The sequence below is a fragment of the Polypterus senegalus genome, chromosome 6 (assembly GCF_016835505.1).
Source record: "Polypterus senegalus isolate Bchr_013 chromosome 6, ASM1683550v1, whole genome shotgun sequence".
Lineage (NCBI taxonomy): Eukaryota > Metazoa > Chordata > Cladistia > Polypteriformes > Polypteridae > Polypterus > Polypterus senegalus.
The window spans coordinates 5,139,703-5,200,650 of NC_053159.1; the positions used below are offsets into that span (position 1 = coordinate 5,139,703).

The following is a 60,948-nucleotide window of genomic DNA, read 5'->3' on the forward strand; positions in this document are numbered from 1 at the left end:
GAAAAAACATTATTTACCCTGACCCGGAAGGAATAAGGACTTGTGGACTGTTGGGAAGGAACACCTCCGGGTCAGGGAATATAAAAGGACTGTGGGAGCTCCCAGACGATGAGCTGAGTTGGGAGGCAGGGTGGCTAAGCGTCTGGGAGAGTGGAGGATTATTATTATTATTATTATTATTATTATTATTGGAGTATTTGGGAGTGGAGGGTGCTTTGTGCACATCATTGATATAATAAATATCATTATTGGACTTTTACCTAGTGTCTGACGTGGTGTCTGAGGGTGCAAGGGTGCGAGCAAGCATCTTATTCTGTTACAGTTGGCGTAGCTCGGCAGGATTCTCTGGCCGTCAGTTTGGCAGAGGACCTGGAAAAATTTTACTGTGGACAGAATACCCCGGGAAGACAGCGTCACAACACACACAGGAAAATCGCCAGAAACCTCACCTTTTTTCAAGTCTATAATGGGAAAAAAGAAGACAAAACAGGGCAACAGCACCAGCGGAAGTTCCATGTTCGTCATGGCCGACACTCGGGATGAGCGACAGGGCTTACTACACGGATCGGGAGAGGACTCCGGACGAAGAAACCTACAACGAGGTATGTGCTGCAAACGTAGATAATTTATTTAAAATTACGCATTTTGTACCATGCACATACCTCGGAAAAGATCATCCGGAAGTTCTGCGGGATGCAGGAGAATCTCCCGAAGACAGTGTGGCGCTTTTGTGCGGGCAGACGGACAACGAAAAAGACTTCCGCATTACGGGTGCCGGCAAAGGACACGGACCCACCCGGAAGATTATGGGAAGGAGAAGGTCCGTGTCCAGCTGTTTATGACTTCGCCAAGAAAAGACGGACTTGATTTTTCCGAAGGAGAAAGGGGTGATGAGCGAAGCACTGCTCAACCCAAAAGAAGGTAAGGAGGGCCGGGAAATGGCTGGTCGATCTGCCGACAAATTAATAAAGGCAGGTCGCAGTCAACCAAAGATGGCGGCCCGGTCCTCGTCTGTAGAGAACTCCAATTCCCCGAAACCCGCGGAACCCGTCAGAACACGCGCCGACAGCGGCGAAGTTCATTGGCCCGCCGGACGGTATGGCAAACCAGGAAGTAAGCCAAACCCGGCCGAATTAACTAATTATTTTGACGCGGGAACTCAAAAATTAATCGAGCCCGCGGAGTATTTTGCAGACTTTAGAGGCGATTAAGAAGATCGTTGGAGATCTGGAGCGGCGCGGCGCTTTTAAGAAGAGTACGTGAGTACCTGCGGCGATTAGACCGAGAGCCTCCCGTGTTATGTGATTTGGCGGTACAGACAGGTAATGTCGGTACCGTATATAATGTAATAGGGACGCAGTGTGATCCGGGCCCGCTTTTAATCCATAGCGGGTGCCAAATGGATGTGTGCCCTACAAGAGAGGCCGAAACGTTTACGGAGCGGCCGGGGAAGGACCGATCGAGCCAGAGCAGCTGGTTGGTGCTGTCTCTTGGAGCGATTCGATCCTAAAGACCCGACCCATGTGGTTTATAAATCAAAGGGCGTGCAGACAGTAAAAGGGCTCTCTTTCACTAATAGAGAGACCCAAACTGTGGACAAGCCCCAGAGTAAACTGGAGATCCTTAGAATAAAGAGGGGGTCTCCTGACAAGGTGGGAAAAAGGGCGGAGAGCAGCGAGGCGGCCAGAAAACCCTCCTTGGCGGGGGAAAGGGTGGAGCTGACCGAGTTCCCGAGATGTTTCAGGTCTCGGGAAAAGAGCCAACCAGGAGGACTTCGTCGGTGCTACAATTGCCAGCGACGGGTCACGAGTGGCGCCAATGTCCCAGGAGAGACAGGAGGTACACCGTCCCCCCAAGGTTTGCTCGAGGACAGGGTCAACGCAGTCAGAGCTCGGATGACGCGTCCTCTTGGAGGAAGACTTCCTCTCGGGGCAGGCCGCCCAATCTTTATAATTCGCTGGGGAATACTGTAAGATATGGCCGGCCATGTACCCCGGCCCATACCCCAAGCCGCCAGGTGGAGCCCTCCTTGCAGCATGGAGGTCCCCAGAAGACCAGCAGGGCATTATGGACCATGTAGTTTTTATGCACCGCCCTGCTGGATGCCATGGGGGCCACGAGAGGGAGCTGCAGGGAGGACCGAAGAGTTCTTCATGCCCTATGACCCGGAAGTTCGTCATAGGAAGAGCGACGGACTTCCGGGGTGAGAAAAAACATTATTTACCCTGACCCGGAAGGAATAAGGACTTGTGGACTGTTGGGAAGGAACACCTCCGGGTCAGGGAATATAAAAGGACTGTGGGAGCTCCCAGACGATGAGCTGAGTTGGGAGGCAGGGTGGCTAAGCGTCTGGGAGAGTGGAGGATTATTATTATTATTATTGTTATTATTATTATTGGAGTATTTGGGAGTGGAGGGTGCTTTGTGCACATCATTGATATAATAAATATCATTATTGGACTTTTACCTAGTGTCTGACGTGGTGTCTGAGGGTGCAAGGGTGCGAGCAAGCATCTTATTCTGTTACAATGTCTATGTGACGTGTGCCTGTTCTTTCCTTGCCCGTGTGCTTTTTTGTTGTTTTTTGCCAGGGTTTGCGTTTGCCTTCCCTTACATCACACTGGCTGGTTTGTCCAATGAGCAGTTGCCTAGTGGGGGCCTAGGTGGTCTTGTGGCCTCAGAACCCCTGCAGATTTTTTTTATTTTTGTCCTCCCAGCCATCAGACCTGACTTTATTCTTTGCTACTTAGTGTTGCCTAATCTTATTTTTATTTTTTTATAAACTTTTCTTTCTTCATCTTGTAAAGCACTTTGAGCTCCATCATTTGTATGAAACTGTGCTGCAGAAATAAATAAATATTCTTGTTGTTGTTGGAGTCCCGAATGAGGGGCATGACCTGCATTGTGAGGGAGCGTCAGTTACGGCACTATGGCCACGTGACACGATTACCCGAGGGTGATCCTGGACCTGAATGGCTGGACCAGGCCAAGGGGATGCCCACTTAACACCTGGTAGATAGATGGTCATTTCCAGAGGGTGGAACTGGCCCGGAGGGGTGCCAACCAGGATCCAAAGCTGTTTCATCGCTGTACCAATGCAGGCTCCCCAACCTGACCTGACCTGACTTGGACTGGCATCCCACCCAGGGTTTGTTCTTGATGTTCCTAAAGATCGACTGTAATATTAAAAGCAGCTTCAGAAAGTCACAGTGAGGTGAATCCCCTCCCTCACTGTTGGTAAGTCCCATGATTAACAGCAGGGGTCGACTCCCAAGTTAATGCTCACTTATACGTCCGAGGGGGTCCGCTTTGAGCCATGACTCCAGTAGGACAGACTCTCCTGCTCCTCACCGGGCCAGCTCATTCCTACACGCCGTACTCCCACCTTTTTTTTGTGCCCGAGCCTTTTATGAATGTGCTTCTGCCTGATGTCCCATCCCATTTAAGCCATAATTGAACAGAAGTGAATGCAGGCTCGTGCTCATGTAGTATTTCATTCACATTTGTTCCTGTCACTTAGCGCTTGGCCAAAAAGAAATCACAGTTAAGGTTCAGTGTCTGCAAATAAAAGGAAAATAAACGCTCCAGTTCCTAGAAGTCGCCGGGCGCCCCATCACGTAGGAGGCCGTATGTTTCTGTCTGGCCTTCCCGCCGTGTGCCGACTGTCGCAGAACATCGAGCCGCGGGCATTCATTTCTAGCGGGCCGAACGTGACGGCGGATATGAACTCAATAATAATAAGTCGCTGCCCAATTAATTTAAAGGACGACCTTGTTTGTATTCGTTGTGACGCCTGCCCACCCCTCTTTTAAAGGGAGTCTTGTCCTCCTGCCACGCTAACAATGATGGATGGCGGCCATCGGCGGCCCTCTTTTACTTAACGCAGGCAGATATTACTCTTATTTTAATAAACAGGCCTGTAAGGTCATAGACGGCGTGCAGTTCCTGAAACAGAGCAATTCGATTTCTCCCGATCCCACACTGCATTTTCTTGTCATGCCTGTGATGGATGGCCTGTAAACGTCCCCTTTGCAGGAATTCTCTTCTGAGCTACTGGGCCTTCACTTATCTTCTCAGGACTGAAAATCAGGGCTCTCATGAAAATGATTTATCTGTCCCAAATGCCTCTCCTTCATGATTGCTATTGCACCTAATAGCGACAAGCTTCTCCAAAGCAGCCTCGCTATGAATAATTATAGAAATAAACGAACGGCCCATTTAACACACGGCATCGGTGCGGGCAACGGTGGGAGATGGAGGAGCGGAATCGGCACTCATGACAACTCTGCTGGTAGTTGGCCCTTGCAGGAGCTGTTGGTTATTTCAAAGTTTTGGGAGCAAATTTTGGGTCCATGGCCAGGAAACTCCCCAGACCTTTAATCCCTTTGAGCATCGTCAAGAGGCGAGTGGGCAAACACAAACCCACCAATTCTGACAAACTCCAGGCACTCATGATGTAAGAATGGGTGGCGGCCATCAGTCAGGATTGAGCCCAGAAGTTGATGGGCAGACAGCCTGCCAGGGCGAATTGCAGAGAGGGGGTCTTGAAAAAGAAAGAAGGGCCAACACCTCAAATATGGAGTCTGCACATCAACTTCATGTCATTGTCAGTAAAAGCCTCTGAAACGTCTGACCTGCTTGTCATTCTACTTCGGTGGACCAGAGAAACGTCTGAGCAGAAGATCTACAAACGCTGAAGCAGCAGGCTGGGTGACCACCAACACTCGGGTCCTTCTCAGCGCGTCTGGCCGTCACCCTCGTGTTTTGGTGGAGGTGTCTTATCGTTTGTGGTGCACTTTTTTTGTTTTTCTTGTATTTACACGTTTTTTTTTGTGGATTCTCTGGATTTTCTTGCGTGTATTTTGTTTTCTTTCGTTATGAAGACTACAGCTTTGCATATTTTGTGCGTTTCTGTCTTTATTGTTCATTTTTGGACTGACAGTTTCACTGTAAATATAATTCACTATCTTTCTTTGGGACTTTATTTTTGTGTTTTTGGGCACCACCTGTAAATGAAACCCACTTTTGTTTGGGAAAAATACCAGCTTTGTGTGTCCGTGTCTCCAAGCACAAGACGCCCAACTGTGTAGTCCGGTGCCAGCCTTGCCAATACATGGGGCATCACAGCCTTCTGCACTGAGCAAAGGGGGGGGGAGGTCATTTACATGAGAAGGGTGGGTCGGTTGAAGCCAGTGGGCACCAGTGACCACTATCTTGGCATTTAAACCACGGAGATTGTTTTGTGATCATCTTCCTGTTTTTGTGGTGTTACAGTCTTTGATTTAATGACACCATTTTAATGAGCTCATTTGGGTATCGGTGGCTATCTTGAGGGCGGTTTGAGCGGCCATTTTGGATCATGTGATGCTGACCTCACGGCTTGTGATGTCATCACCCCTATGGCGGCCTGCTTCTCCCTGAAGCTTCTGTGTGTGAGTGAGTGCTTGAGGGCTAAGACTTCTGCGCAGTTTAATGGATTGGCTTTGATGAGCTGCTGATTGACTGTACAGACTCCATCTCTGTTGTCAGTCATTAGCACTAAAACAGAAGTAACATGACAGTTAGAATTGGATACTCACCCTCACCTATTCTGTTTCTCTTCTCGGTACTCAAATGTGCCACTCGGTGCCACGGCCCACCTGCCAAGTTGTTTTGCCTGCCTGAGGTAAAGTCACCTCTGATGGAGGATCACAGGAATCGTGGGGTCCTTTCATCGGATTAGCGCTATTTCAGCTGTGGAATGGCCAAATGGGGGAGGCAGCTTGATGGCCGAGGTCTCCAGGACTCCAAACAAATCCAAATCATATTATGGGATATCATCTACTGTTAAATTCTACTCTGTACTTCTACATTTTTTATTTGTATACTGTATTGAGGATTTCTTCTGTTCTGTGTATTGCATTGTATTGACCCCCCTTCTTTTTGACACCCACTGCACGCCCACCCCACCTGGGAAGGGGTCTTTTTTTGAACTGCCTTTCCCGAGGTTTCTTCCATTTTTTTTCCCTGCCAAGTTTTTTTGGGAGTTTTTCCTTGTCTTCTTAGAGAGTCAAGGCTGGGGGGCTGTCAAGAGGCAGGGTCTGTTAAAGCCCACTGTGGCACTTATTGTGCGATTTTGGGTTATACGATAATAAGTTGTATTGTTTTGTATTGTTTCAGGTTTGGGTTCTTACGCTATCTTTTGACTTTGATTTTTGTTCTCTTCTGTCATAAAGCATTCCCTCTGCTTTTTAATTATTTTTTATCAGCAGAACAAACTCCTTCTGTAAGTGAAAAAGAAAGCATCCTCTTTAAATGTTGGGTTATCAGGCCTGGGGCGATTGAGGATGCCCAGCAGAGAGGGCAGAGCCGTTGTCTCGGAGTGGCAGCCCTCCGGCCCAATGGCAGACACGTTTGGCTATTCTGACATTTCAATTCCGTTGTTTTGTGCTCAGGATGGCGCGGCTGAGATGAGCTGATAAGACGTCACGGCCGTCGACAGTTCCATTGGACTTTTGTCACTTCGCCGGGGTCTCGTTTGTGATCTGCTGCTCTCTCGTTCTCCTCCAGTGTACACTTTGGATTAAATTGTCTTTATTTTGCTCCTGTATTCATTTATTCTTTTTTCTTTAAGACATGTCACAGTTTAAGAACATCCAGTGTATTATCAGCTGTTGTGCTCTGTCTGGCTGGCTGCAGGCAAAGCGTTTAATGAAGGGGTGCCCGGCTGGCACGAGTCTTCTGAGGGCACCACCTGAATAACACAAAGCAGGTTGAGCTCCACACAATCTGTGCCTCCTCAGAGCCATTGGCAAGAACACAACAGCGACAAGGGAGACCCCCTGAGAAGAAACCGTAAAACAGCACACTCGGAGTGTGTGAGTGTGTGAGTGTGTGTGAGTGTGTGTGTGTGTGAGTGTGTGTGTGTGTGAGTACACAGGGATGGACAGGCTTCCCAGTCGGGATGAATGGTCTCTTGTCTGGCTGGAAGGTCCATATAATGGAAGGCCAGTGGGAGACCACCTATCAGGGCTCTCTACTCCCACAACTCCTCACTTTGTTGGATCAGCCATGTTAGAGGATCTGAGACGCCGCCTACAGGCCGCAATGCACAAATACAGTGTGTCCTGCATGTACTGCACTGAGTGCGGGGTGATGTGGATTTAAGCTGACATTGTGATTGTTGTGAACCAAAATCTGGTATTTCACATTTCTTGATATGTTCTGAAAACACCTGAAAGTTCAAGAATCAGTGAAAGATCTGCACCATATACAGTAGACACGTCACTGACACGCTTACTTTACTGAGCCCAAGACCTGAGGTGTGTTATCACAATAATTTGAAATTTCAGCAAAGCTACGGTTGTTATTTGATGTAAACCCTTCTTGAATAACAGCGTCTCAAAGAAACGGCTCAACTAAAAGGCTTTACAACCCAGTTTGAGGTGCAAGAGGCACCTGCTGTGATAGCGCTGTCCGTCCGTCCGTCTGTCCATCCACAGGAAACAACCACGACCCCCCGTGGACCAATTGTGTTGAGACGTGGCACACTTATTCTTTGAAGAAACTTGTTAAAACAGTTTAATTTACTATGGCACATCAAGTGCAGCCATGCAACGGGTGACACCTCAGCACCACACTGCACAGGGTCAGGATTGTTTTTTACAATGGCTGGAGAGTGTACTGTACAAAATGTATCTGTTACATGTGCCTTTTATTTCTTTATATCTATCTGTATCTATTATATAGTGCCTTTCACATCTATCTACACTGCTGATTACTTCACAGCCCTCTGTCTGTCTTAAAGCAGAGTTGGAACAGACTGGGTTACTACACCCTCTGAAGTAAGAAATCGACACAAGTCAGGACACCTGGGCAAATTGTGGGCAGAGCTTCATTGACTTAAACTGCTGCAGAACATCTGAAGGTTGTAACCAGTTAGTTGTTCTTGAAGGCGGCCCATTTGTAATATTCAGATATTTCCTTTTTTCACTTTTTGTGAACCTAAACTTTAAATATAAACCTCTGCCAGTTTACTGATTACCTTTCCACCATTTTAGGTCATGCATTGCATTTCACCTGATTAAATTTGAAAGAAAACTGGAAAAACTGAGGTGGTAGTACTGCATATTCATCTGCCCATTTATTTTGTAAAGCCTTTCATATTATCTATCTATCTATCTATCTATCTATCTATCTATCTATCTATCTATCTATCTATCTATTATATAGTGCCTTTCACCTCTATCTATCTATCTATCTATCTATCTATCTATCTATCTATCTATCTATCTATCTATTATATAGTGCCTTTCATATCTATCTATCTATCTATTATATAGTGCCTTTCATATCTATCTATCTTTCTATCTATTATATAGTGCCTTTCATATCTATCTATCTATCTATCTATCTATCTATCTATCTATCTATTATATAGTGCTTTTCATATCTATCTATCTATCTATCTATCTATTTATCTATCTATCTATTATATAGTGCCTTTCATATCTATCTATCTATCTATCTATCTATCTATCTATCTATCTATCTATCTATTATATAGTGCCTTTCATATCTATCTATCTATCTATCTATTATATAGTGCCTTTCACTTTATCTATCTGTCTATCATATAGTGTCTTTCACTCTATCTATTTATCTATCTGCATTGCCCATTGTGACCAGAAGGGGGCTCCACTGAGCCCCACCCCACAGCACCACCCTGAGTTCAAACACAAGATGGTTTTACTTTACAAAGCCCTCACAGACCTCCAAATGGTGTTTCCACAGCAGTGTAGTACAACGTGTTCTCTTCTCTCCGTCCACATCTCCCACATATTCTCTCCCTGACTTTGCCTCCTCATGCAGGATTCCTGTTATTTTTTTTTTATGCTGGATCCCGGACTGCTGTTGCCACAGCATTGCACACTGGATGCATTCCCAAGTCTGGAGGAAGCTCTTCAAAGAGGGTAGAACGATTCTTTGCAGCCCGCCATGGTGGCACCCATGATCTTCTTCCATGGGTCTGCCCTTCCCAGCCTGCCCATTGTGGGTCTAGATTGGGAGTACCACCACTGGGATGCTGTTATCGTGTGCATGTGGGGAGACCTAACTCCTGGGAGCAGCCTCGCATTCTGTCAGGGACACGGGACCGTCCTCGTCCTTCCATTATGGCGTCCATCCTGGTCAGAATGCCAGTCCAACCAGTGTGTGTGTTAAGGCCTTTGCTAGACTGGAGTGTGTCATGTCTGTCTTAATTTCAGACATCCCATTAATTGAAGCTCAAGTGTGCCGGACGCTGGATGACGGGGGCTTTGCTTAGGAAATACAACTCGACACTTGGGCTCTTCATGTCCTCTCCACGCTTTCTCTGTTTACATTTACATTTATTTGCTGAGCAGATGCATTTATCCAAAGCGACTTACAAAAGAGGTCAACAGAATCTGTGAGTGAACATCAGCCAATGGCCTGTTTGGGCTTTGGAGGAACGTCAGCTGCTGCTTAGCATGAAAAACAAGAAGAGACTGGAAGTTTCGAAGCGCGTCACCGATTGTTAATGACACGGGTCACATGTCACCTCTGCTGATTGGCTCTTGTTCTGTGAAGTGGCAGGTGACGGCCCCTCGCGCTCACTCATCTCGAGTGCAGCCTGGCGTTCGGCGTGAATATTCAATGTGCCAGAAGGGCTGTTCAGAGAATCGGCTCGGGTCTTAACTCACTTGATTAAGGCATTGAAGTCTTGAGTGACTCTTTAAGGGGGGCTTTGTGATCCGGATGGACGCGCAGGACAAGTGGGAACTCGAGAGCAAGAAGTAATTTGAGGGAAAGTTTGAAACGAGGTCAGCCACTTGAGCACCGCAGAAATCACAACTTGGAATGTGACAAAAATGGAAGAATGAGAATTTATTTTGTTATTGTTTTATTAAATCCACGTTATCAGAAGACGGGAAAAAATGACAAAGTACGTTTATCACGCACAAACACGTCGCTTGAAACTCAAAGTGTTAGGTGTCAGCCGGCGCCAGTTTATGTTTTTATTCATTTAATCTTGCTGTTTTTTAAACATAATTGTGTGAATTGTGGTTTTGGCTTCATGTTTTCTTTCTGTTATATTCTGATTTGTTTAGCATTGTGTTTATCGATTACTTTTTATTCTTTTATTATATTTGATGGGGAAGACGGGAGAGACGGGCAATTCGGCCGGGGTGGAGAATAATTTCTTACCTGGAATGGATGCCAGAATGGAAGCAGAGACGAGCTTGTTGGCTGGGCAAGGAAATGACTTTGTGCCCACCCAGAATATGATAAGCAAGCTCCCCATACTGGTCCTCTTGTGGCGTCCCAGTTTGGACAAATAACAGGGGTGTTTGGGTGTTGGAGCCCAGAAGGGCAACCCTGAGTGCCAACATGGGGGGTGTGGTGTGTCAGAGGAGGGGGACCTCAGCTTGAAAAGGAGCCCCCCACGTCACACACATCAGAGAGTCAGAGTCGGGAGGCAGCAGGCGACTTTCAGGCCGAAGGAGAAAGCAACGTATTTCGTTCGTGGGGTGTTTTGGCTGGCATTGGTGTTTAAAAGCTGTGGAACTGGCCCCGGACACAGACAGGCGGACATCATTTTTTCACCCAACACACCCATTTATTCACCACAACTATATACAATATTTACGAGTCCAGTGCACAAACCCAGTGCCTCCAGCACCGATTCCCCATAAGTCCGGGCCTCTCACACAGTCCTTTATGCCTTCCTTCTGGCCGCCTCCAGTCCTCTCTCCAGCTCCGTCCTCTTCCACCCGACTTCCGCTCTCGACTGTTGGGAGGCGGCCCCTTTTATACCACCCTGGATGGGCTCCAGCTGCTTCCCAGCACTCCTCCTTGGACACGCCCCCGTGTGGCGGACGTGCCAGCTGCGCACCCGGAAGCTCTCCGGGTGTCCCCATTCTCCTTTCCCCCAGGGGGGGGTGCTGGGCTCCAGGATTCTTCAGGCACCGGGGAGCCGCCTGGCAGTGGCCACTGGCCCCCACAGGGTTGGGCTTCTAAGCCCCCTACCCGAGGCCACCAACAAAACCAGGGTGGTCGACCCCTCGTGGTCGGGAGGAAGCACCAGCCCTCCTCCGGTCCCCTTTGGGTGTCTCAGCTGGGCTCCACCACCAGCCGCCTGTGACAAAGTGTGGGTGAAAAATCAAAAAACAATTTATTTTGAACCTGGGAATTGTGTTTGGGAACTTTGTGCGTGAGGTCGGGGGGCTCAGTGGCGCCCCCTTGTGGTCACAACTTGTAATATGTTTCTTTTTGTCAGTTATCTGCCCCGTCTCCTTTATGTAGAGCCAAAGGTAGCAATAGCTCTACATCACATTTGGCAACACCTGGAAAGTAGCGGAACGTATGCCAGGGTGCTTTTCCTGGACTACAGTTCTGCTTTCAATACTATCTGCTTGGGAAAACTGATCAAGAAGCTGACAGACCTTGACCTGCAACTGGATCCTGGACATCTTGACAGATTGACCACAGGTGGTGAGAATGGGAGGACGGGTGTCTGCTGAGCTCACAGTCAGCATAGGATCCCCACAGGGCTGTTGCCTCAACCCCAAACTCTTATGACTGTGTCTCCACCCAGGACAACACCAAGGCCATTAAATACGCTGATAATACCACCATCTTGGGGCGAGTCAGGGTACAGGGCCCTGGTAAGCAACATTCTTGTCTACGGAGAGGAGAAATGATCTCCTCCTCAACACAGACAAGACCAAAGAAATAATATTGGACTTCAGGAAGAATCCTCCACCTCTACAGCCTCTTATCATCAAAGGGACTGAGGTGGAGAGATTCCTGGGACTGCAGGTGACATCAGACCTGAGCTGGACTCTTAACACCACAGCCACAGTGAAAAAGGCCCAGCAAAGGCTTTATGTGATTAGGCTGCCCAGGAAAGCCGGCCTGAACCATCGCCCTCCCAACCTAACCCTACAGAGGACTGACAGACAGCATTGTCACCGCAGGCGTCACTGTCTGGGATGGGAACACCACACAGGCAGAGAGTCATAAAGACTGCGGAGAGGATCATGGGGACAAAACTGGACTTTATGTACGCACGTCGCTGTCGGAAAAGAGCAGAGGGAATCATCAGGGACTCACTCCATCCAGCCCACGCTCTGCTCAGACACAAAAACTGTACGTACAACCTGAGACGCAGCAGAGCGGACATCGTCGTCACTCACACAACAAGGTTTATCAGCAGCTTCTTCTCCGCCACAGTCAGACTGATGGCAAAACAAAATGATTGAATACGTGAAATAACCGCACACTACCACACTTCACTTGTCATGTAAATGTGAAACATTTGAACTGTGCAATACCTACAATCAATTGTATTTTTTTGTGTAGATATTACCACCTTTCTGTATAGTGCTGGTATAATCTACATTATTTATTATATTGTTTCACTGTTTTTGAATGTTTTACTACGACTCGGACAGAATTCCAATGTGCTTTGACTGTTGGTTTTATGCACAAATGGCAAATAAAAGAAGCCTGAACCCTGAGAGGAGACGGGACCACCCAATTGTGCTGCTGGCTCCTCCGCCTCCACATTGACTTTGCGTTCTTGTTTTTTCCTTCATGTTTGGATTTGCTGGCGTTTGACCTCCCAATTCACTGTCAGGTGCAGTTCATTGGATTCTGATTTGGATTTGTTTAAAAAGCAAAAAAACTTAAAAGTGGGCAAAAACGATTTCTTCTCCTCTTTGTTCCTGCCTTGCCTCCTTGTCCTTTTTTCTTTGAATCCTCAAGTGAATGCGTTTTTTTGGGCCAGAGGTGTAGGTGTTTATTGAAATGTTAAAACCCTTAGGCCTATTTTGGGCCTGTGCAGGCCAGAAGCCTGCTGTTTGAGTTTGGGGGAGGCCCGGTCCTGAGGTAGGGCCAAGTCTGGCATTTGTGCATTTCATTGAAGCCCACTCTGCTTTTTGTGTTTGTTTGAATGCAGAGTGTCACGGGGCAATCAGATAGCGGGGGTCTGAACTTGCTTGATATGTTACCCAAAAATAACCGGAATCTGGACCTAGGCCCAATGTGGCACACTTACAGTATTCTGTGCCAGTCTGCCGAGTGGCGCTGCTCTGTGTTGTTCATGTCGCTTTTTAAACGTGTTCTGCGATTTTTGTGATGGGTGATCATGAAGAACACTCGGTGTTCCTGGAGGTCCGTAAGCTTTGAGGTCCGTTTTGTTTGGGTTTTGTGTTCTGCTGGGACAGAAAAAGAAATCCTAGGAATAATGCAGCATTTCTCACGTATTCCGGTCCACTTCCTGAAGTTCTCACCTAAGGGCATTCAACCAAAATGAAAAGGACTCCTTGAATATTCATAAGTAGCATGAACTGTAACAACGGCCTGTCTGTGTATGTGTTGAAGTGAAGAGTTCTTACCTGATAGATAGATAGATAGATAGATAGATAGATAGAAGTGAAAGGCACTATATAATAGATAGATAGATAGATAGATATGAAAGGCACTATATGATAGATAGATAGATAGATAGATAGGGGAGCTGGGAATGGGATAGAAGTAGTGGAGGAGAAAACAGTGAGAAGAAAAAGAAGATGAAGCCTATGTGAGGCATTTGGACAAGTACAAATATTAACTTGAACCCAAGACTGGTCAGGGTGAAGTTGTACCTGGGGCCAGGGGGTCTTTTACACCAGTACAGTCCACAATGCGTATAGAAAGAGACTCACAGACACAAAAACCCAGAATTCTGTTGGCACTTCACACATTTCATCAAGTGGACGGTCAGACGTGAAGTGATTATTTGTTAAATGGCTCCCTCTGCTGGTCACACGTGCACACTGCCATCTGTGAACATTTCCCTTGCTAAACAATACACTCAGCCTTTAAGTATTCTCAAGTGCAGTACGGCTTAATAGTAAATAAGATTAATATTACAGTTTATAATAAAAACTGAATTCAAATGAATAAATCAGTTATTTTATAGTTCATGAATTAATCTGATGACTAATATTTTAGCAAGGCAAGCATTCAATATAAAAAAAAACAAATCAAAAGAATTATTATAATGAGTTAGTAATAGCTGTTACAAATTAATTAGATAATTAGTAATTAAGCAGAAAAGTATTCCATTTCAAAAACAGACTAGTATTTAAAAAATAATTAATACATCCTGCGGTGGGCTGGCGCCCTGCCCGGGGTTTGTTTCCTGCCTTGCGCCCTGTGTTGGCTGGGATTGGCTCCAGCAGACCCCCGTGACCCTGTAGTTAGGATATAGCAGGTTGGAAAATGACTGACTAATAATAAATTAATTATTTATGAATTGGATCCTTAGTAAAAAGGTTTAGTATTCAATATATATATATATATATAAAAAGTACATCACAATTTTAAAACATAAATGACTCATTATCATAATGACTTTGTAATGGATGTTAATAATTAACAATTAATTCATTAAAGAGATAATAGGATCAATAATAATTAAGAGAATCCAGCACATTGCTGCTTCCACCACATGACAACCCGACTCAAGATCCCAGATTAGCACCCGAGTGCAGCCACGCAACGGGTGACACCTCAGCACCACACCAGTTCAGATGTGAGGTTTTCTATGGTGGCTGGAGTGCCAATTCTGCCACCGACCCCAAGGTTTTTCGGCCCACATGCAGGGCTGGGTGCAGCTTAACGTCACGCCCAGGACGGAGTGATTGCAGGTTAAGGGCCCAAATGGAGTAGAGTCATTTCTGGCGTTTATGGGATTCGAATTGGCAGCCTTCCAATTGCTGGCACAGATCCCCAGCCTCAGAGCCACCACTCCGCCATAATAATTAAGCAGACAAAGTATTCAAAATACAAAGCGTTTTCTATTCTTTCTGTAGTTTGTGGTCGTCCCGAGTTCAGTCAGATTCCTACTTTTACATCCCAAAACGTGCAGCACATCACCCTGATCAACAAGAATGCATGGTAATCAAGATCTCCATGATAATCAAATTCATAATGAGCCTTAGTGATTACGCAGATGACACACTGAGTACTAAAAGCGCGTTCCTCCTCATCAGCTCCTCCATGTTTATTTATTTATTTATTTTCACAGGCGTTAAGATGGCCTCTGCAGTGTCCTTCCTTTCCCAAGTTGACCTGAATGAAGAGATCACTAAATATGTTTCTCGATGCGCTTTCCCTCTGTTGGGCTTTTCGTCGTGTGGATCATCAGCTCAGACTTTCCTGGACCTTCATATCTGGTCCACCCTCTTCAGCGCCTTCCCCAACAGGTAGCTCTGCTTGTCTGCTGCCTTTGCTGGTCCGGTCATGTGACTCTGGCAGCTTTCGGACATTTCTAGAGCCCCCCGGAGCCGGGCTCCTGTGCCAGTGTCTGTGTGCATTCAGCCCCCCCGTGCCCCAAACTCATGTCACATTGGTGGTCTGGCATTCAGAGCTCGATGCTGCAGGGATTGGCCTCGTCTCCCCACAGCTCATAAGTGTGTTTATAGCCCAGTCACCTTCTCGGCCTCCACTAGTTTTAGTATGTTGTTGTTTATTGATTTTCGGGGGGGTGGGGGGCTCTAAATATCTAAAAACGGACATTTGTGCTTCTGGGGTGTCTCCTAATTTTGGATTTTTCCTGCTTGTGCCCACCATAAGCATATCAAGTGTGGGCCGTCTGTCTTGTTTTGAAGGTAAAACCTGACACAGTAGATGGGAATGTTTAGCAAACCTAAAAGAGCCCCCCTCAGAAACACCAGGGGTATAAGTGCTGCGAAATGCCACGTCTTCAGCCTCCTTGGAATCCTGCCCGTGCTTTACGGCGCACTAAAATGCGGCCAATTAACTTTATATTTAAGGGGGCTCTGTAAACCTCCCTCATAAGATCATTAGGGTGGTCATTAAAGAGGCCTTCTGGTTCACTGAGCCGTCTGCACTTTAATGCCTTCTGCTTTATGGTGGGGATCCGAGGGCAGGGGGGGGGCGGCAGTTAAAGTTGCATCGCACCGTTTTTGTTTTGTTCGGCGGGCTGCCATTACCTGTGCGGTGGGTGCAAAGTAAGTCGGGTTCGAGGCAGGCAGGCAGGCAGGCCTGGTGACTCTTTACAGGCTTACTAACTGATCGGTCACCAACACAAGAAAATAAATCAATAAATAAATCAATCTCTCTACTATAAAAGAAATCTTGAGATGAGACTTTGGCCATGAGATTTTTTCAAGTCCCGTCCTCCTCTCCACCATTTTCGGTTCACGGCCCACGCCCGCGGTCCTCTCACCTCTCATTGGTGTGAAAGCTTTTGTCAGTCACAGTTCCTGCGCTCTCAGCTCTTATAAATTTTACGTTTTCCTCCTTTTAACTTCCCAGTAAAAGAAGACGTATTCTGTCCAAATCTTATTGAAGAATTTCATCCCGAAGGCTTATCAACAAAAGAAATGAGTAAACGGGCAATCCTAGCACTGCGAAGCGATGAAGTCAAACGAATTAACGTGAAAACAGTCGATCGGTTACACGTCAGATTGGTTAAATGAGTATCAGTAGACTCTGCTGAAACAGTCGGTGGTGATGGTGAGGAAGATGAAAACATCAACTTACAATATCACGAAGAATATCATCAGTGCATCCGGAAAGTATTCCCAGCGCTTCATCACTTTGTCCACATTTTGTTATGTCACAGCCTTATTCCAAAATGGATTAAAATCATTTTTTTCCTCAGAATTCTACACACAACACCCCATAATGACAACGTGAACAAAGTTTACTTGAGGTTTTTGCAAATTTATTAAAAATAAAAAAACTGAGAAATCCCATGTCCATAAGTATTCACAGCCTTTGCTCAATACTTTGTCGATGCACCTTTGGCGGCAATTCCAGCTTCAAGTCTTTTTGAATATGATGCCACAAGCTTGGCACACCTATCCTTGGCCAGTTTCGCCCATTCCTCTTTGCAGCACCTCTTAAGCTCCATCAGGTTGGATGGGAAGCGTCGGTGCACAGCCATTTTAAGATCTCTCCAGAGATGTTCAATCGGATTCAAGTCTGGGCCACTCAAGGACATTCACAGAGTTGTCCTGAAGCCACTCCTTTGATATCTTGGCTGTGTGCTTAGGGTTGTTGTCCTGCTGAAAGATGAACCGTCGCCCCAGTCTGAGGTCAAGAGCGCTCTGGAGCAGGTTTTCATCCAGGATGTCTCTGTACATTGCTGCAGTCATCTTTCCCTTTATCCTGACTAGTCTCCCAGTTCCTGATGCTGCCACCACCATGCCTCACTGTAGAGATGGTATTGGCCTGGTGATGAGCGGTGCCTGGTTTCCTCCAAACATGACGCCTGGCATTCACACCAAAGAGTTCAATCTTTGTCTCATCAGACCAGAGGATTTTGTTTCTCATGGTCTGAGAGTCCTTCAGGTGCCTTTTGGCAAACTCCAGGCGGGCTGCCATGTGCCTTTTACTAAGGAGTGGTTTCCATCTGGCCACTCTACCATACAGGCCTGATTGGTGGATTGCTGCAGAGATGGTTGTCCTTCTGGAAGGTTCTCCTCTCTCCACAGAGGACATCTGGAGCTCTGACAGAGTGACCATTGGGTTCTTGGTCACCTCCCTGACTAAGGCCCTTCTCCCCTGATCGCTCAGTTTAGATGGCCGGCCAGCTCTAGGAAGAGTCCTGGTGGTTTCGAACTTCTTGCACTTAAGGATGATGGAGGCCACTGTGCTCATTGGGACCTTCAAAGCAGCAGAAATGTTTCTGTAACCTTCCCCAGATTTGTGCCTTGAGACAATCCTGTCTCGGAGGTCTACAGACAATTCCTTTGACTTCATGCTTGGTTTGTGCTCTGACATGAACTGTCGACTGTGGGACCTTCTATAGACAGGTGTGTGCCTTTCAAATCAGGTCCAGTCAACTGAATTGACCACAGGTGGACTCCAATTAAACATCTCAAGGATGATCAGGGGAAACAGGATGCACCTGAGCTCAGTTTGGAGCTTCATGGCAAAGGCTGTAAATACTTATGTAAGTGGGATTTCTCAGATTTTTATTTTTAATAAATTTGGAAAAACCTCAAGTAAACTTTTTTCACGTTGTCATTATGGGGTGTTGTGTGTAGAATTCTGAGGAGAAAAATGAATTTAATCCATTTTGGAATAAGGCTGTGACATAAAATATGGAAAGAGTGATGAAGCGCTGTGAATACTTCCCGGATGCGCTGTACAATCGTTAACACCATCTGGTCTTCCACCACATGAGTTACTGTAGTAAGAAGGACGTATCGTAATGTTATTATTGTGTAATTTATGTGTGAGTGATGGGCTGCTATGCTATAGGACTGATTTGTTGTATTCAAAATTGGTCAAACAATTCTGACATGTAATATCTTAACAGGTGACAAGAAAGGTAATGTAGTCCATCTAACATTAGACACCAAAGGAGATCTCGATATGCCATTCGTATTAAAACGTTTACAGTTTCCCGTTAGTAAAGCTTTTACAAAGAAATTTAACAAATCACAGAGCCAAACATTCAAAAAAGTCGGTTTATTTATCAGAGAGAAAGAAGCAAAATTCACTCACGGGCAGTTTATACGTGGCGTTGTCACGACGTAAGGCCAAACACGGAATCGAAATTCAATGTGATATTGACGAAAAGTTAATTCAAAAAATTGTTTTTACTAAGTTTTATAGTAAAAGTGTAAGTTTTAAAAGTATCTGCGTGTTCATTTCAAAACCAAACAGAACGAAAATGTATAACGCAACGAATACCTCTAACACAACAAGAAACATAATTCATTACATTTTACTACTTTTTACTTTGTTTAATTACTCGCTGAAATGTAAAAATAGTTCTATTATGCATATGTAACAAGAAAATAACAATCTGATTAAATTGTACATCCGTTTCCCCACAGGCGAGCGGCAGAGCCGTGAAGTGGCTGGTGTGTAGCGCCCGCCCGGGGGTTGGCGAGGAAAGTGAGGAAGGGGCAGAGCCCACCTTGTAAATAAATAAATAAATAAATAAAGTGTAACACCTACAACTAGGGATGGGTCTCATTAGGATTTTATCGATTGATTCTGATACTGCTTATCAGTAGTGTGACCCGACATTTGCGCGATAGACATATGAGTGCCGACAAAATAGCGCAGATTAAAACGCGGCGTCAAAATCGCGAAAGTTTCATTAAATATGAATTACTAGTTTGAAGCATATATAATAATGTTTATTTTAGAAGTCAATATTATTTCATTAGCACGGCACGCAGATAGTCCTTAAGATCACGCCCTGCATGTGTAGGAAGAATTGCAGCAAGACGTCTTGATAGTCGAGCGTATTTAGACTTGCTGGCTGCCTGACTTTGTATACGACGCGTTATGCCAACCCTCGACTGAGTTATTTGTTCGCGGCACGCCATCAGCAGTTATAACAGTTATAACCTAGCACATAATGTGTACATAATGCGCACGTACGCGTCCCACTCTCTTGGCCGCTCTCGCGATTTTGTCGGCACTCATTTGTCTATCGCGCTTTTGTCGGTGAACCATCAGTAGTCCAATGCTACTCTCCATAACATGGAGCAAAAACTAAAGACATGACACGATGTGAAGAGACTCGACAGTCATTTAAACAGAACTTTTTTGCAAAACTAACAAGTGCCACAGCCTGCCTTCTAGCATTCAGGAGGAGGTAGTGCCTTGCAGATGCTCTTCTCCCACCCTGGTCCTTCCATTCAGATGGCATCCTGGCCAGGTAGTGGCTGAGCCGCCCATCACACTCTGTATTAAGGAAAAGCAGCCAGCTGTCTATCTATTGAGGTTATAAAGTGTTTTGTTTTTTGCGCCTGATAAGGTTTGGATGGTCACACCAGACCTCTTCTTCAATGGCGGGCACAAATTGTGAATCTTCCTCTTTGATTCTGAAGTGGTCTTCCAGCTTTTGTAGGATGGGCAAAACGTGGCCACATGTAGCAAGGCTATCGCTGGACGCGCACAGGGCAGATGTGTGTCGAATGGCCATTCCCGAAGTCATCATCAGTTTACCTTTTCAAGCCTGAGATGAAAATATTAAAATATTTCTATTGTAAGAGACGGCACTGCCACCCCCAGAATGCTAGATGGCAGCTCCCCTGGATTGCAGCGGTGCCCCGGTTTCCCACATAACCACTATGGGACTTGGAGTTCTTTATGTCAGCCCTGTAGGTGTAGCAAAGTGTAAAATGTTATCTATAATTTTGTTTATATATATATTTTTTGTTATGAACTTCCCCAAAAGCGTTGATCCCTGTAAACAGTTTATAGTAAACCAACAATATAATGTGTTGTAGTACGGGCGTTAATTAGCGTCACACCTCACAACCCGCGAACACCACGTTTTTGGCTCTAACGCCAGAAGCGCCGTGGACGCTGTGTGGGTAGGTTGTGGTTTCAGTTTCTTTCCCGATATTCTTATTTTTTTCATTTACTTTGTGTTAATTTATAATCGATTTAATTTATTGTTTAATAGGCAGAGGGAAGAAGACGTATATGTGACGCTCTGTCTATTTCTTTTGTTTTCAATCAATCAATCAATCAACATTTATTTATATAGCACATATTCATACAAAAAAATGTAGCTCAAAGTGCTTTACAAAATGAATAGAAAAATAGAAGTCACAATAAAAAATAAACATAAGTCAACATTAATTAACATAGAATAAGAGTAAGGTCCGATAGCCAGGGTGGACAGAAAAAACAAAAAAAAACTCCAAAAGCTGGAGAAAAAAATAAAATCTGTAGGGGTTCCAGACCAAGAGACCGCCCAGTCCCCTCTGGGCATTCTACCTAACATAAATCATCATATTTTCATGGAAGGACCTGATGATGATGGTCACGTAGACTTCTGGCTTTCAGTCCATCATTGTTGGAGCATCATGATGCTTTGAGTAGGTGGTGGTGGCAGGCCGCCACCACAAAGAAACCGGAAAAAGAAACAGAAGAGAGAGTTGGGGTCAGTACGGATTTTAGAGCCACCATGAATAGTTATTATGAAGAATTGAACATACAGAGTATCAGGATTAAGTTAAATTGAAGTTAGGAGAAGGCCATGTTAAAGTAATGTGTTTTCAGCAGTGTTTTAAATTGCTCCACTGTATTTGCCTGGCGAATTCCTATCGGCAGGCTATTCCAGATTTTAGGTGCATAGCAGCAGAAGGCCGCCTCACCACTTCTTTTAAGTGTAGCTTTTGGAATTATAAGGAGACACTCATTTGAAGATCTAAGGTTACGATTTGGAATATAACGTGTCAGACATTCTGATATATAAGATGGGGCGAGATTATTTAAGGCTTTATAAACCATAAGCAGTATTTTAAAGTCAATCCTGAATGACACAGGCAACCAGTGTAGTGACATCAAAACTGGAGAAATGTGTTCGGATTTTCTTTTCCCAGTTAGGATTCTAGCAGCTGCATTCTGCACTCGTTGCAAGTGATTTATGTCTTTTTTGGGTAGTCCCGAGAGGAATGAGTTACAGTAATCTAGTCTACTGAAAACAAAAGCGTGAATTAATTTCTCAGCATCTTTCAATGATATAAGAGGTCTAACTTTTGCTATGTTTCTTAAATGAAAAAATGCTGTCCTAGTGGTCTGATGAATATGCGATTTAAAATTCAGATTACAGTCAACGGTTACCCCTAAATTTTTTACTTCCGTCTTAACTTTTAATCCTAGTGCATTAAGTTTATTTCTGATAACCTCGCTGAATCCATTATTGCCAATTACCAAAATTTCAGTTTTCTCTTTATTTAGTTTGAGAAAATTACTATTCATCCATTCAGAAATACCAGTAAGACATTGTGTTAGTGTATCGAAAGAGTCGGAGTCATCAGGTGTTATTGATAAGTACAGCTGTGTGTCATCAGCATAGCTGTGGTAGCTCACATTGTAACCTGAGATAATCTGACCTAACGGAAGCATGTAGATTGAGAAGAGCAGCGGACCCAGGATAGAGCCTTGTGGAACACCATATCGGATATCATGTGTCTTTGAGATTTGATTACCACAACTCACAAAGAATTTTCTCCCTGCCAGGTAGGATTCAAACCAATTTAAGACCCTGCCAGAGAGGCCCACCCATTGACTAAGGCGATTTCTAAGAATATAGTGATCAATGGTGTCAAATGCAGCACTCAGATCTAAGAGGATGAGAACAGATAAATGGCCTCTGTCTGCATTTACCCGCAAGTCATTTACTACTTTAACAAGTACAGTTTCTGTTTTTTTCAGTTTTGCAAAGGTATGCTATATAAATATATATATTTTCTTTTCATTTGTTAAGAATATATAATTATAAAATTAGGATTTTTTTGTGTATAAAGCTATGTGTATTGTAAATAGTTTTCTTTGGAAAATTGGAGTAATTTTATTGTAAATAGTTTTATATGTAATGTGTTTATATAAATAATAACGCGAGAAGCGTCGTGGACGCTGTGTGGGCAGAGGGAAGAAGACGTATATGTGACGCTCTGTCTATTTCTTTTGTTTTGCAAAGGGGGTTTACTGAAGGAGGAAAATAAAAGCTCGTGTTCTAACTCAACGTGCCTACGTGATAATTATTTACACAACGCAGGAAAAAGCAGAGTCGAGTCGGTTACATAGGGTACTGTGGGTGCCGCCATGGGGTGCTGTAAAAATGGAGGCGCCATATTGGCTTGAGGTTTCCGCCTCACCAGGAAGTGCTGGCTGACCACGTGGGCGCAAGAGGGTTGGCCGACATAAAAGGACTTGCCAGCCTCACAGGGGCGAGCCTCAGTCGGGAGGAGGAGGAGAAAGCTTGTGAGGAAGAGTGGAGTCGGACAAGAGACAAGAAGAAGAGTGTTATTTGGTGCTTATACTGTGCTGTGTTGTGGGGAGCAACAGAAAATAAAGGAAATAAAAAGGTGAAATAAAGGCGTGCTGTGTGATAAGACTGGGCTCTGTGTCTGTCGTGCCCGGGGTTTGGGGAGCTGTACGCCCCCTGGTGGCCCACACTATGTAAACATTAAGTGACACATTTGTTTTGAATAGGGTTAGGGTTGAAGACGTGAATGGTCGGCGTGCTGACATGTCATACATTACGTTTGCTTAGACTTTTCATTAATGTCTACTAGCTCTTTATGAGTAAGTGGATTACCTTTTGCCTCGTGGGTCCAAGGAGGATGCCAGTATGGCTGTTCCACAAGTCCTTCCACCACGAGAGACAGCGGGTTTCCAGCGTGTTGTCACTTCCAGGACAGCAGAATGGTCAGGCAGGCCTGAAACATACAAAGAGCCTCACTGAACTCATTTGAAATTTGTTTAGTCCTGCCCGAGTGACAATGAAGCAGTGGCGTTTAGTTTCTTACCCAGGATGCACTGCGTAAGGTGAAACAACAAAAACCAAGATGAAGTGTTGGGGAGTCCATTCCATGTACCTGAAAAAAAAGTAATCTTAAGAGACCGAGTCCACAACTGAAGTGAAATACACGAGACAATATGGTGGATTTGGAGAGAATTGAGAATTTGAGGGGCTGGTGGCAGGATTGGCACTCCAGCCACTGTAAACGAAGCTCACACTGTTCAGGGCGGTTCTGAGGTGTCACCCACTGTGCAGGTGGATCACCCCGTGGTGGGTGCGGCAGGACGCTCTATCAGCGCAGGCTCCCACCCTACTCTACTGCTTATTATGGTTGTGATTTAACTTGTCCCTGGTTGTGAGGGCAGCTCAGTTAGTGATTGATGTGCACACCGAGACCAACGTGACTCCACTGCGGTGGTGAAGGGCTGAAAATCTTTCACAGTTCACTCTCCAACGGCCCCGTGACTTTCTGCTGTCTGTTCCTTTGTCATTTTCCTCGTCCAGCGATGGAGAACTGGGGTGTTTTGAGAACTGGAGCCACAAGTCAGGTCAGGCGGGGGGTCTGCAGAGGAAAGAGAGAAGGTGTTTAGTGTGCAACGCCACCCGCTGGCCTGGCATAGAAGTGAATTTATTTAAACCCATCGAATTCCTCCCATGCTGCCCGTGTGTGACGGCTGCTTCTCCTGGAACAAGGACTTCACGACGGGTGATCTCCTCATCCACACAATGGCATGCCGGGTCCTTGCTGCCCACTTGCAGAAGGTTTGGGTGGTACAGAGCTTTTGTTCTCCAGGATTGAGAGAATGTGCAACGCATCCATGCTTTATAATTCAGAGCTGTCGTCCAGCCATGTCCCCATTTGCAGCGTTATGTTACGGCTACAACCTTTACAGACTTCTCCTGTCTCCTGAGCCACAACAGGACCACTCAGAGTCCCACACACCGCCTGGGGTCTTTAGGACTTTGTGTCACAGTTGGCCTTCACTTTCACAGTGCAATGTGACTCTTGTCCTCCCATCAGTGGTTATGGCTACCTGCTCTTCACACGCTGGCAGGCTCACTGGTGACGTTTGTCCTGTCAGCCTCTTGAAATGGAGCGGGGTAACTGGGGTGAAGGGCTGTCGTCATCGCCCTACAGTTCAAACTTTTTACAAGTGAGATAACTCATTTTGTTTCTTCTTGTGTTCCTTATTGTGGTTATAAATTAACCAGCTGTGAGGTCCGCTCAGTTCAAACTACATCAGCAATCAGTGTTTGATGTTGCGCCATGCACAGTGGCGTAGCCAGCTTGCTGAAGGACCCCTTGTGCAGTGCCCTGAGGTGGGCTCCTCCTGTCTGGCATAACTCTTAGTAATTCATTCACCACTAGATCCTCAGGGCCAGCTGGGCAGTGGTGTCCAGGTCCGCGTCACTATCAGGTCACACGCTGGTGACAATCAAACCGGCTCTCTAAATGGAATTTGTAATAACTTTTTAAATCGCTTTATTACAGCCGCTGTAAGTTAGAAAGATAAAATAAAATATGGGAGTGGAATGTGGGAGTTGTGGGTAGTAGTAGTCGTACATAAATATATGTGAGATGGGGACCTGCTTGCTTTTCCAAGACAATTTTGTGAAAGAAGATGATTAAAATATAAGGTAAGCTACAAAGTAGAAACTGTTCTGTACTATAAAATAGAGCCATTTCAGTTTGTGACAAATTAAAATGACAACACCGGCTGACAGGATACGACTACACAATCAACGCATTTTACACAAGTTCTGAGAAAATAGGCATCCTAAAGTGGTGACGCTCACAAATCCTCACAGTACTGACACTAATGCACAGTCAGCCATAGTAAGGTACACAATAAAACATTACAGATTTGTTAAAACTGTTAAAGCTTACAAAAATGGAAGTGACTGACAAATCACAAATCATATTCCTTCTAATGTCACTAGTACCTTAAAATACCTTCTGTCATGCAAAAGTCTCACCATTGTTTGACCCGTCGGGTTGTCTGGCGTGCTCGTTTTAGATTGAGAGTCCAGCCGAGCCACTAAGTCTGTCTTGTGACCTGGTGCTTCTGAGGTCATTTTTGATGGGTTTTAACTTGAAGAACGATCGTTCAGACACAGCAACAGTCACTGGCGTAGTCGGCAGTAACATGTAAGCCGTGCAGATGTCACTGAAAGTAGACGACGGTGCACAGTGATCTGTCAGCCACAGTTCAGCTACTTCAAAAAACAGTCGACTTGGTTGACAAGATGGATTGAAAACATGCAATGAAATGACAACAATTGAGAGCAAAACGCCGGTGAAATGTCGCTGGTGTAGCGTTCAACGAGAAGATCAGCAGCAGAATACAATTCATCGTCAGCCATCGAGGTCAGAGTTGATGGTCACAAGACTTTGAACATTGAAGCCACTGCATCGAGACTGTGTTTTTTAAATCTATATGGGCCCCCCCCAAGCTCATAGGCTCTTGTGCACAATCTGCACAATCCATTGTTACGCCAGTGGCTGTGCACACCGAAACCACCACGACTCCACTGTGGTGGTGAGGGGCTGTACATCTTTCACTTTGTCATTTCTCCTCGTCCAGTGATGAAGAGCAGGGTGAGCCTGAGTGTCTGAATTCTGCTGCTGCAACACCGCTGTCTGTCTGAACACAAATTAAAAAGCGATGGACACTTTGGATGTGCAGCCTGACTTTTGCAATGATAACAAGTGTTACTGCACCTTCACTTGATGATGACCAGCTAATTCCAGTGGCATCGGACCAGGGTGGCTGCACTGCAGACGTTTCAGCAGCCGCTTTCTTGAAGCAGTCAAAGACGCTGCGCTGCTTCACATTTATATAATGGTGTACTTGGACGTGTTCCATGACGTTCTAGTGTTGCCCCCTTTTCTGTACATGCAACCACCGTTTTACATGCTGCATATTGCGTTTCGCCGCATTATCATTTACTAAAATGAGCCCACAGTTTTGAACGCTTTACCTGATCTGTCATGATGACTGGAGAGCACGCAGCCACGCGACTAAAACGTGATCATCTGAGACCTGCAGTGTCGTCATCATTAGGGGACGGTTAGGAATTTAAAAACACTGCTAATGTCAAAAAGGAGTAACGTTACAAAAATACCGGTAGCTTCACTGTTTTCCTGGGAGCAGATTGATATTTTGGAACTGGTACCAATTTAATATCACTTTTCGATACGCATCCCTACCTACAACTCAATAAAGTGTGTAGAATCTGAGGGGGTCTGAAGACTTTCTGAATCCACTGCATGGTTATATCAGCATCTCATGTTACCCTCAAGTTTATACACCTCAGCCAACTCCGCTTTTGTCCTGAAAATTCTGGAGGGACCTGGAAGGGAGAGGCAGTCAGAAGGGGTGGAGCCTGTGGGGAAGAAACATAATGACAGAGGGGTGGAGCCTAAGAGAGAGCGAGAGAGAGGGGCTATTAGACTGGGTGGAGCCTGTGGGGAAGAGAGATAATGACAGAAGGGGTGGAGCCTAAGAGATAGAGAGAGGGGCTGTTAGACTGGGAGATAATTACAGAAGGGGTGGAGCCTAAGAGAGAGAGAGAGGGGCTGTTAGTCTGAGTGGAGCCTATGGGGAAGAGAGGTAATGACAGAAGGGGTGGAGCCTAAGAGATAGAGAAGCTGTCATAAGGGGCTGAGTCTGTTAAAGAGAGAGAAAGGGGGCTGTAAGGGGAAGGTGAGAGGATATCTGAAGGGGCAGAGCCTAAGAGAGAGATATTGTCAGAAGGGGTGGAGCCATCATGACAAGCCATGCAGTGTGTGTGTGAGTGTGTGTGTGAGTGTGAGAGATGATGAAGCCTCTAAAGAGCAGCACTTGCTACATCTGCTCCTCTGCTGGCTTGTGTTCACGGCTACTGGTGAGTCTCAGGAAAGATCCTGCCTTTCATTGGCTCTCCAGCCCACAATTAAAGTGTCACAGCAAAGTGCGTGAGAAGTTCTATAAACGAGAGATTTCACTTTTTGATCCTTAATAAATGTGTCAACATTTCAGAAAACATGTTATCATTTTGTCATTATGGGATGTTAAGTGTAGGTTGATCTGCAAAAATGACAAATTTTCCCATTAAAAATGAAATTCACTACACAATAAAACGTGCAGAAAGCAAGGGGGTTCTGAATAGTCTCTAAATCCACTGTATGTTTAATTGTCATCTCAGGATACCTTCAAATTTACACACCCCAGCCTGTGTTGTTATTGTCCTGAAAATTCTGGTGGGGCCACACAGACTTGGGAGGGAGAGGCCATTAGAAGGGGTGGAGTCTTCAAGAGAGAGGGAGAGAGAAGGGAGGTTATCAGAAGGGGTGGAGCATGTGGGGAAAAGAGATGGTGTCAGAATGGCTGGAGCCTGGGGGCGCTGTCAAAAGGGGTGGAGACTATGGGTAAAAGGGACATTGTCAGAAGGGTTGGAGCCTAAGAGAGAGAGAAGCAGTCATAAGGGGCTGAGTCTGTGTGAAAAGGAGGAGGGGCTGACTGAAAGGGGCAGAGCCTGAGAGAAAGAAAGAGAGAGGGGGCTGTCAGAAGGGGTGGAGCCTGTGAGAGAGAGAGGGGGGCTGTCAGAGGGGGTGGAACCTGTGGGAAAGAGACATACTGTCAGAAGGGATGGAGCCTAAGAGAGAGAGAAACTGTCATAACGGGCTGTGTCTGTTAAAGAGAGAGAGAGAGAGAGAGAAGAGAAAGGGAGGCTGTCAGAAGGGGTGGAGCCTGTGAGAGAGAGAGGGAGGCTGTCAGAAGGGGTGGAGCCTGTGAGAGAGAGAGGGAAGCTGTCAGAAGGGGTGGAGTCGTCATGACAAGCCATGCAGTATGTGTGTGTGTGTGTGTGTGTGTGTGAGACATGATGAAGCCCTTATAGAGCAGCACTTGCTAGACCTGCTCCACTGCTGGCTTGTGTTCACGGCCACTGGCGAGTCTCATCCTGTAACATCCTGCCTTTCATTGGCTCTCCAGCCCAAAACTGCAGTGCCACAGCAAAGGGTCTGTACACCCTTCTGAATGAGAGATTTCAGTTTTTGATTTATAATAAATGTTCTAACCTTTCAGAAAACATGCCACCTTGTCATTATGGGAGTATAGACCGATGTTACCCATTAAAAATGAAATGTACAATACACTGAAGTGTGCAGAAAGTCGCAGGATCTCAGTACTTTGCCCAGTCTGCTGTATGAGGCTTCATGCCTCATTAAGGTTCCTGGAGCTCAGAGTGCCCCGGCCTGACCCCTTCTCCTTTTCCCTCTCCATCTCTCCCACTCTTTCTGTGTCTCTCCACTCGTGACGGGCTTTGGTGTCTTCTTGCTCCAGGTGACTTTAAACCTTTGCCAACAGATACATAATGAAACTTACATAATCGGGCACGACTCCCATTATATAAGCCGCTTACAGTTTGACACATGTGCTCGGCTGGTAACATTTTAAACGGGAGTGTGGACTTTGGAGCGGCTTGGCCTCCATCTATAAGCCACTGCCCCCCTTTAAAGACACACTTTGCGTGCCCGTTAGTCTGGGAAAGTGCACGACAGGACCTCGGCAACCTCCAGAGATGGCTTTTCGGTTGTTTGAAGGGAAGGAGCACGCCGCTCTGTATCAGAAGTTTCGCTTTCCTCCGCCTGAAGAGATTAAAAACGCAGTCCTGAAGTATCTGGACAGCAAAGTGAGACTTTTTTTTTAACTTTATAGATGCCGAGCATTTGATGACTGTGATACACAATTTAAAATTTGCATCTTCTTGTTGTTGTGTAATTAATAATAATTGAAAAAAAATACAGCCGGTGGCCAGGAAGGTGGAAACACCTGGGCTCGTCCATCCACGTAATTCCTCTGCAGACACAAAGGAGCAAACTTCAGATGGGCAGGCAGCCGAGCTGTGAGGCAGCAGCCCTCACCACCGTGCCACTCAGACCCACTTACTGAATTTAGTAAGGAAAACAAAATTTAAAGGCACAGCATTTTGGCTGCATAGAATTCATCAGGGGAGCAAATGAGAAGGAAAGGGGAGGAGAGGAAGGGGAAGGACGGAACAAATCGGGGGCCGGTGAGGGGAGGTGTGAAAGAGCTGCCATTAGAGAAGATGAAGGGAAGGGAGAGGTTAAAAAGTCAGTCTGTCATTGAGACCTGGAGACACGTGTGAGCTGAGCTTGTTTTGCTTTTCTTTGAAAAGGGTCTTTGAATACCTGTGAAAGAACCCAGAACGAGCGATTAGGGTAGTTGTGATTGAGGGACATGCGAAGTGTTCAACAATCGACTTTGTAAGGTCTACGATCTTAACGGCTTGAACGTGCTCCATGAAACGGTCTGCTGGACACCCCGTTGTTTAATACTGAAATTAACAAAGAGGGCCCAGATACAAGGGTACGGTTGGTGATACGTTTTCAGATGATACAATATACAGATCAAAGTATGTGGTGTGGAATGTGGCTGTCCTCGGTGAAGTGAGTCGTGGACGAGACATTAGTGAAGGTTAAGTACTGTATAGACTCGCGGATAAGTTCTTGATTTTATTGTATAATTTCTGGTATTTTATAATGTCAGTCGTATAAGTCGAATGCAGAAAACTCCTGCTGTTGGTCCAAGAGATTACGATATGCTAATGCCCACCTGAGAGAGTAACCACGGCACACACGGCCTTTTTCTTCTATATATGTGTGGTGTTATGGGTCCACAGCTCGTTGAGTAAAGGCCATTTTTAAATAAATAATCAATGTGCTCGCGGCTTAGCGAGGGACGTTAGGCCATAGTGGGCGCGGGCGATCCGTAGGGTGTGGGCGTTTCTCACCTAGTGCACAGGTGAGGAACTGCCCACATTCATGATTGTCCCGTGGCTAATGCTGCAGCTGCTGTGGCCCTCGTCATTTTTAAAAAAGAAGCGCGAGTCGGTTTTAGGGGAGGAAAAAAAGTGGAGAGAGAAAGGAAAGGAAAGGAGAGGACGGAGGTTACCGGGAGCAGGAGAGGAAGCAGACGGTGCGTGAGTGTGGTGAGCGCGCGATCGAGCGCTCGTGGACAGCTGCGTGGAAGCTGGGTGTTAGGCCGACACCCAGGCGTTTGTGTTGATGTCGCTCCCGCTGGCGATCAGGTAGCGGAGTGACCAGGGAAGGCGACTGGCCGGGGAGAGGCCATTGAAAGGCAGCGGAAGTCGGGAGACTTGGTGGTGGGAATCCCCAACGTGAGCGACCTGGCCGTTGTGGGAAACCAAGTTCTCCGGGACTGGGATGAGTGCCATACCGGAGCCAGGGATCGGGAGGTCTCCAGTCTCGAATGTGTGAAGTAGGAGGGCAGCTGCAGAGAGCGTCTTGCCTGCTGCGATACCCAAACGGGATTAGCAGGTGAGACGCTAACAGAAGAGCACCGGATTTGTTTGATGGTTTTTAAGACTGCTTCCTGATCATTTTAACCTCTGGTTTTAAAGGATTGTTTTTCTATTGATTTTAACCTCCTCGTTTTCATTTAATGGATTATTTATTTATTTATTGAAGAACTTGGAGTACTGCACTATTTATGAACACTTTTTATTTTGTTGACTGTTTTAATAAAAGCACTGTTTTCACTTTTAACCATTCCCTTGTTCAGATGCTCAATTAATGCCTTCACTGACTAGCTCACTCGGTTTCATTATCGACGGTGTTGGGTTCAAGGGTTCCCAAACAGCCAAGGGAGCGTGGAGCCAGAACCCACATCGTCACAATATGGTGCCTACGTGACCAGGCGGTAATACCCGAACTATTCAGAAGTGACGTTTGCACTGTCTGTGCTTTTTGTATCTCACACTTTTATCGTAAGAGCATGCCTTATCTATGATGGAGCGTTCGATCAGAAGAAAATATAAAGCTGGTTTTAAATTAAACATCGTTGAAGTGGAAAAAGAAATTGGTAATTGCGCTGTTGCAACAAAATTTGATGCATTTGAGAAACTGGTGCGAGATTGGAGGAGGCAAGAAGATGTAAGAAAAAACTGTGTCATATTTTTGAACGGGCATATAAGTCGGTGTCTGATTTTATGATCGATTTTTCGGGTTTCAAGACCTGACTTATATGCAAGTATATACCGTACTTCAAAGAAGGAGATCAAGGGTAGAGTTAAGGGAAAAAAAAGGCTCCTGTGGAAAGTCGCGTCTGCAGGTCTGGTCAGGTCAGGTTGGGGAGCAGGCACTGTGTCACAAGAACGGACGGGAGACATAGAAAGGTTTGGGGCAGCCACCCGTGTATTATGCCCAGGGTGCAAAAGGTTTAATTTTTGTAGAGTCATATCTGGTTCAATGTCCGAAACAGAACTGAGAACATGTGGCAAAGATGGCGGCTTTAAAGGTCTGGAGAGGAAGTGACGTCATCACAGGCACTGGAACCAGAAGTGACATCATCACGGGAGCTGGAAAAATGGAAGTGACGTCATCTGGGCAAGAAGTGACGTCATCATGGGCACTGGTACCCATAGACATCTATAGGTAGACGCCGCATTCACTGTGTTGCCCAGTCAACACGATTCGTCAGCGCGTCCTCCATATTGCGAGTGACAAAAGTGCCATTTAAACTAATACAGGTAGAGGTGGAAGCCAGGTTTTCTGATGAAAAAACAATAACATTTAAAACAGTATTGTTTACATACAACAGATTTTGGCGAATTGTTTACATGCAATTATTTATATCCATTTATACACTAATAATGGCAATTATTAAATAATAATAATTATTATTATTATTAAATAATTCCTCCCATGTTAGTAACATTTCTCAGACTGCCATCTTCCATCTCCGAAACATTTCTAGATTTCATCCTGTTCTTACACAACACAGTACTGAAGTATCAGTTAATGCCCGAGTCACCTCACCTATAGATTACTGTAATGCTATTCTATCTGGCATCTCACAAAAACGTATCCATCCCTTACAACTTCTTGAAAATTCTGCTGCCAGGATAATAACCTGCTGTTCTAATCCACTGAACATAACACACCGACTCTCTCTCGACGTCACTGGCTCCCTGTTCACTACTGAATACGATACTCAATCCCGCTCTGAACATTTCAAGCTCTCCACACCTCACTGATCTCCTCCAGACTGGCACTCCTCCCGCTCACTTAGATCCTCATCTGCAGCTCCACTTTCTGTCCCACACGTCAGACTCAGTGCTATGGGAGTCGAGCGTCTCTCCTGGTGCTCCTCAACTCAGGAATTCTCTTCCCTCTCATATCCGTCAGCTCGATTCAATAACACATTTTAAAACTGCCTTCAAAACTTATCTTTTCAAACTGGCATACCACTTGAGAATTTTTCACTATTACTGCCAGTCATCTTTGTTTGTTTGCTAATTATTGCTTTTTGATTTATCATTCTCTTGTTTTTATCCATCCATTATCCAACCCGCTATATCCTAACTACAGGGTCATGGGGATCTGCTGGAGCCAATCCCAGCCAACACGGGGCACAAGGCAGGAAACAAACCCCGGGCAGGGCCAGCCCACCGCAGGGCACACACATACAGACACACACACACGCCAAGCACACACACTAGGGACAATTTTTAGAATCGCCAATGCACCTAACCTGCATGTCTTAATTTTACTAATGTTGCTTAATTTTATTGTAAGGTGACCTTGAGTGCTAAGATTATAAAACGGGATTTTCAAATGGCCAAATATAACCAAAACAATTGTTCAACCTTACCTGTGAAGTGTAATCCCCCGGGATCTGGTTTGGAGTGTACAGCGGTTTGCACAATTCCAAGCAGCACATGCGTGAGGCATCTTTATCCATTACTTCACTCCACAGCAGTGCCACTCGCAATATGGCGGTGACATTGATGTACAATGCTGCTGGTCATGCGGCATCTTGTAATTCTATGTCTATGCTGGAACCAGAAGTGATATCATCACGGGCGCCAGAAAAATGGAAGTGACGTCATCTGAGCAGGAAGTGACATCATCATAGGTGTCGGAACCCTGTGGAATTTCCCACGAATGGTCTGCAGAGGATTGAAAGAAAATGTCAGTGCACCTCATCACCCCCTGGTCAGACATGGAATTGTCACTATTTGAGTCCATTAGCTGCCAACTGGTACAGCAAACCCACCACACGACGAAACACCTTGGGATCCCAGTTGTCAACCCACCAGGCAGTCCCACCCTCCGGAAATTACCATTGATCTGCAGCAGGGTGGTGTTACGTGGGCATCTCCTTGGCCTGGTCCAGCCACTCAGGTCCTCAACAATGAGGGTCCTCTTAGCTGGATCACCCTCAGGTAATCGCACCACATGGCCGTAGTGCCGTAACTGACGCTCCTTCACAATGAGGCTGATAATGTGCCTCATTTGGGACTCCGTGAGCAACATAAAGTCAAACCAGTGGCACCCAAGGATTCTCTGAAGACACACACATGACACACTTCATCTCAGGTCACTGGGTAGCGTCCATGTCTCATAAGCAGGAAGCACCATGACTCCAAAGACTTGGACCTTTGTCCTTTTATAGAGATATCAGGAGCGCCACACACCCCTTTCCAGTGACCTCATGATCCCCCCATGCTCTCCCAATCGATCTACTGACTTCATAGGAAGAGTCACCAGAGTCACATGACTGTCACTGCCGAGTTAAGTAACCCTCTCGACAAAGTCGACACTCTCTTAAGTCTGCAAAATGGGGAAATTATGTTTGATGACCTGTGAGAAGGACAGAGTGTTAGAACAGAATGGGAGGACCAATGGGATGTGGGATTCATTATAGAGTGGATGTTATGAGGTCTGCTTCTGACCTGGTTGAGGTCCCTGACCACAATTTGAGGAGGGTATCCTCAATCAATGACGAAACTCCTCATTCAACCTCATGACTGTTGATGTGGCGGAGTCTCAGGAACTGTGATTGAGGTTCAAGAGCCAGGAATGGAAGGAGCTGCAGAGAAGGCAACAGCGTAAGTCGGTTCTCACCAACTAATAGGTCACATCTTTTGGCAGTTGTGAGATTTTTCCGTTGCATGTGAGAGTTGGCTTGTAATAGATGGTGGTTTGGAGTCCTGGAAAGCTGATAGAAAGAATGATGGCTAAGAGTTATGGTGGAAATGTTGACTGCACACCTGAGAGATTGAAGGCAACTAGCAAAACTATTAATGAATTACTGCAGTGGGCTTCTGGAGCAACAGGCGGCACCAACACAACTGTCAGTGTCATCTTTTCTTTTGTAAGGATCTGGTACAAAGCCTAGGTAGAAAGAAAAAGAAACCCTCTTCCACCCTCGCACCTCCCCATATACGACAAGAAACCAGTTTAAGAGTAGAAAGGTTCAAGCAACTGATTGACTCCAGACACCCACTCCACCACCACCAGGAAGTTAATCGGCGACTACCTTCATGTCAGAGCTTCGCCATGGTGACCCAATGAAGCTCTACCAACACCTCAAGAGCATCTAAACAATGGGACATCCCCCTCTAGGAAAGACTGGGTCACGCTTAACCGAGCTAAGTCAAAGGTGGGCAAAACAAGGGACAACCTATTTAGATGGGGCCTCACAACAAGCGCTGAATGTCCCTGTGGTGAGTCCATCCAAACAATGGACCACATTCTCCATGAATGTTCTCGTGGCCCTACATGCACCGATGAAGATCTTACCTGGATAAGGCAGTGACGTGATTAGATATGACTCTTCCACCCTGCCAGTGAAGATGCTGGCATAGTGAGGTCCCATTCTAGGACCAACAGCAACTCTAAAACGTTATCAAAAGAGAAAGAATTGTGGGTAAGAACCAGCTCTGTCAGTCTGAGGAGGGTATTAACAGGAAGGATCCTGGCCTGGAGGTCTGTCTGAGGGCCTTCCTGTTTCCTGAGGAATGACTGTGTACACAGAGGGGATGTCCATGGTAAAGATAAAGCAGTCAGGACCATAAAACCTAAAGCTACAAAACAACTGGAGAGCATAGTTAGCATCTTTGAAGTATGAAGGCAGAACTTCAGCCAGTGGTCTCATAAGACTGTTGGGGGACACTGAAATGTGACTGGTGGGACAGCTGCATACAGAAACAATTAAGGGTATCCAGGATTTTTCGGTTTGCGGATTGTGGGGAGAAGGTCAAACTGAGATACCTTGTGGGATTTTAGCAATGGTGAGAAGAAAAGGTAGGACTGACCTCCTACTGGAAATCACCTCTCATATCCTGCGTGATGGGGAGATAGGCAGCTGTATTAGTGGTTACATTTGTGCATTTGGTATCTCCACATATAAAAGGCAAAGCCCTCACTGACACCTCACTGTCTCTCCCACTTTCTATATTGGTGGGAAGCTGAAATTTCGTGTGCTCATTCCTTGCAGTGTACTTACAAAAGTCAGGTATGTTTCATGTCCTATTGCAGCACCCAAGGGGGGTGTACCCTATAAACTGTATGCAGTATAGAAATAGGGGAAACCCTACCTCACTATTTCTGTGACTTCCAATATATTTAGGAAGACCAAATTTCCCATGAACATCCTTTACACTGTACTTACAAACATTTAGTATCATGTTTCATTTTGTGCCGTTCCCCTTAACGAAGTTTCGAAAATAACGTCTTCTTTTTGGCGGTTCTCACCATTATGCCATAAGGAACTTTTGGAACTGACCTCTCCTTTTGGCGGTTTCATTCCTTATTGCCGTTAACAGACAATTTATTTCATAGCAGAGACGCACCAGGGCCGCCCCCGGTCCCCCTTCCTTTTTCCGCGCACCTACCACGTGGTTGGCTCCCTGCCTCTATACATTAACGACATCCTGCGCTGATGTGCCTCCTCACTCGCCTCCTTCTTTTCCTCGGCTGTTCGTCGTGTTCACTGCTCCCTTCTTCTTTACTCCACCGCTTCAAGCCTGCTATTGTTCGCCTTCCTCACGTCTTCCTGCTGGTGACTCCTGCCTTTTCATTTCGTTTCTTCATACTCTTAATCCTCCGGGCAGGCCTCCGCATACTCGACTTTTGAAGGTCGGCGCACCAATTACATTACTACGAACCTTACAACCACCAAAACTTTGTAACGACACCAGGCTTCAGATCAAGTCTCTGCACTAGAACCTATTTTAACCTATTTTCTATTTAACCCCACTGGAATGCCAGTCCATCCATCATTTTTACTGGACAATCAGTGGACCTTTTTCCACCAGATCGGTGAGTGCAGTTCATTTTTAACATTGTTAAAAACACATTGAAGCATGAAACTCTGTGGCCTTCAAAACCTGCCAAATGGTGTTCTGAAAATTTTTAGAGAATAAATCATTAATCGTTATAAATCAATAAACAGTATAAATCATTAAGAAAAAAATGTAAAATAAAAGACAAGTGGGTGGCACGGTGCCTCATTTGTGCTGCTGCCTCGCAGTTAGGAGACCTGGGTTCGCTTCCTGGGTCCTCCCTGTGTGGAGTTTGCATGTTCTCCCCGTGTCTACGTGGGTTTCCTCCCACAGTCCAAAGACATGCAGGTTAGGTGCAGTGGCGATCCTAAATTGTCCCAAGTGTGTGTGTGTGTGTGTGGGCTGGCGCCCTGCCCGGGGTTTGTTTCCTGCCTTGTGCCCTCTGTTGGCTGTGATTGGCTCTAGCATACCCCCGTGACCTGGTAGTTAGGATATGGATGGATGGATAAAAGACAAGTCAGGTTTTTCTGTATTCATAAGAATTGCTTCCATTCCACTTCCATATGACATACCGGTGGGCTCGTCCTGATATCTTGATATGCAAGACGCTGAGCTTTTTGGGGTTCAACTCTGTTTTGGACCCTCTGGACATGAAAAAAAAGGTAATTTTTTAGGCCTTATAATGAAGAATAAACCAGCAGGTGTCTCCAGCGATCAGAAGGACACATCAACCAACCCCAGGGGTTCACCCCCTAATAGGATACGAGGGGTCAAAGTGACTCCTTTTCACAACACTTTAAAAAATGTCGACCGCTAATCTCGGCACGTAGAGTGTCATTTTAAGCTATTATTTGGAGGTCGCTGATCACAAATATGATCATATTGTTGATATTCTTTACCGGTCGTTCGTCGTCCTCTAAGAGCCACTTCCAGAAGGTTAAAAATGACAAATTTCAAGCATGAGCTCGTGGGGCGTCATTTTAGAGCAGGGGTCCCCAACTCCAGTCCTGGAGGGTCTCAGTGGGCTGCAGGTCTTCATTCTAACCCTTTTCTTAATTAGTGACCTGTTTTGCTGCTAATTAACTCCTTTTCCTTTCATTTTAATCAACTTATTTTTTAAGATTTGCTCCCCTGAATTTCTTCATCGTTCCTCTGAATTGTTTCATTTCTTTCCTTAAATGGCACCCAAACAGAAATGAAATGTGAAGTGAGTGAGCCAACAGAAGACCAGCTAAGTCAGGGCCTCAAACTCTAACCAGTTTTTTAATGAGGCTTGTCGTTAATTAAACTCGTTCCTTAATTCCATGGCTTGTTGCTGCTCTCATTGTGCCATAACAGACATTTCTGAAATTGTGGATTTTCTCTTTTCTAAGAGCACTGGAGACCTGAGCAGATCATCATTCCCGAGACCCTCACCTTTCTTTATTTTCAGGTATTGTGTGATGGTCACAGTTTGCTGCTCGTATTTTGGCTCATTTTGTATCTCATTATTGTTTGGCTGCTAATTAAAGAAAAAGAAACAATGAAGGGGTCTGAGTCTTCAAAAGCAACTCAATTCAAATGAATGGAAAATGAGTTAATTAGCAGCAAAAACAGGTCACTAATTAAGAAAAGGGTTAGAATGAAACCCTGCAGCCACTGAGACCCTCCAGGACTGGAGTTGGGGACCCCCTGTTTTAGAACATTTCAAGGTCAGGATGATTTGGTGACTTTTGATCCTTTCCTAGCCCTCTGTCGATGTCTGTCACAGGGTGACAAATGACACATTTCTATTATAATCGAGAATTTCCAAACTTTAAACATTTCGACTGAAGCCGACATTTTAATATTTCAGACATATTTTTTTATTATGTACTTGTACCTCATGAAATAAATCGTTACATTTCAGATGAATGCCCCAAATTAGGGGGGGCTTATGCTAATTCTGACTTTTTTTTTTGATATGCAGAAGAAAACTCTGCATGCTCTGGCTGTGGATATCGGCTGTGGGACGGGGCAGGTGAGCAGATCTCTAGCGCCACACTTTGAGAAGATAATTGGGGTGGACATCAGTGAGGCCCAGCTAGACGAAGCCAGGAAAGAAACCAACTTGAGTAACGTCAAGTACATGTAAGTGCGACATGCCTGGGGCATGGCGTCTTTACCCATTCATTTTCTAATTGCACACATCTGAGGGTCGCTGTGACCACAGTCTTAACAGGGCTGAAAAGACATTTTTTTCCCCATAATGCAATTCAGCTGTCACTGGGGCATTTCCCAGGGCTTGTTGTAGGTATGTATTGGTCTGCAGCAGGTTGGCTCGATGGTTTTTACTACCCTGGGCAAAGCTGAAAATGATGCCCCCCTCCATTGCCCCCGAAAATCTCATAACCCTGTTATGAAACGCTCATGCTATAGAAGGTAGGAGTGTTGCTGTTTCAGCCACGATTGGTTGATGCCCACTGCATTGCCCGATTTTATTGATCATTGGGTAGCAGTAGTTATGACTACAAGGTGATTAGTTAAATGAACTGTAACTGTGCGTGAAACTGACAGGTTTTAAACTTTAATGTTGTGTGACATTTCACTGTCATATGTTGGAAAGGAAAACAGGAGGCTTCATGGGCTGAAGGGGTGTGGAAATGCAACTCGACACAACTTCAAGACAAACAGCTCAAAGTGAAGAGTCACACCCCAAGCCAACTTTTTCCAGGCACAACAAAAATAGCCCAACTGCATTTGAAACCACCCAATCTGGCACCTACACTACAGAACTGAACTCAAACGAACCTAACTGTGTGTCAAGGTCTTCATCCCATCAACCCCTGCACACTCCTGCTGGCTGCTGGGAATTGAAGTCCTCTCTGTAAACTCCGGCACAGGTTCAGCACAATAGTAGACTTGTCCTCATATTGACAGAATGTCCTCAAATAAACTGGCACTCGATTGGAGAAGGGCATTCTCAACCCCCCAATACTAGTTAGGTTTCAGCCTGGGTTGACCCTCCCCAGCTGGAGTTCAGATGTCCCTTTTATGTCTGTTTTGTTCATTTTTTTCTGTTAACATTGCTGTTCATTTAGTTGCTTTATGCCCAAGCGCCTTTTGTTATGCACCTTGTGTTTTGTGTGTGGTCCCCCCAAGAGGAGAGGCCACCTGCTCATCACCACCACCCTCAAACAACTGTCCTCAGCCCTGTGAAGACTGTCGAAAGCCCACAGGACCCACAGTTCATTGGATGTGCTGGCGTGGTGAGCTGTGTTGGTTTTGTGACACATTTGTGCTTTGTGATTATTGGACCTTTGACCCATTTTTCTTTGGTTTTTTATGGCCGTTCTTTGTTTTGTGTTTGTTTGATTTCTTCAGTCAACTCCTTTAATGCTCTTTGGATGACTACAGAGCATTTTCAGGAAGTAAATCTTATTTATCGAAACTCTTTGCTTGCCCTTTTTGTGACTAGCTGAGGTTTGACAGTTTGCCCCTCTAGTGGGCATTTTTAGGATTTTTTGGGGGACTTTCTTGCCTCAGAACTCTCTAGTTCAGGGGTCTTCAACCTTTTTTCCCCTGAGAGCTACTTTTACAAAATGAAAATGGCCGAGAGCTCCTCGTGTTGTCTAACGTTTCTTCTCATAGCTTATTTCAACCCATACAAACTGAATACGCTTGTTTTGCCTGAACATTTACAAAATGTTGGTGTCCACAACTCACATTTTGCATTAAAACATCACAAAAAATATTTAGTTCACCTGCAAGTGCATGTTGTGTGTCTGTATGCATTTTCTAGTGGATCTCACTCTACTGAATTAAAACAAAACAATGCAATTCCAAATCCACAGATATGACTTCTTCATTTGTCATTTTGTCACATGTCACTGTGTCACTTTATTCACATGTCCAGTCACCTGTGTGTTGTGTTTTTTAGTTCGTCAGATGACTGGCACTGAGGTGTCTGGTGGAGTGGAGCCCCCTTAGGTTCACTCTTATGGAGTCATTTCAATGTTTGTCTCTCAGTCTTGTTCTGAACTTTCATTTCATGACATTCACGTCACAGACTCTCAGAGGTATGGAGACCCAAACAAAGCAGACATTCTCAGAGCTGCTTGGTGAAGATTCTTATAGTTATCAGGCTCTACTAAACTCCAGAAATGCTGTTGAGACTTTAACTGCACATTATTTTGAAGATTTACTAATATATAATATATAAAATCTAATATAAAAATATAATATATAAAATATAATATGTAGTGCTGCTGCCTCACAGTTAGGAGACCCAGGTTTGCTTCCCGGTTCCTCCCTGCATGGAGTTTGCATGTTCTCCCCGTGTCTGCGTGGCTTTCCTCCAGGTACTCCAGTTTCCTCCCACAGTCCAAAGACATGCAGGTTTGGTGCATTGGCGATTCTAAATTGTCCCATGTGTGTGCTTGGTGTGCTTGGTGTGTGTGTGTGTGTCCTGCGGTGGGCTGGCGCCCTGCCCGGGGTTTGTTTCCTGCCTTGCTTCCCGTGTTGGTAGGAAAGGCTCCAGCAGACCCCCGTGACTCTGTAGTTAGAATATAGCAGGATGGATAATGAATGGATGGAAAATATATAAAATCCAATGTCTGTGGTATAGCTGGTCCGTATAGCTGGTCCGCGGCTTCCAATAAAAAAAGGCTATGTTTTAAATCCGGATCCGCCGTTCTCCATGGGCGCGATTGCATGACTGCAGGGAGTTAATGAGGTGGTTGGAGTGAGTCACACCTGCACGTGTGGGTGCAGTCATTCTCGATTGCCTCATTGGCTTCCTGCAGTGTATGATTAAGGCACTGCGCCCATGGAGGCACATGGGGGTGTATATATGTGGGTCGAACCCAGAGAAAAGGGATGACTAGAAAGATCGAGAAGAAGAAAAAGAAGGAGAAGAAGAATGAGAAGGAGAAGGAGAAGGAGAAAGAGTAGGAGAAGGAGAAGGAGAAGAAGAGGGAGGAGAAGGAGGAGGAGAAGAAGAAGAAGAAGGAGAAGGAGGAGAAGGAGAAGAAGGAGGGAGGGGTAGGAGAAGGAGGAGGAGAAGAAGAAGAAGGAGAAGGAGAAGGAGAAGGAGAAGGAGAAGAAGGTGACGGAGAAGGAGAAGAAGGAGGGGGAGAAGGAGGGTGAGGGGAAGAGCAGTCCTAGCAGGATGATCTGGCCACCTATAGAAAGAGACAGAGTGAGCTGGGGCCTTGTGAAGGAGCGTTAGGCTGATGCGCTCTGGGGGCTAATTTGCCCCACTGATTGTTCGAGTGAGTGGGGTGAGCAGGGTAGGTGTCCTCCCAAGAGAACTGAGGAACAACTACGGGTGCACGAAGGATGAAGGGAGGAGAGCAGACCTCGAACGGTCTGGCAGTGACATCCATAAGGAGGCCCAGGCGGAGGCGGCTGAAAGGAGCTCATAGCTGTTGGGGTCAACCGCCAGCTGATGGAGCAATGGGTGAGCCGGGGAGAAAGAGTGACGGAGGTGGGTCGGAGAATAACGAGAGAGAGAGAGAGAGACTGCTTTTTAACTTCTGTACATTTTAACCTCATATTTTAATAGACTTATTTATTGATGGTTTTTATCCCTACTGGACATTTGCTTTAATGGATTTATTTATTGAAACAAGACACACTGCACTTTTTGTTTGAACACTGAGATTATTGTTTTAATAAAAGCACTTTTGCACTTTTGGAAATATCCCCCGGCTACGTGTGAGATTTGTCCTCATTTGTCAGCTCATCTCGGTGACATTACCGACGGTGTTCGGTTCAAGGGCTCCCATAAATACGGATGGGAACGTGGAGCGCACCCGCATCATCACAATGTCTCTCTGTCTGTATCTGTCCACTTTTCACGAGAGAACAACTTAACGGATTTAGATAATTTTTTTCTATAATTTGCTTGAACATTCTGGTTGATTTTAAGACTTCTCTCATTTCGCTATGTAAACTCCGCTTAGCTAGCGAGTAAGAGAATAATTGAATTCAACTGTGTTTGATATTTAGAATAAAATGTTACTTAGGTCTTGATGAGTCTGAGTCTGAATTGTCTCTGAAGTGAATGCCACATTGAAAAGAGAGATTGCAGTTCAGATTGTGGATCGTGATTTTGTGTTAAAAGGATCGTGATATGATTGTTTGGAAAGATCGCCCACCCCTAATTTGACTAATCAAGTTTTCAAATTTATGTAGGATTTATTGACCCTTTGGCGAGCTACTGGTAGCTCACGAGCGACGTGTTGGAGACCCCCGCACTAGTTCATAACAGTATTTCTCTGCACTGCCGAATGGCTAATGAAAAAGGCATTAAGTTGAAGCAGGAGGCACAGGCGCAACTCCCTTTGGATGCCCCACAGCACTGACAGACAACTCAGCACAAAGAAAAAAGAATTTCTGACAACCAATTTAAAAAATCAGAATGTACCGTATATACTCGCGTTTAAGTTCTCCCGCGGATAAGCCAGGACTTGATTTTTACTCTATTGGTCTAAGTGATTACGATATGCTAACACTGACCTGAGAGAGTAGCCACGGGGCACACAGCCTTTTATTTCTATGTATTGTGCCTACGTAACCACACGGTAATACCCGAACTATTCCGAAGTGACGTTTGCACTGATTTGTGCTTTTTGTATCTCACACCCTCAGACACCTTTATCGTAAGAACATCCCTTATCTACGATGGAGCGTTCGATCAGAAGAAAATATGGTTTTAAAATGAAAAGTCGTTGAAGTGGCAAAAGAGATTGGTAACTGCGCTGCTGAAACAAAACTGGTGTGAGATTGGAGGAGGCAAGAAGATGTAAAAAAAAATTAAGGGTCGCACTTTTGAACGGGCGGATAAGTCAGGGTCTGATTTTATGACTGATTTTTCGGGTTTCAAGACCGGACTTATACGCGAGTATATACAGTATTTATTTTATTTAAAAAGTAAGTATTCAATTCCAAGTAACTTTACGATTCTAATTATTATGGGTGGCATCTATAGTGGATGAAATGCCACTGGAAAATCTAAGCCCACAGTTCCTTCAATCAGCTATCTGTGCCAAACAACCACCAAAATTTAGGCTGGTATGGACTCGGAATGAAGAAGTGCCAGGAAATGCCATTTACTGTACCTGAGACTGATAACAAATATTCTTTTGTCATTTGTCTTGTCACATTTTTTGTTTTTTTACAGAAAATGTCATGCAGAAGACCTTCCTGCTGATGATGGCTCTGTGGATTTGATCACAGCCGCTCATGCTGCCCACTGGTTTGACAAAGAAAGGTTTCTGAAGGAAGTCAACAGGGTCCTGAAGCCCGGGGGGTGCGTAGCCCTGTTTGGGTTCACCACGGGGATTGAATTTTCCTTTCCTGGCGTAAACCCTGGACGTTTAACAGACATTTATGAAGAGGTGAGGCAGTTTATAAACACTCACAGACGTGACGAAAAGTAAGAACACCCAATGAAACGTGATTTTTTTCTTTTTCACTTTCTTATATACGAAATATAGGGAAAATATTGTAATCATCTAAAAATCTGATGTCGATATTTTGATGAATCTCGACGTTTTAGACCTCCCTGACTTTTTCGTTTACGAAGTACAGGGAAAGTATTGGAATACTCCAAAAATTCCATTTCGAGATTTTGATGAACCTCGATGTTTTAGACCTCCCTGAGTCCGAAAATACCATTTTTGTAATTGTCTGTCTGTCTGTCTGTGTGTGTGTGTGTGTGTGTGTGTGTGTGTAAACACGATAACTTGAGTACGCTTTCACTTTGGCCAACCAAATGTTACATACAAGTATGAGGTATAAAACAGAGATTTCTATTTGGGCTATTTCCGCTAACTGGAAGTGCTACGTTATTTGAACACATACTCCATTTTTTTTTTTAATTCATGCAGCTGCAGAGTCCGATTTATTCAACTTTACTTGTATAATGATTATTCAATATATTATTAATTTGATTTGATTTACTGCTGATGGTTCTTTAATGAACGTAATATAAAAATATAATCCTTGTCTTGAGGTTTACTCCTCAAATATCCATCCCCATATCTGAGTATCGTATATTCTCACGTATAAGTTGGGTCTTGAAATTCTAAAAATCGATCATAAAATCAGTCCCCGACTTATATGCCTGTTCAAAAATGCGACCCTTAGCTTTTTTTTACATCTTCTTGGCTCCTCCAATCTCACACCAGTTTCTCAGACGCATCGAATTTTGTTGCAGCAGCGCAGTTACCAATTTCTTTCGCCACTTCAATGACTTTTAATTTCAAACCAGCTTCATATTTTCTTCTGATCAAACTCTCCATCGTAGATAAGGGATGCTCTTACGATAAATCTGTATGAAGGTGTGAGATACAAAAAACACAAAACAATGCAAACGTCACTTCGGAATAGTTTGGGTATCACCGTGTGGTCACGTAGGCACAACGGAGAGTAAAAAAGGGCCGAGTGCTCCATGGTTGTCAGGTGGACATTAGCATATCGTAATCTCTTGTACCAATAGTGTGAGTTTACCACATTCGACTTATACAACCGACATTACAAAATACCAGAAATTATACGGTAAAATCAAGTCCCGACTTATCCGCAAGAGAACTTAAACGCGAGTATGTACGGTATACGAGAAAGTTTAAGGGAGACCACTCCCGATTTTTAACATTTGTGGACATATCAAAATGTGATCTTCGTTTAAAGAGTATCTTTAGGCAAAGGTGACATAATAGAACCCACATCATACCACATTTACAATTTGTAGCCCACTTACTCATTTAAACAAATGTTGCATGTGGTCAAAATAAGTCCACCCCTCCATTTCTCACTACCTCAGATACCAGAAATTTGATTCAGGTGCAGATGATAAGAAGAGCATTAGAGAGCAGCAGTTCCCAAACTCGGTTCTGGGGACCCCCTCTGGCTGCAGGTTTTTGTTCCCACCAACGTCTGTTTTTAATTGGACTTCCAGCCTAATTAAGTGAGCTATTGGAGTCAAAGGTGTGGGATTCAAACCCACCTGTGAGGCACGATTAATGGATGAATGGATTTATTTAATGTACATAATGTTCAGAAAAGACCTAAGCGAACATTAAAATGAAGTATAGTATGAGCCTGCTTTATGTCTTTAATCCTGTGAGCTGTTTGTGTCTTTTCATGCAGGAGTTTGAGCACATGCTGCCTTACAGAAGCAAACTGCTATTTGTGAACGATTCTATGTTGCAAGAGTTGTTTGAGGCCATCGACTATCCAGAGAAGGAAAGGTATGGTTTAGGTCCTGAGGTTATGCACGTGAAGTTTTCTTGGCTTCAATTTAAAACCAAAATATACACTACAGTATATGAGCTTGTTGGACATCCTATTCTAAAACAATGGGCATTCACATTTGACTTGTCCATAGTGGGCCATGGTCCTCTGACAAGGCTACCTGCTTGGTCTATAGCACTGCACTAGTCCAGACTGGAACAGCCATAGGAGTGTCCTGGCTCTAAGAAAGGGCAGGGAAATACAGAGCCCAGAGTTGTCCTTTCATTCCCTTAACTCAGCGTTTCTCAACCTTTAAGTATTTGCAACCCGAGTGTTCATAACAGTTTTAATCGCGTCCCACTAACATTTTTTTGAAAGGAACCCACTAATGCCAATTTGTTCTTTTTTAACTAAAGATATATCATAGATGCATATTTTATTATACCTACTTAAGTGTTATTGACATGTATCTAACTCTATATTTATTTTTCTAGTATCAGAATGTAGTTTAAGTTAATTTGTTTTGGTTTTAATAGATGAATTTTTCCTATTTTTGATTCTTGTTTTCTTTTTCTCACATCTTCGTGTCCCCCTTTTTGTTACTTCGCACCCCCTTAGCGGGGCCCACCCCACAGGTTGAGAACCACTGCCTTAACTTCCTATCCAGGATAGCTGCCATCAAGAAATACGGAAGGGTCAACAGACTTAGCGCAACCCCTATAATATTATATTCTGGAAAATGGTAAATTTCCTTCTTAGGACAAAAAATATACTCTCTATCTATCTATCTATCTATCTATCTATCTATCTATCTATCTATCTATCTATCTATCTATCTATCTATCTATCTATCTATTATATAGCACCTTTCATATCTATCTATCTATCTATCTATCTATCTATCTATCTATCTATTATATAGCACCTTTCATATCTATCTATCTATCTATCTATCTATCTATCTATCTATCTATCATTATATAGTGCCTTTCCTATCTATCTATTATATAGTGCCTTTCATATCTATCTATCTATCTATCTATTATATAGTGCCTTTCTATCTATCTATCTATCTATCTATCTATCTATCTATCTATCTATCTATCTATCTATCTATCATATAGTGCCTTTCTATCTATCTATCTATCTATCTATCTATCTATCTATCTATCTATCTATCTATCTATCTATCTATCTATCATATAGTGCCTTTCTATCTATCTATCTATCTATCTATCTATCTATCTATCTATCTGTCTATCTATTATATAGTGCATTTCCTATCTATCTATTATATAGTGACTTTCATATCTATCTATCTATCTATCTATCTATCTATCTATCTGTCTATCTATTATATAGTGCATTTCCTATCTATCTATTATATAGTGCCTTTCATATCTATCTATCTATCTATCTATCATATAGTGCCTTTCTATCTATCTATCTATCTATCTATCTATCTATCTATCTATCTATCTATCTATCTATCTATCTATCTATCTATCTATTTATCTATCTATTATATAGTGCCTTTCATATCTATCTATCTATCTATCTATTATATAGTGCCTTTCTATCTATCTATCTATCTATCTATCTATCTATCTATCTATCTATCTATTATATAGTGCCTTTCTATCTATCTATCTATTATATAGTGCCTTTCATATCTATCTATCTATCTATCTATCTATCTATCTATCTATCTATCTATCTATCTATCTATCTATCTATCTATCTGTCTATCTGCCTATCAGTAGATTCAGAAAGTATTTAGACCGCTTCATTATCTACATATTTCATTGTATTGCAGATTTAATTTTAAATGAATTAATTTTAAATTCTCGCCCATTAGTCTATATTCAATAATCCATTATAAAAAAGTGAGAACATGTTTTCAGAAAGAATAGTTTGCAAATTTATCACAAACCAAACACTGTAGTCCCCTGTATCTTTTCATCTACCGTAGATGTACGGGTTTACTATTGTTACATGTACAGAGTCCAGTGAAATTCTTACCCGTGCTGATCAGCTTGTAACACACTGCAGGTCTCTCATGATTAAAGAATTTACTGAATCAAAGAGAACAAATTTGAGAAGACTGGCACAATTTAATCTCCTGGTATTTTCTTTAGTGTTTCTTCCTGCTGTGGGTTCCAGTGAATTGTTGAATTTTAAATCGGTGTTCTTTATCACCCTAATGAAACTTTTCTTCCTCTGTTACAGGATTGAAAACCTACGAGTCAAGAGGCCCATATCAGTGTCTGGCGCTGTTGGTCTTATAGAGTCATTCTCTGTGTATCAGTGCTTCCTAAGAGCAGAGCCTGTGGCTGCCAAAGCCACTTTAAAGAGAATGCATCAGAGGTAACGTTGCTAAAAGAATAATGTGTGTGTATTCATGGAGTTGAGGCACTTCAGGTTAGCTACTGAAGTTCTGTCTCTGGAGTTGGCACTAGCTTTCTGGGGACTCCCCCCTAACCTCCACCTTCCATGACAGAGTGACAGCATAATCGGTACACTAAAGACTCCATTTTTCTGTTGGTCATTTATTGAGAAAGCAGGTGTGGCTCCTTAAAGTGATCATAATGTTTTACAAGGCTGCAGTGACAATGACATCTTTGAGAGGGGTTAGGCAATTTAGATCAAACTCTTCTCCTGATTCATCTTATTACGTGTTCTACGTTGCTTCTCAGAAAATCAAATTACTCTTGGGATGTGTTTAAAGGGTCACACACCCTCCCTGTACTACAGTTAATCTGAAATCAGAAACCGAGACTCATAGGCAAAAAAACAAACGTGGGAAAGAGAGATGGAAAGTGCAGAGTGTAGCAGGAGGTGAGACAGGGAAGAATTAATTGGATTTTAAGGTGTGTAATTAGGGACCACTCTGTCCAGATGAGCAAAGACACTTAACGTGTAGTGAGGCCTAGCAAGCCTTGCTTCTTGTTCAAACCGTTGGTTCAGCCACTTTCTAGTATGCATGTTAGAACCGCACACAGCGTAGTTTAAAGAGAATTTGGCAGTAAGATTATAAAGGTACAGCAAATTTAAACATCATTCGGATAAAGTGTGTGCAGACTGCAATTAAGTTTAAATAACATCCCAACATCATGAATAATTGTGCATAAACTTACTATACTAGAATCTACATGCACAAGAATGAAAATGCAAGATGGGATGATGTGTGACCGGGAAGGGAGCAATACAAGAGACATTTACAAAAGACAGCCATCTAAGTTAGGCCGCTCATCTGTTGGCTTGCTTTACATCCCATTAGTACTTGGCTTTCACATCTATCTATCTATCTATCTATCTATCTATCTATCTATCTATCTATCTATCTATCTTTCTATCTATCTATCTATCTATCTATCTATCTATCTATCTATCTATCTATTATATAGTGCCTTTCTATCTATCTATCTATCTATCTATCTATCTATCTATCTATCTATCTATCTATCTATCTATTATAAAGTTTGGGAACCCCTCTTAATTCTTTGGCTTTTTGTTTCTCATTGGCTGAGCTTTCAAAGTAGCAACTTCCTTTTAATATCTGACATGCCTTATGGACACAGTAGGATTTCAGCAGTGAAATTAAGTTTATTAGATTAACAGAAAACATGCAATATGCAGGGTGGCATGGTGGCGCAGTGGGTAGTGCTGCTGCCTCGCAGTTAGGAGACCCGGGTTCGCTTCCCGGGTCCTCCCTGTGTGGAGTTTGCATGTTCTCCCTGTGCCTGCGTGGGTTTCCTCCCACAGTCCAAAGACGTGCAGGTTAGGTGCATTGGCGATTCTAAATTGTCCCCAGTGTGTGCTTGGTGGGTAAGTGCCCTGCCCAGGGTTTGTTTCCTGCCTTGTTGGCTGGGATTGACACTTGACCCCTGTAGTTAGGATATAGTGGGTTGGATACTGGATGGATGGGTATGCAATATGCATCATAACAAAATTAGACAGGTGCATACATTTGGGCACCCCAACAGAGATATGACATCAATACTTAGTTGAGCCTCCTTTTGCTCCTTTGAGCCTCTCGACGCTGTCCTCCTATAGCCTGTGATGAGCGTCTGGATTCTGGATGTTGGTATTTCTGACTATTCTTCATACAAAATCTCTCCAGTTCAGTTCAATCTGATGGACAGCCTGCTTCAAATCATCCCATAGATTTTCAATCATATTCAAGTCAGGGGACTGTGACGGCCATTCCAGAACATTGTACTTCTCTCTCTGCATGAATGCCTTTGTAGATTTCCAACTGTGTTTTGGGTCCTTGTCCTGTTGGAATATCCAACCCCTGCTTAAGTAACTTCAACTTTGTGACTGATACTTCAACATTATCCTGAAGAATTTGTTGATATTGGGTTGAATTCATCCGACCCTCGACTTTAACAAGGGCCCCAGTCCCTGAACTGGCCACACAGCCCCACAGCGTGATGGAACCTCCACCACATGTGACAGGAGGTAGCAGGTGTTTTTCTTAGATTGCTGTGTTCTTCTTCCGCCATGCAAAGTGCTTTTTGTTCTGACCAAATAACTCCATTTTTGTCTCATCAGTCCAAAGCACTTTGTTCCCAAATGAATCTCACTTGTCTACATGAGCATTTGATACAACAAGCGACTCTGTTTGTGACGTGACTGCAGAAAGGGCTTCTTTCTCATCACCCTGCCATACAGATGTGCTGAATTGTAGAACGATGTCCAGATACACCATCTGCAGCGAGATGTTCTTGCAGGTCTTTGGAGGTGATCTGTGTGTTGTCTGTCACCATTCTCACAATCCTGCTCATATGCCGCTCCTGTATTTTTCTTGGCCTGCCAGACCTGCTGAGTTTAACAGCAACTGTGCCTGTGGCCTTCCATTTCCTCACTCAATTCCTTGCAGTTGAAACTGACAGTTTAAACCTCTGAGATGGCTTTTTGTAGCCTTCCTCTAAACCAGGAGACTCAACAATCTTTGTTTTCAGACCCTTTGAGAGTTGCTTTGAGGATCTCATGCTGTCTGTCACTCTTCAGAGGAGAGTCAAAGGGATGGAAGCAACTTGCAGTTGACCACCTTAAATACCTTTTAGCACTCATGATTGGACACTCCTGTCTATGAAGTTCAAGGCTCAACCAATGTGGTGTTGCAAGTAATCAGCATTGAGCGGTGACAGGCATTCAAATCAGCAAAATGACAAGGGGACCCACATTTGTGCACAGCCAGTTTTTCACATTTGATTTAATTTCATAAAACTAAATATTGCGTCTCTAAAAAAATCTTTGTTTGGAAAACACCGCAGTACTCAGATGTTCCTAGGAAATGAAAGACATACCACTGATATCTTTGTTGTTGAAAGGAGAGTCAATTATTATGTAGGCTCAGAGGGGTTCCCAAACTTTTTCATATGACTCTATCTATCTATCTATCTATCTATCTATCTATCTATCTATCTATCTATCTATCTATCTATCTATCTATCTATCTATCTATCAGTAGATTCAGAAAGTATTCAGACCGCTTCATTATCTGCAAACTTCGTTGTGTTGCAGATTTAATTTTAAATGGATCAATTTTAAATTCTCGCCCAGTCTATATTCAATAATCCATTATAAAAAAGTGAGAACATGTTTTCAGAAAGAAAGGTTTGCAAATTTATCACAAACCAAACACTGTAGTCCCCTGTATCTTTTCATCTACCGTAGATGTACGGGTTTACTATTGTTACATGTACAGAGTCCAGTGAAATTCTTACCTGTGCTAATCAGCTTGTAACAAACTGAAGGTTTCTCACAATTAATGAATGCACAAGGATGAAAATGCAAGCTGGGATGATGTGTGACAAAACACAGCCATCTAAGTTAGGCCGCTCATCTGTTGGCTTGCTTTACATCCCATTATTACTTGGCTGCCAGTTGAAGAAACACTTAAACAGTTACAATCAAGGCAACATGGTTTGTTCTAATAGTATTAGAAATTTTATATACAAACATCTACGCGTGGAAGTGTGTCTGTCTGTCTGGGTGTCTGTCTGTCTGTCCGGCCCAGAAGCACAAGGCTACAGCATGAAGCTCAAAGAGCCAGCAAGACGGCCCCAAGTAAGCGTGTGAAGATCAAAGAAAGCCATTCTGTCGCCAAAGTGAAACCGGCGAGAAAAAAGAATCTTGCTTAGCCGCTAATACACAAGCGAGGCGATTGACAAGACCTCCAAGCAGGGAGAAACTCGTTTGTTGCTGACAGACAATGGAGGCGAGCACATCAGCAAAATGAAACCGCAGAGAAAACAGAACCTCACTTAGCTGCTAACCGCACAACCGATGTGATTGATTGAAGTGTCAGAATCCATGGTGTCTAAGAGCCCGGGCTTTTTATAACATGGGCTTACACAGCTAGTTGGCTCATAATGGAGAAAGTGACTCAATTCGAAAACCTGCAGCCATTGTAGCCCTCCGGTGATAGAGTTTGACACCCCTAACTTAAACATATACAGTTGTTTTCTTAATCTTTGTATCAGCGCATGCTTCTAACCTCTATCTATATCCGTTCATTATCCAACCCGCTACATCCTAACTACAGGGTCACAGGGGACCGCTGGAGCCAATCCCAGCCAACACAGGGCACAAGGCAGGAAACAAATCCTGGGCAGGGCGCCAGCCCACCGCAGGGTACACACACCGAGCACACACTAGGGACAATTTAGAATCGCCAGTACACCTAACCGGCACATCTTTGGACTGTGGGATGAAAAAGGAGTACCCGGAGGAAACCCATGCAGACACTTAATTAAATCGGACCAATTAAGTGAAATTTGATAATTTTCCACGGTACACTTGATGATATATATATATATATATATATATATATGTATATATATATATATATATAGAGAGAGAGAGAGAATATATATATATATATATATATATATATATATATATATATATATATTGTGGAGCCCGGCCAGGACACCTTGGAGGACGAGAGGAGGGCTTGTCACTCCTCCAGACCGCGAGGGGGCGTCCGTCCTGGTTATGTTGGGGGCCTCGGGTAGAGGGCTTGGAAGCCCAGCACTGTAGGGACCCGTGGCCACTGCCAGGCGGCGCCCCGATGCCAGTTTATCCCGTGTGGTCCTCGGCCGGGGCAGAAGCCCGGCCAGGACGCCTTGGAGGACCAGAGGAGGGCGTGTGCCTCCTCCAGACTGAGAGGGGGCGTCCGTCCTGGTTATGCAGGAGGCCTCGGGTAGGGGGCTTGGAAGCCCAGCCCTGTAGGGACCCGTGGCCATCGCCAGGCGGCGCCCCAGTGCCTTATCATCCCGGGGAAGTGCCGGGGGGAAGACGACTGGGGACACCCGGACGGCTTCCTGGTGCGCAGCCGGCACTTCTGCCACACAGGGGTGTGACCAAGTCTAATTGCCGGGAAGCAGCTGGAGCCCATCCGGGTTCCTATAAGAGGGGCCGCCTCCCTCCAGTCATTGGTGGATGTCGGGAGGTAGTTGGCAGAGCTGTAGAGAGGACAGCAGGCGGCCAGAGGAAAGGCACAAGGACTGTGAGCCCTGGACTTTGAGGGAATCGGTGCAAGAGGCACTGGGGTTGCACGTGAACAAAACTTGTAAATATTGTAAATAAACAGTGTGTTGGGTGAACTTATGATGTCCGTCTGTGTGTGTCCGGGCCAGCGTTCACTATATATATATATATATAGAGAGAGAGAGAGAGAGAGAGAGAGAGAGAGAGCTGTGGTGGGCCAATCGACCAATGAGAAACATTTATTCCAAGTTTCATGAAAATCACTCTAGTCGTTCGGACATGATGCTGAAACATACATATATACATTGACTATATATATATATATATGATGATGTTCCGGCATCATGTCTGAATGTGTGAGTGATTTTCATGAAACTTGGAACAAATGTTTCTCATTGGTCAACTAAAAATACTGTAGGGTGAAATCCACCCTAACCCACCCCCTTCTGGGGAGGGTGGCGGGTGATCTTGTGGTCTTGTTATGCAGTTATCATCTAGTTAACACTCGGAACGACCACCAGAGGGTGAACTGGAGGGGACTGCCAGCATTCTTTATGTTTGAGCGCCACTGCACCCGCCTGTTGCTTTCGAGTTGGCAGGTTCCAAGCGTCAACTGGATGATAACATACATATAAGACCGCAAGACAAGCACATTAATGAGCTTAATTTATTTTTATTTTTAAAGTTGTGTTTTTTTAATTATGTTTTTCTCAAACAATTAAAATAAAAAAACACTTCATTTTCCATCCCGGCAACACTGGGCAATTCAGCTAGTTTTTTATAAATCTCACACTGGTCTATAAAGGTGTCACAAATATGGAGAAAAGGAGTGCCGGGCCTCCTAAAAGTACCACAAAACTGGCCAGGACCTTCACCATCCTGTTCAGATGTTAGGTTTTAGCTCAGGTTTCTTCCACTTCTTATGTCTAAACTCCTTTTTTATGTCTTTTTTGTTCATTCTTTACTCTATTACTGTTGTATATGTTAATATTGTTACTTAATGTTTGTCCAATTATGTATTCTGTCAGCTTTATTTGATGTATATATTATTGTTTCTATGGGTGAACAGATGTTCTCCTATGTTCTTTGTATTTTATGGATGGACCTTCAAGAGGCAAAGCCACCCTCAGCCCCATAAAAGGGAGGCAGGGAAGTGAAGTTTCTTGTGATTCATTGAATGCATGTTGGTGTATTTGTATGTGTTGCTATTGTCATTGAATTTTCTGTTTTCTTTTTACTCTTTTTGCTTCTGTCTAAAGATTGTATTTGGACTTGTTTGCTTTCAGATTTCCTTGTTGGCAACGTCTTTTGCCTCTTTTCAGCATTTTGCTATATTGTCTGATTTTTGTGAATAAATCAACTTTTTACAAAGATTCTTTATTTGCCCTTTCATCTACAAGCCAGAGGTTTGCAGTCTTCCTCCCTCTGGTGGGTCTTGGACTATATCTTGTGTTGTGGGGTACAAAATTTGTACATTTTGCTTTATATTTCCATTATATTTTGTTCAAGACAACAGATTAACTACATTCAGGACAAATCAAAGCATGTCTTCTTCCCAGTTATATCTCACTTTTAAAACAGCTGTTCCAACAATGAAAGGAAGACATGCTGGTGGCTCAATTACTTTATAACCTTAGAAAGGATGGACATCTAATTATGTTACAGCCTGGGAAAGGAAGACATAGCGACACCTCAGAGAACATACAAAAGTTTTATTATTTGGGAAAACGGACAGTGAATTCATTCATCATTTTGAAAGCCAGCCAATCAGAATATCTAACAATCACATCTTCCAAAACCCCCCAGTAGAATTTTAGAATAAATATGCCTCGCCTGAGGAGGAAGAAGAAGGGACGAAGACGTCAGAAGAGAACAGAGCGACGTTAACATGTGGCCATTTTTATCTGGTCATCAGAAAAGCATCATGATCAACTCCGAGTGCTCGATCATTACCCACCTGCGACATTCATCCTTGTCAACTTTACTTTTTCGTAAGCTTTCCTAAAGACTATATGTATATATCCAGACTTTTCTGTCAGTCCTGTTTTCTATTATCCTTTGTTTCACTGGTATTACATCAACTTCTGTATGGACATTGTAGTTCCAGTAAGAACAGTACGCTGCTATGCTAACAACAAGCCACGGGTTACAAGTGACATCAAGGGCCTTTTGAACCAGAAGAAAAGGGCTTTTAAAGGCGGTGATCAGCATGAGCTCAAGTGCGTGCAGAAGGAACTCCAAGTCCAGCTCAGGGCGGCGAAAGAGCAGTACAGGAGAAAGCTGGAGCAGAAGTTGAAGAATAACAGCATGAAGGAAGTGTGGGATGGGATGAAGATCATCACTGGCTGCAGCTCGAAATGGGGTGCGACCATCGAGAGAGACGTGGAGAGAGCAAACCAGATGAACAACTTCTTTAACAGGTTTGACCACCCTAACCCACTCTCACCTCGGAGTACTGCATCCTCCACCCATCCTTCTGCTCATACCAGCATAGGAGAGAGTTTCCCCCCCACCCACAATTACAGCAGCCCAGGAAAGCAGAGAGCTGAGTAGACTTCATGCCAGCAAAGCAGTAGGTCCAGATGGAGTATCACCATGACTGCTGAAGGCCTGTGCACTGGAGCTGGGGAGTCCTCAACAGCACATCTTCAACCTGAGCCTGGAACAGGGGAGAGTCCCGAGGCTTTGGAAAACATCTTGCATCACCCCTGTCCCAAAGGTATTACGTCCTAGTGAGTTGAATGACATCTGGCCTGTTGCTCTAACGTCACATCTGATGAAGACCATGGAGCGGCTGCTGCTTCACTACCTGAGGCCACAGGTCCACCACGCCCTCGACCCTCTGCAGTTCGCATACCAGGAGAAGGTAGGAGCAGAGGATGCCATCATCTACATGCTACACCGATCCCTCTCCAACTTGGACAGAAGCAGTGGTGCACTAAGAATTATGTTTCTGGACTTCTCTAGTGCCTTCTGCACCATCCAACCTTTGCTCCTCAGGGACAAGTTGACAGAGATAGGAGTAGATTCACACCTGGTGCCATGGATCGTGGACTATCTTACAGACAGACCTCAGTATGTGTATCTTGGGAACTGCAGGTCTGACATTGTGGTCAGCAACATAGGAGCACCGCAGGAGACTGGACTTTCTCGGGTCCTGTTCAGCCAACATACATCGGACTTCCAATACAACTCGGAGTCCTGCCACGTGCAAAAGTTCGCTGACAACACTGCCATCGTGGGCTGCATCAGGAGTGGGCAGGAGGAGGAGTATAGGAACCTAATCAAGGACTTTGTTAAATGGTGCGATTCAAACCACTTACACCTGAACACCAGCAAGACCAAGGAGCTGGTGGTGGATTTTAGGAGGCCCAGGCCCCTCATGGACCCCGTGATCATCAGAGGTGACTGTGCAGAGGGTGCAGACCTATAAATACCTGGGAGTGCAGCTGGATGATAAATTGGACTGGACTGCCAATACTGATGTTCTGTGCAAGAGAGGACAGTGCCGACTATACTTCCTTAGAAGACTGGCATCCTTCAACATCTGCAAGATGTTTGCCATTACCTCTGCGCTGCGAGGTTTATTAAGGCTGAGGGTGAGCGCTCCACCTAATAGTAGGGAACAGCACGTAAAGTAAGGCATTCTTGGCTGATAAATGGCCGATAGTCAAGAATGCTGAGCCTTTGTATGTTTAAATGTATTCTTGTAGACCAAAAATAATATTTAGGTCTGAGATATCATTAAAACATCGTATGTTGTTCGTGCCGATAATAAGTAAGTCCCTTGATGTGCTGAGAGAGTGACAAGTTGTGTTATTCTTATGGCACTTGTGTGGTTTAAAGTGCTAGAGTTTAACCAGCTGTGTGTGTGTCATTCAAAGGGCACTGTTGAGATTCTTTGTGTTTGAGTGTGTTAATCTTAAAGTGCAACAGTAGACCAACCTGGTAATGAACTTGACGAGTATACTTACCCTTGAAGAAAATAGGTAAAGGGTAAGTAGAGTGAAATACTATGATTATACATCTTGTGAACATTGTTTATATATTCTTGAACTTTTGAAGGCAAAGCCCATTTGGCTGGGTACAGGCCAAGGCCAACCAGTAAAGTAGGAGCTCTGGCTGCCCTAGGGCAACCCTATCTGGGCAGGCTGATTAGGATTTAGGCCTGCTTGATGATTGTATTTTTGAGGATTCCCATTTTGGCCATTTTGTGCTGCTACATCACAACAGATATAGCCTTAACCCCCTAGGCAGCCAGACTCCAAACTCAATGGGCAGGCTGTGGCCTACTAGTCTCAAAATGGGGAGAGGACTTTAAAAGCACAAACCATCCAAATGTTAAAAAAATATACAAAACTGTCCTTTGAGACAATAAATGTTTCAAATTCAAATGTCTTTGTACATATATTATGAGACTAGCAAAATAGCCGTGTTTTGCAGCAGAGAAGTAGTGTGTTAAAGAAGGTATGAAAAAGAAAAGGAAACATTTTAAAAATAACGTCACATGATTGTCAAAGAAATTGTCATAGGCTTAGTTTAGTATTGAGAGTGAATCAGATGATTGTGAAGAGTTTATTTAGGATTGTAAATGTTGTGTATGAGAAATAGACATTTTTAGGATGTAAGGATCTCTTTGTAAACAACGTTTGCAGTTCCGCCCTCAGGCTGTATAATGACCAAGCTGTCTGCTGAGCTCACTCTTGAGCATGCAACGTACAGTCGGCCATGTGAGAAGCAACCTCGTGGTAGGTGTACAGTTTAGGGGGTACACCCATTCATTCCTAACTTTTGTAAGAATACTGCAAGGAATGAGCACGGAAAAAATTTCAGCTTCCCATCAATATGGAAATTGGAAAAATTAGTGAGGAGTCAGTGGGGGCTTTGCCATTTATATGTAGAGATATTGTGCATATTTTTAAGAGAAAATTCATTAGGAATGTGTTTTTATACATAAATTATTTTGACAAAGTTTATTTTTGTTTTCATCTCTTTACGTTATTAGTTTATTTGTTGGTTGTATTTAGTATTAGCTAGTTTCCTTTTCAAAGTAGGCCTAGCATTAGGTATCACTTTCGGTTTTTAAACTGTTTTTCATCATTGACTTTCCTTCTCGTTTTGGTTGATCTTTCTGGCTCTTCCCTAAGCTTTCACCATTTGTCTTCAATTTCTTGCCTTATGTTGCCCTCTCCTGGTCAGTTCAGGAGCTGACAACACCCTTTGACACATCTGTGTTACAGCAAACGGTCAAACCTCTGGCTTGATAAGACAAGTCCAAACAATGAATCTTTAGTAGAATGTATAGAGGGTCAAAATTTGAAAAACATGGAAAAAGAGTAAAAAAGGATTTGTCTACAAATGAATTTAAGGTGAACAAGTCCCAATACGAAATCCAACAAATCAGTAATCTAAGAACAGAAGTGGAATATCAAAACAAAAATAACCTGACAAATCAAAGGGAAACAATACTTGCAATAATATCTCTATCAAACTCAATACACCACTGCTGGGATCTTCCCTTTCACCTCAATATAAAATCGGAGTGTGGCCCCTGCCAGCTGTGGCATCAGGGTGGACCTGCCTCTTGGGATTACACCAGCAAAGCACAAGGAATTTCAGAAAAAGACACAAATATAAAACAATTAACAAACCTTATAGATATAACACAAAAACCTGGAAAATAATAAATCAAAAAAAACAACAAAATGGAAAATGGGTAGCACGGTGGGTAGTGCCCTGCGTGGAGTTTGCATGTTCTCCTCGTGTGTGGGTTCCCTCCGGGTACGCAGGTTTCCTCCCACAGTCCAAAGACATACAGGCTACGTGGATTGTCCCTAGAGTGTGCTTGGTGTGTGGGTGTGTGTGTGGGTGTGTGGGTGTGCCCTGCGGTGGGCTGGCGTCCTGCCCGGGGTTTGTTTCCTGCCTTGCCCCCTGTGTTGGCTGGGATTGGCTCCAGCAGACTCTGTAGTTAGGATATAGCGGGTTGGATAATGGATGGATGGATAAAATGGAAAATACATTTTAGCTGGAGGCGGCACAGTGGCGCAGTGGTAGCACTGCGTGGAGTTTGCATGTTCTCCCCATGTCTGCGTGGGTTTCCTCTGGGTGCTCCGGTTTCCTCCCACAGTCCAAAGACATGCAGGTTAAGTGTATTAGTGATCCTCAATTATCCCTAATGTGTGCTTGGTGTGTGCGTGTGTGCCCTGCGGTGGGCTGGCGCCCTGCCCAGGATTTGTTCCTGCCTTGAGCCCTGTGCTGGCTGGGATTGGCTCCAGCAGACCTCTGTGACCCTGTGTTAGGGTATAGCAGGTTGGATAATGGATGGATGGATGGATGGGGATCTTAGCCAGGAAAAAACATCCTGACTGTAACATAACCCACACTACTGCATTTCCCTAAAAGCAAAATACGAAAAGGAAAAAATAAAGATTAGCTAATTATTCAGTGGCATCAATTACAAGTAAAAACATCTCAGTGTTTGTGAAACTGGGGCCGACACCTGACCTTGAGAGCTACCGTGCCATCATGTTTAATGCGTCAGATGTTGCTCAAGCACACAGATTGTAAACGTTGTCTTTTCACTTTTTATTCAATTGTAGGTTTCTGGAGGAGATGGGCGTTTCTTCTGCTGACACCGAACTGGAAATTTTGATGACGTATTACTGCATTCTGGCACGTAAGCCAGAATAAGAGACACTAAAGTATATTTTCTGAAGACCTGCCACTAGTCTACCTCACCATGGTAGAAACTTACAAATGTAATTTTCAATTTTTTTTTTTATGGTTAGTACAGTGGCAAAGTAGTTAGTACTGCTGCCTCATAGCTCCAGGACTCCAGTTCAAGTCACTGGGCTGTTCATGGCCAATATGGAGTCACATGTTCTCTCTGGTTCACTATGAGATTTCTTTACAGATACAGTAAAACCATGGATTGCGAGTGTTTTGCAAGAAGAGCTAAAATTTTTAACACATTTCAACTTGATAAACGAGCGAGGTCTTGCAATATGAATAGTACATATACGCTTTGTTCGCCGAGCGTCACGTGATCACAACGTGATCTCACTGCGGTGTGTGCCTCACTCATATAGTCAACATCGGTATGAGCGTCTACTGTTTACTATAGCATGGTGACCACGTGTGTGTGTTGTAACGTGTGAGTCACTGTATTGCACCCCAAAACACGAGGCTGAGTCTCAGTACTTTAGCAAAACCAGCTTTTATTCAGCTTGAAACAAGAGCAGCGCAGTTATTTATTGTAGCGGGATCTGCCACTCTGCTATACACAGACACAGCAGTCAGACAGGGTCATGGCCAGGTTAGTAATACTGTGTGTGCCCTGCGCATTTATAATATTCCTTGTATCACCCATCAACGGCAGGCACTTATAGCTCGACCACTATCTTTTCTGATTTGCTTTTACCGCGAACTGCTACAGCACTGGGAGCCTGTGGTTGCTTCGGGACGCTCTTCTGCATGTCGTCCCATTTGGTTGGGGGATCCCAAAAGAGTTTAGAAACCTTAGAGTGCGTAAAGAATTTTTTAATTTTGTTTCCAAGTGTAGTGATTCTTCAGGCAAAAGCAACTGTTATTGGCGAGGTGTCATTGTTAAAAAGCCGCAAAAAAAAGAAAAAGATTCCAGTGAGCCGACAGATAGCAGGGATTCGGTTAGTTAGAGTGAAAGTCGTCCTACACAGTAACCCTCCTCCTCCTCTCTCGCATCTCCTTCACACCTGCCACGATTCTTTTCAAAGGTAAAGAGAAGGTTAATTTGTTTTACATATTTTTACTTTACTAGTATTTACTACTTTACTTGCTTCGCTCGCCAACCCCCATTTTTGTTTTTC

The 60,948-nt window shown here is 44.2% G+C and overlaps 1 protein-coding gene and 1 long non-coding RNA gene across 3 annotated transcripts; one reads left to right on the top strand and one right to left on the bottom strand.

Annotated features, from left to right (window-relative positions):
* Positions 1-22,328: 22,328 nt before the first annotated feature.
* On the bottom strand, positions 22,329-25,649 carry LOC120530498. 2 transcript variants are annotated; one of them, XR_005633972.1, is made up of 3 exons: positions 25,283-25,649; positions 23,313-23,381; positions 22,329-23,222 (listed from the first exon to the last, which is right to left on the bottom strand). It is a non-coding gene; the product is annotated as an uncharacterized LOC120530498 (long non-coding RNA). The 2 variants fall into 2 exon arrangements; XR_005633971.1 differs by lacking the exon at positions 25,283-25,649 and adding an exon at positions 23,696-23,819.
* A 3,164-nt stretch (positions 25,650-28,813) lies between these two features.
* LOC120530755 (putative methyltransferase DDB_G0268948) lies at positions 28,814-60,123 on the top strand. Its single transcript, XM_039755314.1, has 6 exons — positions 28,814-28,981; positions 38,352-38,512; positions 43,548-43,764; positions 45,518-45,618; positions 47,831-47,968; positions 59,704-60,123. The coding sequence occupies exons 1-6, from the start codon at positions 28,871-28,873 to the stop codon at positions 59,792-59,794; spliced, it is 819 nt and encodes a 272-aa protein (XP_039611248.1). The 5' UTR covers positions 28,814-28,870; the 3' UTR covers positions 59,795-60,123.
* The last annotated feature ends 825 nt before the right edge of the window (positions 60,124-60,948 follow it).

What these genes read in the sequence shown, in the direction of transcription:
- LOC120530755 (XM_039755314.1), top strand. Translation starts at nt 28,871, where the DNA reads ATGGCTTTTCGGTTGTTTGAAGGGAAGGAGCACGCCGCTCTGTATCAG. An exon ending in TGAAGTATCTGGACAGCAAA is followed by an intron (nt 28,982 to 38,351) that starts GTGAGACTTTTT and finishes TTTGATATGCAG; the next exon opens with AAGAAAACTCTGCATGCTCT. An exon ending in GACTATCCAGAGAAGGAAAG is followed by an intron (nt 45,619 to 47,830) that starts GTATGGTTTAGG and finishes CCTCTGTTACAG; the next exon opens with GATTGAAAACCTACGAGTCA.